The sequence below is a fragment of the Elephas maximus genome, chromosome 1 (genome assembly GCF_024166365.1).
Source record: "Elephas maximus indicus isolate mEleMax1 chromosome 1, mEleMax1 primary haplotype, whole genome shotgun sequence".
Lineage (NCBI taxonomy): Eukaryota > Metazoa > Chordata > Mammalia > Proboscidea > Elephantidae > Elephas > Elephas maximus.
Genome location: NC_064819.1, coordinates 86785207 through 86857295, shown reverse-complemented (window position 1 = coordinate 86857295; position 72089 = coordinate 86785207). Strand labels below are relative to the sequence as shown.

At 42.2% G+C, this 72089-nt stretch overlaps 1 protein-coding gene and 1 pseudogene across 8 annotated transcripts; both read left to right on the top strand.

Moving 5' to 3' along the window:
* The first annotated feature begins 19642 nt into the window (after window positions 1-19642).
* LOC126077775 (patr class I histocompatibility antigen, A-126 alpha chain-like) lies at window positions 19643-23724 on the top strand (annotated as a pseudogene).
* A 14396-nt stretch (window positions 23725-38120) lies between these two features.
* On the top strand, window positions 38121-69590 carry LOC126077797 (ribonuclease P protein subunit p21-like). Of its 8 annotated transcripts, none has more exons than XR_007517856.1 (11): window positions 38121-38219; window positions 38294-38394; window positions 38485-38567; window positions 39396-39521; window positions 66151-66388; window positions 66843-66962; window positions 67143-67322; window positions 67772-67889; window positions 68276-68308; window positions 68458-68505; window positions 68657-69590. XR_007517856.1 is itself a non-coding variant. In XM_049887469.1 (6 exons), the coding sequence occupies exons 1-6, from the start codon at window positions 38163-38165 to the stop codon at window positions 66913-66915; spliced, it is 678 nt and encodes a 225-aa protein (XP_049743426.1). In that variant the 5' UTR covers window positions 38121-38162; the 3' UTR covers window positions 66916-67765. The 8 variants fall into 8 exon arrangements, 2 of the variants coding, with proteins under 2 accessions (XP_049743426.1, XP_049743445.1); XR_007517853.1 differs by having other exon boundaries at window positions 67135-67322; XR_007517854.1 differs by having other exon boundaries at window positions 67108-67322.
* The last annotated feature ends 2499 nt before the right edge of the window (window positions 69591-72089 follow it).

Here is a 72089-nt window from a genome sequence, read left to right as displayed (position 1 = left end):
TAATAAAACTCAAAGTTCATTGAGTTCAGGAGAAAATAATTCTGAACCTCTCAGTAGTACGTAATGGTGTCACGGTATTAAAATACAGTATAATAATACATTTTTATAATGATCATTCCCAAATTAAACTACACAGCATACTGTTTATAAAGCAGGGAGTTATACAACTTTTTTTTTTTTATATACAACGCTTGAGAGTAAAGCTTCAGACGTACGGAAAATTCTAAAAATCACTTGCTGGCAGCAGAAAACTAAAACATTACTAAGAACTATTATTAAATAAACCCCAGAAAAACCCAGTACTGTTGAGTCAATTCTGAATCATAGTGACCCTAAAGGACAGAGTAGAACTGCCCCCATAGAGTTCCCAAGGACTGCCTGGTGTATTCGAACTGCTGACCCTTTGGTTAGCAGCCATAGCACTTAACCACTATGCCACCAGGGTTTCCAGAACTATTACTAGTCACTGTTACTACACAGCAATTCATTCTGTCTCTAGGTTGTATAAGGATAAAGAGAAAAATGCTAATTTTAAGTACTTAAAGCTTAAAGAAATATTTTTATATGATAAAAAGATAAAGATGAAAGGCATGGTTATATTTGATCATCTTGAAAATAGTCTCATAATATACTGATACTTTTACAGGGATGCTATGAGTCAAAATAAACTCAGTGTCAAGAGGTTTGGTTTTTTTTTTTTTTAAGTATTCAGTGAGATATATCTGGAACCCATCTTGAAGTACTGTGCTGGTCCTATGCTGTATTATGTTAGATCTTGTTTTGCATGATAAATTAATAAAAAAAAAAAGACTATGTAGATCAATATATTCAGTTCCTTGATCTCATCTTTGTTGCTCAATAAAAGCTACTATGACATTTTTAAAAAGAGAGAGAGAGAGATGCTCTTTTTTTGTTGCTCTGGACATTTCAGGGTCTTTTCTACCCTCTTTCTAAAATTTCATTTGATGTATTCTTAGTGTGGCCGTATGATCATTAACTATATTAAGAATTTCTACACTTTTGTCTGTAACTCTAAGATATTTTCTTGAATTATTTTGAACTATTTCCTCTTTCCATTTCTTTGAAACTTATAAAGTTTTTGGAATCTTATTTTTATAATTCTTCTCTCCTGTTCACAAACACTTTTCTACTTCATACTATCCTGTGGAAGTACGACTTTTATCACCCAGTTCATCTATTGATTTTTTATTTCCAAAATCACATTTGTAATTTCCAACAGCTATTGCTTTTCTCTGATTGGATATAATTTTGTTATTTCATAATTTCAAAATATTTGCTATAATTATATGAAAGCATTTATATATCTGTGAGTTTATACTTGACTTAAGAAGTTTTTAATTTGCATGCAATCAAAACTTCCATTAATGTATCAATTTTCTTTGTGGTTTTTCATCTGGGGTCATGTTTAAAGAATCCTTCACTTCACAATTGTAAAAATTTCTTGTATATTTTCATCTAGGTACAGGCAATGAGGAGAGAGGATCTGAGAGTCAAGGAAAATAAAATTGTTTGAATTTTGGAGAAAGGGGAGCAATAGGTAAATAGGTAAAGAATTCTGAAATGATGAAATTCTACTTGTTCCATAATTGTGAAAACATATCTGAAAGACCTACAGGGCATTTGATATATGTTGAATCAATAAGCAATTTCCCAAGATATGTAAAGACCTATTTCCCCCTAAGATTAAAGAAAACAATAACACCAAGAGTCTCAGTGAAATACAAGCAAGGATTGGTACTGGTGATGGGCACTTTTGAACATTTGTAATCTTGATGTGATAAAACATGTTTTGGCTAATGTCCTTAAACTGTAGTTGTTAAATATCTATTAAGAAAACTTTTGGGAGGTGGAGCAAGATGGCAGAATAGACAGACGCTTCAGTGAGCCCTCTTACAACAAAGACTCAAAAAAAACAAATGAAACGAGTATATTTACGACAGCTACAAGCCCTGAATATCAAAGACAAGCTTAGAAAATGAACTGAGGGGTGGGGGAGGAAGAGATGGTTCAGAAGCAGAGAGGAGTTAACAGACCTGAAGCACGGGGAGCCCTCAGGCAACATTCCCAGAGCAGCGGTGTCAGGCTGGTACTAGCAGGTACTAGCAGGCAGCCACACAGCCTACCCACACCTCCGGAAGCAGAGAAGAAGGGCGCCCTCAGCAAAAGCTAAGTACTTGCATAAATATTACCTTGTCCCCCGCTCCCAAGCCAGATTCAGGGGCTGATTTCCCTGGGCCTGAGATAGGCCTTGTTGAGTGCCTCGAGCCATCTTTCTGGCCTTGGAGAAGGAAAAAATTTGCAACTGGGGGAAAAGATAATTTGCCAGCTCCACTAACCAGGGGAGTTCAGAACAGAAGCTCTTCCTGTCCAGGCATAAATGGTATGTGGACTTTGAGTACTTTTCCCCTCTGCATGGAACTGTGTGGGCCTATTTCAGGAGAATAGGCCCTTGTTGGCAGACTAAAACCATTTCAGCTGTGGGGCAAAGGCAGGGGGTGTTTGATGTCTGACACTGCTTTGCCCGTTAAACAGGGTCCTATCTACCCACATCAGGGGCCTAAGGACTGGTGGCTCCACTCAGGTCACCCAGCCACCCGTGACACAGGTCCAAGGATAACTGGTACTTCCCACGCCTTACAACCAAAAATATTGGGTGCCCATGGTCTGTAGGCAAAACCCACCTGCCTGTATGCTCTAGGAAACATGGACATACTTTCCTCAGAGACACATGGGGGACGATTCTCAGCCCTCTGCCTTGTTCAGAGCGTGATCCGAACACACTTGATGATCAGCTACCTGGACACCTGGGCTGAATTCATACAAGAAAAGTGAATGGACTCCTAGACTCATATATAACAGCTCTAGCCATCGGGTGACAGGACATCAGTGCTCCAAAGGTGAAAATAAACAATCTAGCTCATTCAAGCAACCGTTTGGGCATATCAAAATGAAACAAAGCAAGAAACAATGACACAGCAAGCAAATATAAAATAAACTAATAAAATAACTTATCGATGGATCAGAGACAACAGTCATTATCAGCTCTAGATGAAAGTGCCTTCCTGAAATTACCAGAGGCAGAATACAAAAGATTAACATACAGAACCTTTCAAGACATCAGGAAGGGAATGAGGCAATATGCAGAACAAGTCAAGGAACACACAGATAAAGCAATTGAAGAAATTAAAAAGATTATCCAGGAGCATAATGAAAAATTTCATAAGTTGGAAAAATCCATAGACAGCAATCAGAAATTCAGAAGATTAACAATAAAATTACAGAAGTAGACAACTCAATAGAAAGTCAGAGGAGCAGAATTGAGCAAGTGGAAGGCAGAATTTCTGAATCTGAAGATAAAGCAACTGGCACTAATATATTTGAAGAAAAATCAGGAAAAAAATTTAAAAAAATGAAGAAACCTTAAGAATCCTGTGGGACTGTATCAAGAGCAATAACCTACAAGTGATTGGAGTGCCAGACCAGGGAGGGATAGGAGAAAATACAGAGAAAATTGTTGAAGATTTGATGGCAGAAAACTTCCCTGATATCATGTAGGATGAGAAGACACCTATCCAAGATGCTCATTGAACTCTACATAAGGTAGATGTTAAAAGAAAGTCACCAAGACATAATCAAGCTTCCCAAAAGCAACGATAAAGACAGAATTTTAGGAGCAGCTAGGGGTAAATGAAAAGTCACCTACTAAGGAGAACCAATAAGAATAAGTTTGGGCTACTCAGCAGAAACCATGCAGGCAAGAAGGCAGTGGGATGACTTATATGAAAAACTGAAGGAAAAAAATTGCCAGCCAAGAATCATACATCCAGCAAAACTGTCTCTCAAATATGAAGGTGAAATTGGGACATTTCCAGATAAACGGAAGTTTAGGAAGTTCATAAAAACAAACCAAAACTACAAGAAATACTACAGGGAGCTCTTTGGTTAGAAAATCAATGATATCAGGTATCAAAACAAGACTAGAACACTGGGCGGAGCACTCAGAAGTCAACCCAGGCAGAGAAATCAAAAAAATAAATCAAGACTGAAAAAAAAAGGCTCAAAACAGGGTAACAGCGATATTAATGTGTAAAAGAAGACAATATTAAAACACTAAAGAGGGACTAAGAAATGTAGTCATAGATCTTCCGTATGGAGAGGAAGACAAGGCAATACAAAGAAATAAAAGTTAGGTTTTAATTTAGAAAAATAGGGGTAAATAATAAGGTAACCACAAAGGAGACAAACTATCCTACACATTAAAATAAAATACAAGAAAAAAATAGAGACTCAGCAGAAACAAAATCAACAACAATGAATATGAGGAAAGGACAACATATAAAGATAAACTACTCAGCACAAAAAAATTAAGTGGGAAAAGAAACTGTCAACAACACACAAAAAAAGACATCGAAATGATAGCACTAAATTCATACCTATCCATAATTACACTGAATGTAAAAGGATTAAATCCACCAATAGACAGAGAGTGGCAGAGTAAATTAAAAAATAGGATCCATCTATATGCTGCCTACAAGAGACACAGCTTAGACTTAGAGACAAAAACAAACTAAAATTCAATGGATGAAAAAAACATATCAAGCAAAAAACAATCAGAAAAGAGAAGGAGTGACAATATTAATTTTTGACAAATTAGACTTTAAACTTAAATCCATCATAAAGGACACTATATAACAATTAAAGGGATAATACACCAAGAAGATATAACCACATTAAATATGTATGCACCCAATGACAGGGCTGCAGGATATATTAAAAAAAACTCAAACAGTATTCAAAAGCAAGATAGGCAGCTCCACAATAAGAGCAGGAGACTTCAACACAACACTTCCGGTGAAGGACAGGACATCCACGAAGAAGCTCAATAAAGACACAGAAGATCTAACTGCCACAATAAATCAACTTGACCTCATAGACATATACAGAACACTCCACTCAACAGCAGCCAAGTATACTTTCTTTTCTAGTGCACATGGAACATTCTCTAGAATAGACCACATGTTAGGTGATAAAGCAAGCCTTAGCAGAATCCAAAACATTGAAATATTACAAAGCATCTTCTCTGACCATAAGGCCATAAAAGTAGAAACCAATAACAGAAAAAGCAGAGAAACGAAATCAAACACTTGGAAACTGAACAACATCCTACTCAAAAAAGACTGGAGAGCAGAATACATTAAGGATGGAATAAAGAAATTCATATAATCCAATGAGAATGAAAACACTTCTTATCAGAACCTTTGGGACACAGCAAAAGCAGTGCTCAGAGGTCAATTTATATCAATAAATCCACACATGCAAAAAGAGGAAAGGGACAAAATCAAAGAATTATCCCTACGACTTGAAAAAAATAGGAAGAGAGCAACAAAAGAAACCCTCAGGCACCAGAAGAAAACAAATAATAAAAATTAGAGCAGAACTAAATGAAAACAGAAAAACAATTGAAAGAATTAACAAGACCAAAAACTGGTTCTCTAAAAAAATCAATTCATAAACCATTGGCCAAACTGACAAAAGAAAAACAGGATACGAAGCCAATAACTCAAATAAGAAATGAGATGGGTGATATTACAACAGACCCAACTGAAATTAAAAGAATCATATGAGATTACTATGAAAAACCGTACTCTAACAAATTTGAAAACCTAGAAAAAAATGGATGAATTCCTAGAAACACACTATCTACCTAAACTAACACAAACAGAGGTAGAACAACTAAATAGACACATAATGAAAGAAGAGATTGAAAAGGTAATCAAAAAACTCTCAACAAAAAAAAAGCCCTGGCTCGGACGGCTTCACTGCAGAGTTCTACCAAACTCTCAGAGAAGGGTTAACACCACTACTACTAAAGGTATTTCAGAGCATAGAAAAGGACAGAATACCCCCAAACTCATTCTATGAAGCCACCATATCCCTGATACCAAAACCAGGTAAAGACACCACAAAAAATGAAAATTACACACCTATATCCCTCATGAACTTAGATGCAAAAATCCTCAACAAAATTCTAGCCAATACAATTCAACAACATACCAAAAAAATAATTCACCATGACCAAGTGGGATTCATACCAAGTATGCAGGGATGTTTCAACATTAGAAAAACACTTAATGTAATCCATCATATAAATAGAATAAAAGACAAGATTCACATGATTTTATGAATTAATGCAGAAAAGGCATTTGACAAAGTTCAATACCCATTCATGATAAAAACTCTCAGCAAAATAGGAATAAAAGGAAAATTCCTCAACACCATAAAGCCAGTAGCCAACATCATCCTAAATGGAGAGAGCCTGAAAGCATTTCCCTTGAGATCGAGAACCAGGCAAAGATGCCGTTTATCACCACTCTTATTCAACATTGTGCTGGAGGTCCTAGCCAGTGCAATTAGGCTGGACAAAGAAATAAAGGGCATCCAGATTGGCAAGGAAGAAGTAAAAGTATCTCTATTTGCAGATGACATGATCTTATACACAGAAAACCCTAAGGAATCCTCAAGAAACCTACTGAAACTAATAGAAGAGTTCAGTAGAGTATCAGGATGCAAGATAAACATACAAAAATCAGTGGGATTTCTACATCAATGAAAAGAACATCGAAAAGGAAACCACAAAATCAATACCATTTACAGTACCCCCAAGAAGATAAAATACTTAGGAATAAATCTTACCAGAGTTGTAAAAGGCTTATACAAAGAAAACTACAAAACACTTCTGCAGGAAACCAAAAGAGACCTACATAAGTGGAAAATCATTCCTTGCTCATGAAAAGGAAGAATTAACATTACAAAAATGTCTGATCTACCAAAAGCAATCTACAAAGTTAATGCAATTCCGATCCAAATTCCAACGGCATTTTTAAATGAGATGGAGAAACATATCACCAACTTCATATGGAAGGGAAAGAGGCCCCGAATAAGTAAAGCATTACTGAAAAAGAAGAACAAAGTGGGAGGCCTCATTCTACCTGATTTTAGAACCTATTATACCTCTGCAGTAGTCAAAACAGCCTGGTACTGGTACAACAATAGGTACATAGACCAATGGAACAGAACTGAGAATCCAGACATAAATCCAACCACATACGAGCAGCTGATATTTGACAAAATGCCCCAAAGCAGTGAAATAGGGAAAAGGCAGCGTTTTTGACAAATGGTGCTGACATAACTGGATATCCATCTGCAGAAAAATGAAACAAGACCCATACCTCACACCATGCACAAAAACGAGCTCAAAATGCATCAAAGACCTAAATATAAAATCTAAAATGATAAAGATCATGGAAGAAAAACTAGAGACAACGGTAGGGGCCTAATACATGGCATAAACAGTATACAAAACATTACTAACACTACAGAAGAAAAACTAGGTAACTGGGAGCTCCTAAAAATCAAACTCCTATGCTCATCCAAAGACTTCACCAAAAGAATAAAAAGATTACCTACAGACTGGGAAAAAGTTCTTAGCTATGACATTTCTGATCAGCACCTGATCTCTAAAATCTACACGACACTGCAAAAACTCAACTGCAAAAAGAGAAATAATCCAATTAAAAAATGGGTAAAAGATATAAACAGATACTTCACTAAAGAAGACATTCAGGTAGCTAACAGATACAGGAGGAAATGCTCACAATCATTAGCCATTAGAGAAACGCAAATCAAAACTACAATGAGATTCCATCTCACTCCAACAAGGCTGGCATTAATCCAAAAAAAAATAATTGTTGGAAAGGTTGTGGAGAGATTGGAACACTTATACACTGCTGGTGGGAAAGTAAAATGGTACAACCACTTTGGAAATCTATCTGGCACTTCCTTAAAAAGCTAGAAATAGAATTACCATAGGATCCAGCAATCCCACTCCTTGGAATATATCCTAGAGTAATAGGAGACTTTACACGAACAGATATATGCGTACGCATGTTCACTGCAGCACTGTTTACAATAGCAAAAAGGTGGAAACAACCAAGGTGCCCGTCAATGGATGAATGGATAAATAAATTATGGTATATTCACACAATGGAATACTACACATCGATAAAGAACAGTGATGAATACGTGAAACATTTCATAACATGGAGGAATCTGGAAGGCATTATGCTAAGTGAAATTAGTCAGTTATCAAAAGACAAATATTGTATAAGACCACTATTATAAGAACTCAAGAAATAGTTTAAACAGAGAAGAAAATATTCTTCGATGGTTATGGGCGGGGGGAGGGAGGCAGGGTAGGAGAGGGGTATTCACTAATTAGATAGTAGATAAGAACTAATTTAGGTGATGGGAAAGACAGCACACAATACAAGAGATGTCAGCACAACGGGACTAAACCAAAAGCAAAGAAGGTTCCTGGATAAACTGAATGCTTCGAAGTCCAGCGTAGCAGGGGCAGGGGTTTGGGGACCGTGGTTTCAGGGGACATCTAAGTCAATTGGCATAATAAAATCTATGAAGAGAACATTCTGCATCCCACTTTGGAGAGTGGTGTCTGGGGTCTTAAATGCTAGCAAGCAGCCATCTAAGATGCATCAATTGGTCTCGACCCACATGGACCAAACGAGAATGAAGGCCACCAAGGACACAAGGTAATTATGAACCCAAGAGACAGAAAGGGCCACATAAACCAGAGACTACATCAGCCTGAGACCAGAAGAACTAGATGGTGCCTGGCTACAACGGATGACTGCCCTGACAGGGAACACAACAGAGAACCCCCAAGGGAACATGAGAGCAGTGGGATGCAGACCCTAAATCCTCATAAAAAGACCAGATTTAATGGTCTGACTGAGACTAGAAGGATCCCAGTGGTCATGGCCCCCAGACCTTTTGTTGGCCCAGGAGAGGAAGCATTCCCAAAGCCAACTCTTCAGACAGGGATTGGACTGGACTATGGGATGGAGAGGGATGCTGGTGAGGAGTGAGCTTCTTGGATCAGGTGGACACTTGAGGCTGTGTTGGCATCTTCTGCCTGGAGGGGAGATGAGAGGGCGGAGGGGGTTAGAAGCTGGCGAAATGGACATGAAAAAAGAGAGTGGAGGGAGGAAGCGGGCTGTGGCATTAGGGGAAGAGCAATTGGGAGTATGTGGCAAGGCGTATGTAAGTTTTTGTGTGAGAGACTTACTTGATTTGTAAACTTTCATTTAAAGCACATTAAAAATTAAAAAAAAAGAAAACTCTGTGGGCCCCCTGTATTCTAAGAATATGTCTATTTTAAACCCACATAGACAAATCCATGGCTTTAAACATGAATTTTAATATATTTCAATCTATACATCACACAGAATATTTGAGGGAGAAACTAAAAATTCAGAACACTCTCAATAATTACTGTCAAATATGATAGCTACAAGCTAGGTGTACCTATTTAAATTAATAAAGTAAAATTAAAATTCAACTGCTCAGTTGCACTAGCCACATTTCAAGTGCCCGATAGCCACACATGGCTAGTGGCTACTGTGTTGGACAGCACAGATACATATTTCCTTCATCACAGAAAGTTCTGTAGACAGCACTGCTCTTGGTGGTTTATGAACCTCAAGTCAGAAGTCTTGCAGTTTTTGCTAGGTGCAGCTGAGTCAGTTCTGACTCATAGCAACTGTTATGGATTGAACTGTGTCCCCCAAAAATATTTGTCAATTTGCCTAGGTCATGATTCCCTTGTATGATTGTCTACCATTTTATCTTCTGATGTGATTTCCCTACGTGTTGTAAATCCTATCACTATGCTGTAATAAAGTGGATTAGTGGCAGTTTTTTTTTTATATACTGATGAGGTCTACAAGATTAGAGAGTGTCTTAAGCCAATCTCTTTTGAGATATAAAAGAGAGAAGAGAGCTGAGAGACATGGGGACCTCATACCACCAAGAAAGCAGCACTGGGAGCAGAGAGTGTTCTTTGGACCTGAGGTTCCTGTGCTGAGATACTCCCAGACTAAGGGAAGACTGATGAATCACAAGGACCTTCCTTCAGAACCTACAGAGAAATAAAGCCTTCCCCTGGACCTGGCATGCTGAATTCGGGCTTCTAGCCAACTGGACTATCAGGGAAAAAACTTCTCTTTGTTGAAGCCATCCACTTGTGGTATTTCTGATATAGTGGCACTAGATGACTAAGACAGCGACCCTATATACAACAGAACAAAATACTGCCTGTTGTGTTTGAGCCCATTGTTGCAGCTACTGTATCAATCCATCTAGTTGAGGGTCTTCCTCTTTTGCTTACCCTCTACTTTACCAAGCATAATGTCCTTCTCCGGGGACTGGTCCCTCCTGATAACATGTCCAAAGTACACGAGATGAAGTCTCGCCATCCTCCTTTCAAATGAGCGTTCCATTTGTACTTCTTCCAATACAGATTTGCGCGTCCTTCAGGCCTATGTTCTTGGTCTATGTACAGGTTCTGAATGAGCATAATTAAGTGTTCTGGAGTTCCCATTCTTCACAATGTTATCCATAATTTGTTATGATCCACACCGTAGAATGTATTTGCATAGTCATAAAACACAGACAAACATCTTCCTGGTATTCTATGCTCTCAACCAAGATCCATCTGACATCAGCAATGATATTCCTTGTTCCATGTCATCTTCTGAATTCGGCTTGAATTCTTCTGATGTATTGCTGCAACTGCTTTTGAATAATCTTAATATTAATGATATTGTTTGATAATTTCTGCATTCTGTTGGATCACCTTTCTTTGGGATGTGTACAAACACAGATCTTTTCTAGCTGATTGGCCAGGTAGCTATCTTCCAAATTTCTTGGCATAGACAAGTGAGCACTTCCAGAGCTGCATCTATTTGTTGAAACATATCAATTGGTATTTCATCAGTTCCTGGAGCCTTGCTTTTTGCCAGTGCCTTCAGTGCAGCTTGGACCTCTTCCTTCAATGCTATTGGTTCTTGATCATATGTTACCTCCTGAAATAGTTGAGCATTGACCAATTCTTTTCGGTACAGTGACTCTGTATTCTGTCTATCTTCTTTTGATGCATCCTGCATCATTCAATATTTTGCCCATAGAATCCTTCAAAATTGCAACTTGAAGCTTGAAATTTTTCTTCAATTCTTTCAGCTTGAGAAATACCAAGTGTGTTTTAGACTTTTGGTTTTCTAACTCCAGGTCTTTGCACATTTCAATACTTTGTCTTCTAGAGCTGCCCTTTGAAATCTTCTGTTTCAGCAATTTCACTTCATCATTTCTTCCATTCATTTTAGCTACTCTGTGTTCAAGAGCAAATTTCAGAGTCTCTTCTGACATCCATTTTGGACTTTTCTTTCTTTCCTGTCTTTTTAATGACTTTTTGCTTTCTTCATGTATGATGTCCTCGATGTCTTCCCACAACTCATCTGGTCTTCGGCCATTAGTGTTCAGTGAATTTGAGATGGTCTCCAAATTCAGGTGGGATATACTCAAGGGCATATTTTGGCTCTTGTAGACTTGTTCTCATTTTCTTCAGCTTCAACTTGAACTTGTGTATGATCAATAGATTGTCTGTTCTGCAGTCGATCCCTGGCCTTGTTCTGACTGATGATATTAAGCTTTTCCATATATTCTTTCCACAGACATAGTCAACTTGATTCTTGTGTTTTCCATTTGGTGAGGTCCACATGTACAGTCCCCACAAAATGTTGTTGAAAAAAGGTATTTGCCATGAAGTTGTTGATCTTTCAAAATTCTGTCCTGTGATCTCTGACGTCGTTTCTACCACCAACGCTATTTTTTCCAGCTACCAATACTTCTTTATTTCCAACTTTCACATTCCAATCACCAATAATTATCAATGCATCTTGATTGCATGTTTAATCAATTTCAGACACCAGAAGATGGTAAAAATCTTCAGTTTCTTCATCTTTCATATTAGTGGTTGGTACATAAATTTCAATAATAGTCATATTAACTGGGCTTCTTTGTAGGAATATGCTTATTATCCTATCACTGACAGCATTGTACTTCAGGATAGATTTTTGAAATGTTGTTTTTGAGGATGAACATAATGCCATCCCTGTTCATTTTGTCACTCCCGGTAGAGCAGACAATATGATTATCTGGTTCAAAATGTCCAGTACCAATCCATTTTAGCTCACTAATACCTAGAATACTGATCTTTATGTGTTCCATTTCATTTTTGATGGCTTCCAATTTTCCTAGATTCATACTTCATACATTCTATGTTCCAATTATTAATGGATGTTTGCAGCTGTTTCTTTTCATTTCGATTCATGCCATATCAGCAAACAAAAGCCCTGGAAGCTTGACTCCATCAATGCCATTAAGATTGATTCTACTTTGAGGAGGCAATTCTTCTCCAGTTGTATTTCAAGTGTCTTCCAACCCAAAGGGCTCATCTTTCAGAACTATATCAAACAATTTTCCTTTGCTATTCATAAGGTTTTCACTACCCATTTTTTTCAGAAGTAGGATACCAAGTCCTTTTTTTCTAGTCTGTCTTAGTCTGGAAGCACCACTGAATCCTTTCCATCAATGGTGACCCTGCTGATATTTGAAATACCAGTGGCAATGTATCCAGTATCACAGCAACACTCAAGCCACCACAGAACAACAAACTGACAGACCCATGGTGGTCTAGACCTATAACTAGGCTTAAGTCCCAGTGAGCTCCCAAAGGTAAAGTACAAAGGAAGACACAGGATTGAAGACCCAGGAGGAGGTACACTACACTCCAAAAGAACAGCTTGACTTTTCTAATACATACAAGCAGAAACTTGGGGAATATGTGTGGAAATGGTTATTAAGGGTGTGGGACAATGGTGCAATGAAGATAAAGATGGATTAGTCTGAGTTTATTGATATAGGCCCACATTCAATGTTGCAGCTTGAGAGTTTGGAAAGAATCTAATAATTTATTTGGTTGAGTAACTGAAGCATGGATTACACAGTGGTCTACACTAAATTAAGCTGAAGTACTAGACCTGCTTTCATATAATATAGAAGAAGGTATCCAAATGCTTATGGAAATTGGCATGTTAGAGTGGATCTACCAGATTAGACTCACAGATCCACACATGGACAGCCCAGAGGTCACCTCTTTTACAGCAATGGTAAGGAACGAATTTGCGAAGGGAGCCCCAGCATCCTTAAAGACTGCTGTGATGGCTATTTTATGTAAATCAGATTTGACAGTGGGAACCACCCTAACTGAATGAAGACATCTAACTACAATGGGGCTGATTAGACCCCATGGTGTTTGGGACCAAGTGGCGGAACTCAGTGGACAAAGACAAGGTGAGTGTGGTTAACATAATGGACAGTGGAGTCTAAGCACTAATCAGAATAATCTGACTCGTATGGGTTTATGGTGTTAGCTACTTAGTCATGGTGTCTCTAGGAGGGAAATACATAAGAAATCTACTAAATATTTACTTGATCTGTACAAGTGGAAGATTTCTAGGTCAAGTGACCAGCAGTCTAACTCATAGCACTTAAATAGAGAGTCATGGCCCCTCAATCAATTCCCAGACTTGAGCGAGATTAAAGACTCACAACACCTTAAATGAAGGGGAGGCCACATCCCTTGAGGAATGACCCCACTACACTACCAAAAATTTATACTGTTAATCTTTCTCCCAGTCTTCCCTAAAGGTATCTACGGCCTTTTACAAGAGTGACAGTTCACTGGGGAAAAAGAAATAATCAGACTTTTTGGAGATTACTGGATACTGGTTCTGAAATGATGCTAAATTCAAGGGACCCAAAAAGTCACTGTTGCCCACCAGTCAGAGTGGGGGCATATGGAAGTTAGGTTATTGATGGAGTCTTAGCTCATGTCCATCTCACAGTAGGCCTAGTGGGTCCCTAAATCCATCCTGTAGTGATTTCCTCAGTTCCAAAATGCATAATTGAATAGATATACTCAGTAACTGGCAGAACACCCATACTGGGTCCCTGACAAGTGGAGTATGGGCTATTATGGTAGGAAAAGCCAAGTGAAAGCCTTAGAACTACCCCTACCTAGGAAAATAGTAAATCCAAAGCAATACCACATTTCTGGAGGTATTGGAGAGATTACTGCCACCATCAAGGATTTGAAGAATGCAAGAGTGGTGATTCCTACCAGATCCCCATTCAGCTTGCCTATTTAGCCTGTGCAAAAAACAAATGGATCTTGAAGAATGACAATGGATTATTGAAAACTTAACCAGGTGGTGACTACAAGTGTGGCTGCTGTTTCAGATATAGTTTCATTGAGAAAATTAATACACCTCCTGGAACCTGGTATGCAGGTAGTGATCTCACTAATGACTTTTTCTCCATACCTGTTTCAAAGAAGAAGCAGTTTGCCTCCAGCTGGCAATGACAGCAATACACATTCTGTGCCCTACCTCAAGATATACCAACTCTCCGGACCTGTGTCAGAATTTAGCCTGCAGGGACCTTGATCACCTTTCCCCTCCACAAGATGTCACACTGATCCATTACGTTGATGACATTATGCTGACTGGACCACATAAGGAAGAAATGTCAATGACTGTGGACCTATTGGAAGAACATTTGCACACTAGAGGGTAGAAAATTAATCCCACAAAAATTCAGGTGACTTCCACCTTGGTGGAAACTCTGGCAGTGTAGTGGTTAAGAGCCACAGCTGCTAACAAAAAGATTGGCAGTTTGAACACACCAGGCACTCCTTGAAACCCTATGGGGCAGTTCTGCTCTGCCCTACAGAGTCACTATGAGTTGGAATCTGCTTAATGGCAATGGAGTTTCCACCTCAGTGAAATTTCTAGGGGTCCAGTGGTGTGGGCCATGTCAAGATAGTCCTTAAAAAGTGAAGGAGAAGTTATTGCCTCTGGCTCCTCCAACAATTAAAAAGGATGTGCAACACATAGTGGGCCTCTGGATTTTGGAGGCAACATATCTGTCATTTGTGTGTGCTACTTCAGCCTATTTATCAAGTGACTTGAAAAACTGCTAGTTTTGAGTGGGGCAGAACAAGAGAAGGCTCTGGAACAGGTTCAGGCTACCATTCCAGTGACTCTGCCACTTTGGCCACGTGATCTGACTGATCCAATGGTGCTTGAAGGGTCAGTGGCCATAGAGATGCTGTTTGGAGTCTTTGGCAAGCCCTTATTAGTGAATCACAGTGCAGACCCTGAAGGTTTTGGAGCAATGCCCTGCCATCCTCCGCTGATAACTACTCTCCTTTGAGAAACAGCTTTTGACTTATTACTGGGCCTTAGTAGAGACTGAACACTTAACATGAGCCATCAAGTTACCATGCAGCCTGAGCTGCCCATCATGAATTAGGTGTTATCTGACCCACAGAGCCATGAAGTTGGACATGCAGAGAAGCACTCCATCATTAAATGGAAGTGGTATATATGAGATCAGGTCTTAACAGGACCTGAAGGCACAAGTAAGTTGCATGAGAATCTGGTTCAGATGTCCATGGTCTCCACCTCTGTCACTTTATCTTCCATTTCCCAGTCTACACCTATGGCCTCATGGGGAGTTCCTTACCATCAGTTGGCTGGTTTGCAGATGGTTTTACACGATATGCATGATATGGAAGTGGACAGTGGCAGCACTACAGCCCCTTTCTGGGACCTCCCTGAAGGACAGTGGTGAAGAGAAATCTTCCCAATGGGCAGAACTTCAAGCAGTAAACCTAGTTGTTCACTTTGCTTGGAAGGAGAAATGGCCAGGTATGTGATTGTATATTGATTCATGGGCTGTGGCCAATCATTTGTCTGGATGGCCAGGGACTCCAAAAGAACAGAATTGGAAAATTGGAGACAAGAATGTATGGGGAAGAGATATGTGGATAGACCTCTCCAAATGGGCCGAGGAAGTGAAGATATTTGTGTCTCATGTGAATGCTCACCAAAGGGTGACCTCAGCAGAGGAAGATTTTAACATTCAAGTGGATAGGATGACGTCTTCTATGGAAACCAATCATCCTCTTTCCCCAACTACTCCTGTCATTGTCCAATGGGCTTACGAACAAAGTGGCCATGGTGGCAGGGATACAGGTTATTCATGGGATCAGCAACATGAACTTCCATGTACCAAGGCTGAGTTGACTACAGCCACTGCTGAGTGCCCTATCTGCCAGCAGCAGAGACGAACATTGAGTCCCTGATATGGCATTATTCCTTGAGGTGATCAGCCAGCAACCTGGTGGCAGGTTGATCACATTGGACTGCTTCCTTATGAAAAGGGCAGCATTTTGTTCTTACTGTAATAGACACTTGCCTGGATATGGATTTGCCTTTCCTGTAAGCAATGTTTCTACTAAAACTACCATCTGTGGACTTACAGAATGCCTTATTCACCATCACGGTATCCCACATAGCCTCCCCTCAGATAAAGGGGCTCTCTTCACTGCAAATGAAGTGCAGCAATGAGCCTACACTCATGGAATTCACTTGTCTTACCATGTTTCCTCTCGTCCTGAAACAGCTGGCTTGATAGAAAAATGGAATGGCCTTTTAAAGACATAATTACAGCACCAGCTAGGAGGCAGTACCTTGCACTGTTTGGGCAATCTTCTCCAGGAGGCTATACATGCTCTAAACAAGTGTCCAATATATGGTGTTTTTTTCTCCCATACCAGAATTCATGGGTGCAGGAACCAAGAGGTGGGAATGGAAGTGGCACCACTCACTATTACCCCTAGTGACCCATTTGCAAAATTTTTGCTTCCTGTTCCAGCAGCCCTATGCTCTGCAAATCTAGAGGTCTTAGTTCCAAAGGAAGGAATGTTCCCACCTGGAGACACATCACTGATTCCATGGAACTGGAAGTTAAGAATGCCACCTGGCCACTTTGGGCCCCATAAGTCTCTGGATCAAAAGGCAAAAAAGGGAGTTATCATACTGGCTGGTGTGATTGATCCTGATTACCAAGATGAAATCAGATTGATATTACATAATAGAGGCAAAGAAGAGTATTTCTGGAATGCAAGAGATCCTTTAGGGCGTCTCTTAGTACTACCATGCCCTGTGATAAATGACAATGGAAGACTACAGCAATCCAGTTCCAACATGACTACTAATTGCCCAGACCCTTCAGGAATGCTAAGAACCACAACCAAGCAAAGAACCACAACCAGCTAAGGTGCTTGCTGAGGGCAAAGGGAATACGGAGTGGGTGGTAGAAGAAGGTAGTTCAAAATACCAGTTATGACCATGTGACCAGTTGCTGAAACAAGGACTGTAATTGTTATCGGTATTCCACCTTATATGTGTGCATCAAGCATTTTTGTTTTCTTGTAAAATATAAGATGGAAACTGGGCTAGTGCAATTCTGGTTGTATACATGTTAGTTGTATCATGTTAGGGGCTAGTGAGACTTTATAATTATTCAGAGATTACTTATGGGTTAAGATGTATACAGGTGCCAAGTTGACAAGGGATGGAATATGATCACTAAGGTTGTGCGTCAACTAGGCTGGGTCATGATTCTCAGTGGTTTGGCAGTTACAATGTCGTTTGGCAGTCATATAATGATGTGATCACCTCCATGATGAGGTCTGATATAATGCGATTAGCTTTATGATGGGAAATGCTGTGAGTAGGCAATCAGTAGAAAGGAAATATCCTTGGGTGTGTGACCTGCATCCAATGAAGGTGGAATTTCTGGCAAGGCTCTCAGGCTTTTGCTCACTCTGGATCTTGCAGCTGGCTTCTGTTTGTCTGGCCTCTGATTCTTGGGACTTGAGCTAGCAGCTTGCCTGCCAATCTTAGGATTCATCAGCCCCCATGGTCTGGATCTTGGGTTCACCAGCACCTGCAGCTATGGGCATCCAGAGAAGCCTCCAGTCTGACCCACAGACTTGGAACTTTGCAGCTTCTACAACCATGTGAGCCATTTCCTTGATACAAATCTCTCGTGAAAGAGAGAGAAATGCTTCACTGGTTTTGCTTCCCTAGAGAACCCAGCGTAAGACATTTGTATATAAAGCACTTCTCCTACATTCCAAAGTATGATGTTTGTCTCAAGGAAAATAATTTGTGTGAGCTGAACTTACCTTTTTTTAATGGAATATCATTTTTACTTGAAAGAAGGAATGACAGAAACTATTTTGGATATTTGACACTCTCTCAAAAATGAACAATTGGTAAGCTTGTCGTTTAAGGGAAACCAACTGACAGTATTGTTGGTAATGGTAAAATGTAATCTCTCAAGAGATTAGAATATTGGAAAACTTGTATCCACCACAAATTTGACAGCTTTCCAAAATTTACAAACTTTTCAGCCGGAATGAGTGATAATATTAACAAAATGTGGCCTTTTGACATTTTGTAATGAAATGTGTCAACATGAGAAGACATGCATACTCAGTGAACTAATGGATGCCTTTAAAAAAAACTCTTGCCTTAGTACAAGATTCATTCAATGTGTAAAATGGACCTATGGGTTTTAATGAACAGAATATGAAATATTCAATAGTAGGTTTTCCAATTGTAGCTAACCTTTAAGAAACTACCACTTCCATAGCTTTAGTGAAGTATCAAAGATGAACAGTCACAATTACTTGGAAAGGTATTAATAATGCTCCTCCCTTTTCCAACTTCGTATTTGTGCGACACTGGATTTTTCTGTATATACCTCAACAAAGCAATAGATTGACCAAAACCAAACCCACTGCTGTCCAGTTGATTCTGACTCATAGCGATCCTATAGGACAGAGTGGAACTGCCCCATAGGGTTTCCAAGAAGCACTTGGTGCATTTGAACTGCCAATCTTTTGGTTAGCAGCCTTAGCACTTAATCACTAAGCCACCAGGGATTCCAACAGATTGGAGCTGATATGAAAAACCAGAAGCCTTCTATTGACACATGAAAAACAGCCATGCAAAAATGTAAAATGACCCACTCTTCTCTTCTCATTACGTTGTTTTATTTTGGAAAATATTTTTCATGAAACTATATTATGTCCGTTAATGTTTAATGGGTTATTGTCATTCTAAAGTAATTTAATATTTTTAATTTCTCATATGGTTAATATCGACAGACATAACGCACATAAACAAAATCACTTTGGGTTCTTCACTAATTTGTAAGAGCGAATAGGAATTCTAAGGAGCCCTAGTGGCACTATGGTTGAGCTCCTGGCTGCTAATCCAAAGGTCAGTGGTTGGAACCCACCTGCTGCTCCACAAGAGAGAAGGCCTGGCGATCTGCTCCTGTAAAGATTACAGCCTAGGAAACCCTATGGGGCAGTTCTATTGTCATGTAGGGCCTCTATGAATCCACGCCAGAGCACGCAAGGACAATAACATAGAGATTCTGAAACTAAAAAGGACCTCTGACTTAAGTAGGCCCCGGCCCAGGACTCAAGGACACAGTGTAGCAAAGGCTCAGAGCAGGAGGAGCGGGGTCAGGGCAGTCCCAGTACCTGAACTTGCCTCTGAGGCCCGGATGGCGGCGTCAGGGGTGGAGAGGCCTAGCATTGTGGTTTCTCAGTCTCCCAGTTTTACTTTTCCCTCTCACAACCTGTGTTAGTTCCTTCACCTGGACACACATGAAGCGGCCCCAGTCCTCACTCCAATTGGGTCTCCGATTTCTGGAGAAGCCAATCACCGCGTTTTCCCATAATCGGGGTGTTCGCTCCATCTGGCCAGGATGCAGATTCTCCCTAGACCCCAGTAGTCAGGTCATGGCACCCCGGACCCTCCTCCTGCTGCTCTCAGGGACCCTGACCCAGACCCGGGGGCGGAGGGGGGGCGGTGAGTGCGAGGTCCAGAGGGAAACGAGCTCTGCGGAGGCAGGAGCGAGGGGACCGCCAGGCGGGGACGCAGGAACCTCTGAGAAGCCGCGTTCTCCTGCCCCATCCCCGTCCTGACTGCCCTCCCCTCGCCCCTACCCCCTCCTCTCACGCCCCTATGTTCGGGCCCTACTCCTCCTGCAGCCCCTTCTCCGCCCAGGAGCCCCTCGCTCCTCTCCGCCCCGATCGACCCGGACCCGGGCGCCGCGCGTGGAAGGGGGTGTCGGTGGTCTCAGCACCGCTCCTCGCCCCCAGGCTCCCACTCCCTGAGGTATTTCGACACAGCTGTGTCCCGGCCCGACCACGGGGAGCCCCGGTACATCGCCTTCGGCTACGTGGACGACACGCAGTTCGTGCGGTTCGACAGCGACGCCGCGAATCCGAGGGAGGAGCCGCGGGCGCCATGGAGCAGGATGGGCCGGAGTATTGGGACCTTAACGCGCGGGTCTACAAGGTTTCTGCGCGATCGTTTAGTGTGGGACTGCGGAACCTGCGCGGCTACTACAACCTTAAGGAGTCTGGTGAGTGGTGCCGGGCCAGGGTCGTAGGTTACGAGTCCCTTCGCCCCCACGGACGACCAGGGGTCGCACGGCGTCTCTGGTCTGAGCCTCACCCTGAGTCCCCGTGACCCGCTAGGCCCTTGGACCAGGAAAGGGTAGACAAGCTCTGCTCTGATTTCCTTAGAAAAGGAAATTTCTTTAGAACCAAATTGACTCTGACATCACCGCCCATTGTGAGGGCATGGCTGACCGCGGGGGCGGGGCTGACCGCGGGGTGTGGCTGATCATGGGGTCGGGGCTGACCTCGGGGGCGGGGCCAGGGTCTCACAACTTACAAAGAATGTATGGCTGTGAATTGGGGCCTGATGGACGCCTCCTCCGTGGTTTCTATCGACCGGCCTACGACAGCGCTGATTACATCGCCCTGAATGAGGACATGCGCTCCTGGACAGCAGCGGACATGGCCGCTCAGATCACCCAGCGCAAGTGGGAGGAGGCCAAAGAGCAAGAGCACTTGAGGGTCTACTTTAAGGGAGAGTGCCTGGAGTGGCTCCGTAGGTACCTGGAGAAAAGGAAGGAGACTGCAGTGCGCAGGTACTAGGAGCCACAGGACGCCTCCCCTACTCCCTTTGAGCTGGGCTTGTGTCACCCTTGCTACGACTCAAAAGGAGAGGAGGAAAATGAGCTAGACACCCTAATACACCCTCCCCATAGGTGTGGAATTTCTACATGCTGTAACATAGAGTGACTTGCCCAGAGGAGGCCTCTTTTCTGTCAGACACAGTTAAGGGATCCACTTTCTCTGGAGGCAGGTAGTAGGGGAGATGATTCCTGACTAATCAGCGGTTCCCTTTGATCCTGAAATCGACTAGGGGAGCCACCAGAAACTTTTCTCCCTCAGCATTTGTTCTCTGCCCCACACCCAATGAGTCTGAAGGTCCGATTCCAGCTTTTCTGAGTTTTTCAGCCTCCACCCAAGTCAGAACTAGAAATCCCTGTTCTCCCCCTCAGACACCTGGAGCCTCCTACTTTGGGCTGCCTCACCCTGATTCTAGAACTCTCCAAGAAATAGGAGATTATCCCAGATCGCTGGTCCAGGCTGAAGTCTGAATTTCCCACCCCCTCCCTCAGCCCAACTGCCCTGTCCATTCTCAGTATGATCACATGAGCACTGCTCAGGAAGCCCATGGGAGGTAATGCAGAGTTCCTGAATTTTCTGACCCTTCCTTCAGTGCCTCCAAAGACACATGTGACTGATCACCACATCTCTGACCGTGAGGTCACACTGAGGTGCTGGGCCCTGGGCTTCTACCCAGCCAAAATCACCCTGACCTGGCAAAGGGACGGTGAGGACCAGACCCAGGACACAGAGACCTGGAAACCAGGCCTGCAGGGGACGGGACCTTCCAGAAGTGGGTGGCCGTGGTGGTGCCCTCTGGAGAGGAGCAGAGATACCCGTGCGGTGTGCAGCACGAGGGGCTGCCTGAGCCCATCACCCTGAGTTGGGGTAAGGAGGATGTTATGGATTGAATCGTGTCCCCAAAAATATGTGTCGATAATCCTAACCTCTTTGCATGTAGTACAATCCCATTTGGGAATGGGTTGTCTTTGTTATGTTAGGGGGGCAGGATTAGTGTAACACGTGTCTTGAGTCAGTCTCTTTTGAGATATAAAAGAGATTAAATAAGCGAGTAAGCAGAGTTGGGGTAAGAGAGGTGCCAAGACACATGGAGATCTCCGAGGAACCAGGGAGCAGAAGCTGAAGAGGCAAGAACCTTCCTCCAGCACTGACAGAACTTCCTCCCCTACACCCGGCACTCTAAAATCAGACTTCTAGCCTCCTAAACTGTGAGAAAAAAAAATTCTATTTGTCAAAGCCATCCACTTGTGTTATTTCTGTTATAGGAGCACTAGATAACTAAGGTAGAGGGAAATGAGGGCGGAGCCTCTTCCCTGGAACAGCAGGAGCCCTTCTGAAGACCCTTAAGGAGTCAGGGCTCCTCATCTCCTTTCTCTTTCCAGAACTGTCTTCCCGGCCCATCACCCCCAACATGGAAATTGTTGCTGTCCTTGTTCTGGGAATTGTTGCTGTCCTGGTTCTCCTGGGAGCTATGTTTGGAGTTGTGGCTAGAGCTGTGATCTACAGGAAGAAGAGCTCAGGTAGAGATGGGGGCAGGGTCTGAGTTTTCTTATTCCACTGGGGAGTTTCAAGTCCCAGGTAGGAGATTTTCTGTGTCCTACTTACCTCATTACGGGAGGCACCATCCAAAAACAAGCTAACCCAGTCTGCGTCCCTGTGTGCTAACAATTACTCTTTTGTAAAGCACATGTGAGAATGAAGGGCAAATCTTTCACCTTAATGGTTCTTGCAATGGAGACCTGATTCCCAGTAGTGGCAGGTCACTGGGGAAGGTTCCTGCTGAGGACAGATTTCCAGGAGTGTGGTTGGTATAGACCCTGCACATTGTGTTTCCTTGTCCTGCCCTGGTACTGCAGTGACAGTTCTGGAAACTTGCCTGGGGCCTAGGACTAGTGGGCTCTTCTAGGACCTCATAGGCCTGCCTCCTCCCCAATCCAGTCTCTCACAGAATTCTTTCTTCCTGCAGGTGAAAGAGGAGGGAGCTACACTCAAGCTTCAAGTTAAGTATGAAGGAAGGGAGGCTAATCCTGAGACCCTTGGAATAGTATAGATGGGAGCCCATGGGGATGTCTCCTCACCCCGTAATTCCCGTTCTCCTAGTCTCATCTCCTGTGGGTTTGAACCAGAGCCTGATTTTGTTCTCCAGATGGTGACAGTGTCCAGGGATCTGATGTATAAAGGTGAGACGCTGGGGAGCCTGACTCGGAGGACGTGTTGGGGCAGAGGAAACACAACTGGGTTATGGGGATTCTTTGGATTTGGGCATTTTGAGATTGCAGCAGCCTATTCAGGGTGTCAGTACTACCATGACTAACCTTAATTTGTTCATGATTCTTTTCTTCTGTACCATGAGAGCACTGCCTTGAGTGGGCCTGAGCCGAAGCATAGTGAGGTGGGGGTAAAGGAGGGCATTTGCCCCCCGGGCGCAAGTACGAGGGTGTCAGTAGGGAAATGCAGGGGTGTGGACTGCACCAGGTGACATGTCAGAGGGGGTGACACCACGCGGTCCAGAGATTCATCCAAGACCAAACTATGCAGGACTTGAGCTGCTCCAGAAACCCTGTGCCAGCTTAAGCCATGTTTCTGCACTGCTCTCTGCTGCCACAGTTCTCAGTGTCTGCTGGGATGATTGACTGGCCTGGAGGCACCACTCCTGCCATGCTGCTACCCACCCCAACTTGGGAACCCCCAGAGCCCATCTGTCAGCCTACCTGCTGCCCAAGAAGCAAGCACAGCGGGAAATCGCGTGCGGGCTGCAGGCATGCTTGACTTCTCCTACTCATCTTGACATGGGGGTGGGGGGAGGACGGGGGCTATAACTTAGAGATTGCCCCTGAGTGCTTGAATGATGGGGGGCACAATTTAGAGATTACTCCTGGGTGCTTATTGCCCTCACTATACCCCTGAGACTAAGTGATACACGATTTGTTCACACCCCACTTTGTGATTGAAGAACCCCTGACTTCTCTTTCTAAAATGGCTGTGTGAATGTGTCTGCATTCCTATCAGCATAAAGTGAGAATGTGGAGACTAACCCACCCCTACCCACCAGGACCCCCACCCTGCACTGACCTCTGTCTCTTCCCTGATTGACGTTCTCCATTCCAGCAGAGGTGACTCTGGAATGTCTTTGTAGTAGACTGAATTATGTCCCCCAAAAATATGTGTTGTAAATCCTAGTCTCTGTGCATGTGGTTGTAGTCCCTTTTGGAGATAGGTTGTCTTTGTTATATTAATGAGGATTAGTGTAAGGTGTACCTTGACTAAGTCTCTTTTGAAATATAAAAGAGTGAGCAGAGATGGGGTAAGATAGATGCCAAGGCACATGGAGATCTCCAAGGAACCAGGGAGCAGAAGCTGAAGAGACAAGGACCTTCCTCCAGAGCTGACAGAGAGAAAGCTTTCTCCTAGAGCCAGCACTCTGAATTCAAACTTGTAGCCTCCTAGACTGTGAAAGAATAAATTTCTGTTTGTTAAAGCCACCCACTTGGGATATTTCCGTTATAGCAGCACCAGATAACTAAGAAAATAAATGAAGAATATTTTTCTACAGATGGTTTGAGGAGAAATAAAGTCTTTTCTACAAATATGTGACAATCTAGTAAACATCTAAATTAAATGTAAAGAAGTAAATAAAACCTTCTAGTTCAGTGTGTCATTATTTGGTTTTCTCCCGCTTACGTAGGGCCCAGGCTTCTGTCCTGAGTAGGTCCCCTGTGCGATTTCAGCACTCCCTCACCTGCATGGCTCAGGGTTCAGCCCTCTGTCTTCTCTGTGTGACTTAATCACAGTCTCAGCATGAGAGGGCTTCCTACCCCCAATTCTGGAGGAATGTGAGGCCTCTCTCCTCAATTTTCACCTGTTCCTTTATGTTCTGGGCACATAACAGTCATTCAAAAATCAAATCTCACATCCTCTTACATTTTTCAACTGAAAGTATATCACTGTTATTTGCCATGAAATAATGTACGTCTGTAGCTAAAAAGCCAAAATTAAAACCACACGTAATTAAAGAATAAGAGCCATCTCTATTCATTCTCATGTAGACATGCCATTGTCAGATTATATTCCATATATCTGTTTCTCACTCTGGAAGAAGTATCTCACTCTGGGGTAAGTTGTGCTAATCCTTATTTTGTCTTCTTAAGTCTATCTAACGGTGCTATTTTTAACCTTTTAAATTCTCCCAAGTTCAAATGGTGTAAGTCATCTCAATGATACTGCATGTAAACATTCCAAGTGGACTGAAGAAATTTAGGTTTACTTAAGGCATATAAGTAAATAACTGATAGCTTTCACAGACTGAAGAAAATCAAGTTGACTTTTTGATTTTTTGGTGTTGTTCCCATTTTACTTTATAGCCACTGTTGTGTTGTATGTAGTTGATCTTGATGTATTATCTGTATATTTAGGGGGAAGTGTAGTATAAAAGAGTAGTCTTTAATCCTAGGTTAGAATCTTGGCTTCATTACTGAGTATGCTATATGCAAAGTAGTGTTTTCACTAAGTCACTGTAGCAAAAAGTGTATCAGTACCAGTTGCAGTTGAGTTAATTCTGACTCATGGGAATGCCATGTGTATCGAAGAAGGATGTGCTCTACTCCTGCCACTGCTTTCTTGGTGGTATGAGGACCCCCTGTCTTTCTACTCACTTCTCTTTTATATCTCAAAAGAAATTGACTTAAGACAAAACCTAATCTTGTAGATTAAGTCCTTCCCCATTAACATAACTGCCTCTAATCCTGCCTCATTAACATCATAAAGGTAGGATTTACAACACATAGGAAAATCACATGAGATGACAAAATGGTGTATAATCGCACAATACTGGGAATCATGGCCTAAGTTGACACATATTTTGGGCAGACACAGTTCAATCCATGACCCCCCCTAAAGAGACAGAAAGTGATGGAATGGATAAAGAAAACACGACCCATCAATATGTTGTCCACAAGAGACACTCTTTAGATACAAAGACATAAATACATTAAAAATCAAAGAATAGAAAAAAATTTATCAAAGAAACAGTAACCCAAAAAAAAGGGCAGATAAAATAGATTTTATTTATCTCAGATAAAATATATTTACTAATCTATATTTAATAAACTGACAAACTATCTTATAAATATTGCTTGAATTTTTCCACTTCTTTACATCTTTACTGCCTGCTCCCTGGTTCACACCACAACCTCCTGTCTTAGGGACTACTACGATGATCTTCTAACTAGAACTCTAGTTTCAATTCTTGCCTGCCTACTTTCCAGCCACCAGCCAGTGTGGTTTTGAAAAACACAAATCAGATTCTATCATCCTGCTACTTAAAGCTTGTCAATGGCTTCATATGTTTCTCATCGCACTTAGAACAAAACCCAAACTCCTTACTAAGCCCAACCATCTCCACAATGCAAGTCCAAACTCCCTCTTCTCTGTCAGCATTCTGCTGCCCACATACTTCACCAACCACACTGGTGATACTAATCTCAGATAATATAGATTTTAAGGCAAAATCCATCATAAAAGACAAGGAAATTTATATAATCATTATAAAGACAATCCACCAAGAAGACATAACCTTAATAAATATCTACACACCCATACACAGGGCTCCAAAATACATAAAACAAACTCTAACAGCACTGAAAAGAGAAATAGACAGTTCCACAATAATAGTAGGAGATTAAAACACACCACTGTTGGTAAAGGACAGGACATCTAGAAAGAAAATCAACAAAGACACAGAAGACCTAAAAGCCAAATCAATCAACTTGGCTTCATAGACATATACAGAACACTCAACCCGACAGCATCAAAGAATGCATTCTTTTCCAAAGCATAAGGAACATTCTACAGAATAGATCACATTTTAGGCCACAAAGCAACCTCAATAAAATCCAAAACATTGAGATAATACAAAACATTTTCTCTGATCACAATGCCATAAAAGTAGAAATCAATAACTGGAACATCAAGGGAAAAAAGATCAAATACATGGATATAAATAACACCTTGCTTAAAAACAAATAGGTAATAAACCAAAGAAATGAAACCCAGTGCCGTCGAGTTGATTCCAACTCATAGCAACCCTACAGGACAGAATAGAACTACCCCATAGAGTTTCCAAGGAGCACCTGGAAGATTCAAACTGCCAACCCTTTGGTTAGCAGCCGTAGCACTTAACCACTACGCCACCAGGGTTTCCAAATAGGTAATAGAAGAGATCAAAAAGGGAATAAAAATATTCCTAGAATCAAATGAGAATGAAAACACATTATACCAAAACCTTTGGGACACAGCAAAGGCAGTGCTCGGAGGTCAATTTTGTAGCAGTAAACACGCACATCAAAAAAGAAGAATGGGCCAAAATCAAAACACTAGCCCTATAATTTGAACAAATAGAAAGAGAACAGCAAAAGAAACCCTTGGGCACCAGAAGAAAAGAACTAATATAGATTGGAACAGAAATAAATGGAATAGAGAACAGAAAAGCAATAGAAAGAATCAGCAAGGCCAAAAGTTGGTTCTTTGAAAAGGTCAACAAAATCAACAAACCATTGGCCAATCTGACAAAAGAAAAAGAGGAGAGGAAGCAAATAACCCAAATAAGAAATGAGACAGGACATTATAACAGACCCAACTGAAATAAAAAGGATCATGACAGAATACTATGAAAAATTATACTCCTACAAATTAGAGAACCTATAGACAAATTTCTAGAAACAAACTACCTATTTAAACTAACACAAACTGAGACAGAAAATTTCAACAGATCCATGACAGGAGAAGAGATTGAAGAAGTAATAAAAAGAACTCCCAACAGAAAAAAGCACTGACACAGATGGCTTCACTGGAGAATTGTATCATTCATGGAGGAGCTCACACCAGTACTATTCAAACTATTTCAGAGCATAGAAAAGGAAGGAATACTCTCAAATTCATTTATGAAGCCAGCATAACCCTGATATCAAAGGCAGGCAAAGACATCACAAAAAAGGAAAATTACGGACAAATATCTCTCAGAAATATAGACGCAGAAATCCTCAACAAAATTCTAGCCAATAGAATTTAGCAACAAATTAAAAAAAAAAATGATAATACACCATGACCAAGTGAGAGTCATACCAGGTTTGTAAGGATGGTTCAGTATCACAAAATCAATCAATGTAATCCACCACATAAATAAAACAAAATTTAAAAAATCACGTGATCATCTCAATCAATGCAGAAAGGCATTTGATAAAGCCCAACACCCATTCCTGATAAATACTTTCAATAAAAAAGAAATAGAAGGGAAATTCCTCAACATGATAAGGTCACCTATACAAAACCAACAGCCAGCATCATTCTCAATGGAGAGAGACTGAAAGCATTCCCCTGAGAAAAGGAAAAAGATAAGGATGCCCTTTATCACCATTCCTGTTTAACATTGTGCTGGAAGTCCTGGCTAGAGCAATAAGGTAAGAAAAAGATCCTTTAAGACTAGTCAGAATTGAGAATCAATTAGAAAACTCATCCTTATGATTTTGTTTCTGTAGAACTACTCTTGGTATCAAATGTCTAAGGCTTGTTTCTCTAGAGAAGCAAAAGTATGGCATATATATATATATATATATATATGTAGAGAGAGAGCGAGAGGGAGGGAGGGAAATAGAGAGAGAGAGATTTATCTAAAGAAATGGCTTACATAGTTGTAGAGGCTGGCAAGGCCCAAGTCCGTGGGTCAGGTTTCAGGCTGGAGACTTCTGACTCACATAGCTACAGGCGCTGAGGAACCCAAGATCAGCAGGTCAGATGGCAGGCTGTTGGCTCACTGGTTGTGGAGGCTGAGGAATCCAAGATTGGCAGGCAATACAGCAAACAACAGGCTCAAATTCTAAGAACCGGAGGGCAGGTGATGACGAGCCAAACACAGGATCCAAAGCCAGCAAATGAGTTTTGCCCAAACATCCATATATATGTTGGATGCAGGCCACACCCCCAAAGAAACTCCCCTTACAACTGATTGGCTGATCACATCGGATCACATTATGGAGTATGAATACATTATTACATAACTGCCAAATTACATCATTACATAACTGCCAAAACACATCCTTACAGAACTGCCAAATTACAATATTACATAACTGCCAAAACACTGAGAATCACTGACCAGCCAATTTGCACAATTTAAGCATCACGCATGGTGAAGATGCCTTGTAAAGATGAATGCACATGGCAGGTGCATCTACAAGCCCAGGAATTCCAAGGATTGCTGGCAGCTGACATAGAGAAAGATGGGCTTCCACCCTAGAGCCATGCCCTGAATTCAGATTTCTAGCCTCCTGAATTGTGAGAAAATAAGTTTATGATCTTTAAGGCCACCCATTTGTGGTAGCTTTTGTTGCAGCATCACTAAAGTAATTAAGACATCAGCCTTTTGCTAATGAAACTACTGTGAACATAGTTTTACAGGTCCTATGGTGAATTCTTTGTGTTCTTGACCCCAAGTATTCTCAACTCAGGGGTTGACACACAATTATAAATGCTTATTTACCAATACCAGAGGAGGAATACCAAACCACAACAGGAAGTTTTGACTCATTCCTATGCCAACTATTTGGAATTGTCTACTGATCCTCAAGAGGACCGAACTATATGTGATTGGTACCTCAGGGACACAGTAAAGAGCAGACACAAAATCCCTGTCTCTTGCAGTGAGCTCCCATTGTCACTGAGGAACAAATACAGAAGAAACCACTTGGAAGTGATATAAACTACGAAGCTTCATGATGACCACAGTTGAAAGTGGGGATTCAGTTGGGAAAGATGCACTCGGGTCCCTCTGGTGCTCTTCCCCTTGGATCCTGACCCTTAGTTTTTCCCATGCCTATTTTATAGATATAGAACTTTATGGGGGAGGGCTGAACCTTTGGCCTTCAGGACCCTTGAATACCAGGACCAACATTGCTTTCTTTTCTCCTTCCCTCTAGGATGTCAAAAGTACCCTGGAAAAGTAGGTGATTTCCTGCATTTCTTTGAGTGAGTTGGTCTTGGCTTAGAGACTAAGGGGAAACCCTGGTGGCAGAGTGGTTAAGGGCTATGGCTGCTAACAAAAGGGTCAGCAGTTTGAATCCACCAGGTGCTCCTTGGAAACTCTATGAGGCAGCTCTACTCTGTACTATAGGGTGGCTATGAGTCGGAATCAACTCGAAGGCACTGGGTTTGGTTTTTTTTTTTTTTTTAGAAAGTAAGGGTACAGTAGAATCAAGGGAGTAAGGGTGGGAAATTCATGCACTATTTGGGTAGTTTATGGCAGTAGTTTCCTTGTGCCATGATGGCAATTAGAGGGCAAATCATTGGAACTTCCTTGGTAAAGAGAATGATAATATAGAACTAGATTCCATTCTGTCCTGTAGGGTATAATTTTGTCCAAACAGGATGTAAGGAGGAAGGGGTTGGGGGACCGGGAAGGATATTTATCATTATGCTTGAAATATAAAAACATCTGTCTTAGTTATCGAGCACTGCTATAACAAATACCAAACAGAAGTTTATTCTCACGCAGTCTAGTCTGCTAGAAGTCCAAATTCAGGGTACCAGCTTCCAGGGAAGGCTTTCTTTCTCTGTCAGCTCTGGGGGAATGTCCTTGTAATCAGTCTTTCCCTGGTGTAGGAGCTTCTCTGCACAGGAACCCCGTGTCCAAAGGACACACTCTGCTCCTAGCACTACTTTATTGGTGGTATAAGGTCCCCCTTGTCTCATTTCTTTTTTATATCTCAAAAGAGATTGACTTAAGGCCTAACCTAATGTAGATTGAGCCCTGCCTCATTCATATAACTGCCTCAAATCCTGCCTCATTAACATCATAGAGGTAGGATTTACAACACAGGAAAATCACATCAGATGACAAAATGGGGGACAATCACACAATACTGGGAATCATGGCCTACCCAAGTTGACATATATTTTGGGGAGACATAATTGAATCCATGGTATTCTCTACCCTTTGGTCCCCCAAAATTCGTGTCCTTGCCACATGTAAAACATATTCACCCCATCATATCATAGCAAAAGTCTTAACTCCAATTCCAAAATCCAAAAATTCCTCTTCATCTATGAAATCTTAGAATACAAGTTATCTGCTTCCGAAGTACAATGATGAAACAGACACAAGCTAGACATTTTCATTACAAATTGGAGAAATTGGAGGGAAAGAAAGGTCAACAGGCACAAATCAAGTCAGCAGAACACATTACTTTAGCTCTCAAGGCTTGAAAATAACCCTCAGTTCTCTGAGACAATTTAGGCAATGGCCCTATCTCCAGACACTGGGTGTTGGCCATACTCCCCGGATTCTGAGTGGAGTCTCCTTGGCCCTGGACTTCAGCTCCACCTTTCAGGCTCACTGGAATGGCAACTCTGCTCCCTCGAACTTGGGTGGCCCCAGAGTCCATGGCTCCAATGTTTGAGACCCCAGAGGCAGTGGCCCTACCCTTTGAGACTGAGGCACCTCTGCTTCCTGTGTTGCTTGTCTCTTCAGTTTCTGCTTCCTGGTTCCTTGGCTTCTCAGCCCCTTGGGGCTCTCTGGCCACATCTGCCCTGCTGGGGCAAGTGTTCCAAAGCTCTTTAGCTCTATCAGTAAGTGCCTGAAGGCACCCCACTCCACCAGGAAACCTCCTGTTCAAAGTCACTCAGCTCTCTCACTCCATGGGTCAGCTCCAGAGTCATCTTGTACTTGTCTCTGGGTTCTGCTCCTGCCATTTCTATTTCTTGCCATCTATGCTGTCTCTAATGTCTTCCTCACTTCCTTCTGAGTCCTCACCAGAATTGTCTCTGATGTTTATAATTCCACCAAGTCTCTTCAAGGCATTCTAGTCTTTTACTATCAGGCACTTTAAAACTCACCCTCTACAAATTTACAGTTTCAAAACTGCTTCCACATGTTAGGTATCTGTTAGAGCAGCACCCCGCTCCCAGTACCAAATTCTGTCTTCATTATCTAGTGTTGCTATAACAGAAATACCACAAGTGGATGGCTTTAATAAACAGAAGTTTATTCTCTCACAGTCTAGTCTTCTAGAAGTCCAAATTCAGCCAGTTCCGGGGGAAGCCTTTCTCTCTCCATTGGCTCTGGGGGGAGATCCTTATCATCAATCTTCCCCCGGTCTAGGAGCTTCTCTGCCTGGGGACCTTGGGTCCAAAGAACACGCTCTTCTCCTGGCACTACTATCATGGTTGTATGAGGTCCCCCTTGTCTCTCTGCTCATTTATCTTTTATATCCCAAAAGAGATTAACTTAAGACCTAACCTAATGTTGTAGATTGAGTCCTGCTTCATTAACATAACTGCCTATAATCTTACCTCATTAACATCATAGAGGTAAGATTTACAGCACATAGGAAAATCACATCAGATGACAAAATGGTGGACAATTACACAACACTGGGAATCGTGGTACATATTTTGAGGGGACAGAATTCAATCTATTACACACTCCTAGAATGTTCTGAGACTCATTCTTAAGGTAAGGCTCTGCCCAGGGGACTACATGGCTCTCCATAGATTGGTAAAGAAAGCAGTAGGTAAGTACTTGTCTTCAGGGAAGGGGGATGTCTTAGGTTGAGTTCTCTTGAGAAGCAAAACCAGTGCAGCATATAAATATATATATAATATATAGAGAGATTTATATCAAGGAAATGGCTCACACAGTTGTAGATGCTAGAAAGTCTCAAGTTCATGGGTCAGGACGGAAGCTTCTCCTGACTGACATAGCCACAAGGGCTGGTGAATCCAAGAGTGGACGATCAGACAGCAGGCCTCTCGCTTATGGGCTGTAGAGGCTGATTAATCCCAATATTGGCAAGTAAGATGGCAGGTAAGCTGCTAGCTCAAGTTCCAAGAATCAGAGGTCAGACGAGAAGGAGCTAGCTACAGGAGTCAGAGTGAGGAAAAGCCCTCGAGCTTTGCCAGAAAGTCCACCTGTATTGGATGCAGGCCACAACCCCAAGGAAACTACCTTTCAACGGATAGGATACTTACAGCAGATCTCCTCATGGAGGTGATCACATTAAATCAGATCTCACCATAGAGGTGATTACACCATTATACAACTGGCAAACTACATCATAACTGCCGAACTACTGAGAATCATGGCCCAGCCAAGTTGACACACAACCTTAAAAATCACAGGGGAGAAAGTGGAAAGATGGAAAATTTTAGTTTCTATTTAAAGAAAACAGCATCTGAATACTTGACTAGAGCTTCCCCCGACCCTGCCCTCTCTTCTCCTATCTCCCTACCACTCCTAGAAGTGAGAAAGTGAAGACCATGAAGGTGAATTTTGTATCCATAGAGCTGGAGAAGAACTTCAGCAATTTCCTTTGACAGTACCTTGCCCTGAGAAAGATCCTTAAACATCTCATCAGTAAGTTTCTCCCAAAAGAAAACTAGAAGAGGGATTCATCAGATAAAAGAAAATCCTTACGTCGTATCTCAGCTGGACTTCGGTTACTCCTCTGTCACTTTGCTCATACTCACCCCACCCCTTTACTTGGCTTTCAATGTCACTCTCAGTTGAGTCACAGAATTCAAGTGAGAGGAAGCCTTAGATGTCATCTAGTCCTATGCCTGTATTTTTCTAAATAGGCACCCAGAGAAGTTAAATAATTTGCCCAAGTTATCAGGTAGAGTGACTATATAATGTAGCATCTAAACTGGAACACTCTTGAGGGTAAAAGGTAGTGCTATTGATATTTATGCAGGGAAAATAGGTATAAACCAGACTGTTCCAGGAAAGCAGACACAGGGTCACTGTACCCCTAGACCTTAATGTTACCTTGCTCTCTATCCTTCTTAACACATTCCATTCTTTCTGGTCCTTGACTGTGCCTAGCTCTTCTCCATACAGTGAAATAGATGATGCCAGAGGGGGATGGTGAGAGGACAAGGCTGGAACCTAGACCACCTTCCCTTACAGAGTCAAGAGATCATTATCTGTTTATATTAGGATCAAGGTAAAAAGTGAAGCCATTGTCCCCTCCCTTCTCTTAGGTAACATCCTGGATGGAGAAAGTTAACCAAACCATGTTGTTCAGGGGACCTTTAAGAGAACAGGCTCTGTAAAGGCAGGCTAGTAGAGCAAGGCAGGAACGATTAGCTATTTCCATTCTCATCTAGCTCCCCACTCCGGCTTCTTCCACCAGTGGACATGACCCTGAGACTGCTCAACTTGGCCTAGTCCTGTCAGAAGAGAGTATGAGTGTCAAGGTCATGGAGACAGGACTCCAGGATCTCCCTGATACACCATGTCATTTCACCTTCTACCCTTGCCTCCTGACTACTGAGGATTTCACCTCAGGTAAACACTACTGAGAGGTGGAGGTGGGCGACAAGACCCACTGGGCAGTGAGTGTGTGCTAGGACTCTGTGAAAAGAAAGGATAAGCTGACTCCACTCCCCGATACTGGCTACTGGTGGGTGTGAATGTGGAATGGGGGCAAATATGCAGACACCACCATTCCTTTTACCCCTTTGCACATCAAGGTGAAACCCAAGAGGGCGAGCATATTCCTAGACTATGAAGCTGGCACAGCCTTTTTACAGTGTTACTGACTGCTCCCATATCTACACCTTCACTAGTACTTTCACTGAGAAACTTTGATCCCTATTCTACCCAGGCATCTGGGCTGGTCAGAAGAATGCTGGGCCACTTACCATTAGGCCCCCTACAGATTGGAAGTGACAGGTACATTTAAAAAAAAAAATGCCATCGAGTCAATTGTGACTCATAGTGATCCTATAGGGCAGAGTAGAATTGCCCCACAGGATTTCCAAGGAGCACCTGTTGGATTCGAACTACCGACGTTTTGGTTAGCTGCCATAGCTTTTAACCACTATGCCACCAGGGTTTCCAACAGATAGATAAAAAAAAAAAAAGGGGACGTGGAAATAATTGGGGTAAGAAAGAGTCAAGAGCTGTGGGCCTTCCTTCCTATACCCTTCAGGAACGTCCTCCTGTCTGCCTGGTTCCAGTCCTGATTTGCCTAGGAGAAACACCTTGGTTTCTAGGCTGGTTTGCCTGGAGGCATGGGACTGAGCTGGGATGAGACACAACTGCATCCCTCTCTTGACTGTAGGGGTGAGTTGCCAGTTCCCAGGGAATTGCCTCCTCTGAAGTCCATCAAGTTTTCTATTGCACAAGGATGATTTGGGAAGGAAGGAGAGACTTTTCCAGAAACAAAAAGTCCATAGGAGGGAATCTGTCTTCCTCAAGCTGGAGGAGGAAACAGAAACCCCAATACATCTTTTAGGGGTTTTTTTGGCCCAGAATAGTCTTGTTTCTTGAGGAAGATGGCCGAGGTCTGTGTACCTCTAGGCTTAACAAATATGAATGACAGTTGCTCTCATTATTCTAGAAGTGGAAGAGTATTTCTGGGGCAGAGATTGGGCATTAAGAAGGTTAGAAGAAGATTAGAGAGCGAGTTTCTTTGGTCTTCCATTCCCAGGCTAAGGTTACCATTATGAGTATGATTGGCCAGAAGTAGGAATGTGCCCAAGGAATCAGGGTGGAAGGAAAGAACAGAAGAACCTACTTTCCTGCCCAGCCTTTTGGCAGAGCTGACTTATTGCCTGCCTCCATATAGTTGGTTGTCTCCAAGAAAGCTGATCACCTAGCTCCTCTCCAAAGACAAGGCAGAAGAGATCCTACAGACACATGTACACTTTCACTGCTTTCCCGAAAGAACTGGTAAGAGAGAGGGTCAGGTATTAGAGGAAAGAGAAAGTGTCTCTGTCCAAAGCCCTGGCCTTAAAGAAGGCTATTAAGTAGTTGCCCTCAAGGTGTCAGCCTTGTTATGTAGCTGAGGTATCCAAGCCAGAAAGGAAGAAAGGTAATGGAGTCTTTCTCATCCTGAGAATGGGTAGAAAAGATGGTATCTGTAGGGGAGGCCAGATAGGCAACTTCCTTTCCTGTATGTGCACCTGGCCTGGAACTCACGTTCAGAAGAGCCAGCCTTTTGCTTGTTTGTGGCCATCCTTCATCCTTTGCCATTCTCCTTTTCAGAGAACACAAATTATTTTACCATTAGGCCAAAATAAACCACTGCACGGTACATAGGTTGTCAAGTAAAGGTGACATGAGGCATGCCAAACCAAATTAAAACAACTTGGATTATCTCTGCTTGGATAATCAGGAGTTGACAGAAGATTGGGAAAAAAGACTGCAATTTATTGAGGGCATTTCAACTCCTCCTTCCACCTCAAAAGGACTTTGTCCAGACTCTTCTCCTCTTACCTTTTTGCCTTCACTGTGGTTATTTGTGGCAAGATGCTTCGGTTTGCTTGAAATAATACAGAGTGAAGGACCTACTGAACGGATCTGTGTTGTGTGGTAATTTGGCAATGGCATGTTACTGATGTCTGTAAGAATCACTGGGGTATTAAAAATCCATGTTTCTGGGTCACACCCTCAGTGAATGATCAAGGTTTGGGGTGTGGGGGCTGGGCATCTGCATTTTAAACACACTCCTTCTGGCTGAGTCTGGGGATCCTTGTGAAACTCGTCCTGGAGGTTTCAACAATTTCCTTTCTCTGTCTGAGCTGGAGAACCAGTTCCCTTCACCTGCCTGGCAGGAATCTTAAGGAAGAGAGGCTGCAACCTTTCCTGACCTACGTTGCCCTCTCCCTGTCTCAGGGTTCATTTCCATTCTGCCCCTTCCATCCTTCTGCTTCTGACCTCACAGGCTTGCAGGCAGTAACTATGAAGAGGAGGTAAACAGGATGCCAAGCAGAACTAATGGGAGACAGAAGTCAGAAGTAGGGGTGTAAAGTGTATGTCTGTGTGGGGAGTGGGGTGTCATTTCACAGGTAGGGAATGCTGTCGATAGGTGTATGTGACCCAGTGTCTAAGACTAGGATTAGGGACCATTGACTCACCAAGTGAGGATCCCCTGCTATGTGTCCAGAACTGCCTAACAGGAAGTACGTTTCTTTGATAAGTAGACAGGAGTGGGACTAACCTGTGCTTTCCTGGGCCAGGAGCTCTCTTCTCTCCATCACTCTCATGGTCCTACCCAGTTTGACTCCCACTGGCACAAGTGCCTTTTTGAATGTATAGTCACTTTTCCTTCTGTCTGTAAACCTTCAGGCATCTGCCTTTGGCTTCGGGACTGTGGGTCTAGCTGGTTTTAATGGCATAACCATCTCCCAAGCCTATCTGTATGGAGAGACCAGTCTTCTGTCCTGTAAATGTTTAGAAGTTTAAGATTTTCTGCTTCACCAGCCTTTCTAATCTCTACTTGTTGTAACCGGTTTGGGATTTGAGGAAGACTCTGTAAGTATTGTAGAGAGAAACTCTCTGACTCTATTAAGGTGAAAGTAAAGATATTGAAAATTCAAACAGTTGAAGCTGCGGGAAAACACAAAGTGAAAGCAATTTGCTGAGTGTGCCCCTGAACTATTCAATCACAGGGGTTTATAAAGGCAAAAAAACATAAGCATAAGGAGCTAGCTTAAACATTTCTGACCGGTTGACGTTTGGGTTAGTTAAAACAAGGTTACGGAAAAGTACAATGCGTTGTAAGAAGTCGGAAAAAACATCTTTGAAGGGAGTTGAGGCACATCTTCTGACAGTCCTATTAACCACAAAAGTCACATATTTCCTGGAACATCTGTGCGAGCCATAAGATCTTTATTACAATACTGACCTACTTGAAACAAGGCTTGAACTAGTTAACAAACTTTCTGAGAACAGGAAAGAAGTAACTTCTATGAAATAGTCAAACTGACAAAGTGGAGTTGGGACTATGTTTAGCCAGAAATCCTCAGCCAAGCCAAATGCCTTGAATTTTAGAATGCTCTTTATCAGAAAAAAACCCTTTGCCCAACAAGTCCATTCCGACTCATAGCGACCCTATAGGACAGTGTAGAACTGCCCCATCGGGTTTTCAAGGAGCCGCTGGTGGATTCCAACTGCCGACATTTCTGTTACCAGCCAACCTCTCTAACTACTTTCTGTTACCAGCCAACCTCTCTAACTACTGCGGCAACTCAGAGGGACCTTTGGACAGGTGGGATAGAATTTACAAACAAATGGATATGAGGGACCACGAGGTGGCGTCAGAGTACGCGCCTCGGATGAAAGGCGCAAGGAAGCGGCTCACTGACCAGGGAACTACAATTCCCAGGAGGCGTTGCGCGGACGCCCGGGGCGGGGCGCGCCGAGAGGCGGAGCCTGCGGGCGGACGGGCGCGGGGCGCTCTCCGTCCAGATGGCGGGGCAGGTGAAGGACCGCGAGGCCTTCCAGAGGCTCAGCTTCCTGTACCAGGTGACCCCGGGTCGGGGGCGCATCGGGAAGGGTACCCGGTGCGGCCGGCCCGGAGTGACCGTTCCGCTCCTCAGGCCGCCCACTGCGTCCTCGCGCAGAACCCTGAGAACCAGGCGCTAGCGAGGTTTTACTGCCACACGGAGAGGACCATTGCGAAGCGGCTCGTCCTGCGGCGGTGAGCGGGCGCGGAGCTGGCGGCGGGCGGGACCGGGGAAAACCGGGGAGCGAGCGCGGGCACCCGATCACCTTCCTCCTCTGCCCCCAGGGACCCTTCGGTGAAGAGGACCCTCTGTCGTGGCTGCTTTTCCCTCCTCATCCCGGGCCTGACATGCACCCAGCGCCAGAGACGTGAGTGCTCCTTGCGAGGGGGATGATTGCAGAACGGGGAGTTGGGGGAGGTCCAGCGACCCCTTCCTCACTTTAGTCGAGTGTCAGGCGTGAGGTTTGTAGGAGCCCGCTTTCTCCAGCGCCGGATTCCGTTACTGCTCCCACCTGGACAAACTAAACTTTGGGCTTGACTTTTATTCCCAGCCTGGGCAGTGGATAAGTAATAATAAAAAAATAATAAAATAATAGATGAGTAATAATAGATGTTACTTGGCGTCATGGAGTACATGATTCTCATTACCTTTCATTCAGTAAATATTAATTTTCTGAGATGTGTCAAGTATTGTGCTAGATGTATTATTTTCATTAAAATTGCAGTGTGCTGGGACAGACCAATGAAAACAGTTGAAATAAAGTAGAAAAATGAAGTGGAGTGGAGTGCAGGGCTACTTATGCCAGGGGTGGTAAGGTTCATGTTAAGCAAAGGGAGTGGGAGGTAGACATTCTAGGTATGTGAGAGAACTCCAAACAAGGGAACTTGTGGTGCTGCAAGGAAATGAGAGTTCAGGAGGCTGAAGTTTGAGGAAGGCAGACACAAGACATGAAGCTGAAGAAGGAAACTGAGGCCAGATCTTGCAGCATCTGGTTAAGGAGTTTGTAGTCTATCTTAAAAGGTACAAAGAAAGTGATGGGGTTTATGCAGGGGCCTGACACCATCAAATTTGCATTTAAAGGAAGGAAAATAGAAAAAGAATTACTGAAAAACAGCAGAGGCAAAACTGGGTGCAGGAGGTATTTTCTCCTGCTAAACCTGGGCACCCTTTTTCTTTTTTCCCACATCTACCCCAGGCCGCAAGGGACAGCGCTGGACAGTACAGACCTGCCTAACATGCCAGTGCAGCCAACGATTCCTCAATGATCCCAGGCATCTGCTTTGGGGAGACCGGCCTGAAGCCCAGCTGGGGAACCAGGCAGGTGAGAGGTGGTAGAGAAAAATGGGGGCTATGCCAGGAGGTAGGGACACACAGGTGGGTTCTGAGTGGTGGGAGAGGTACCACAGTCAACTCTAATTCTGCTTGTCTACCCAGATCCCAAACCACCAAAGCCCCTGCCAAGCACAGCTCACCCCATTCCGGCCCACCTTCCTGAGGAGAAAGTAGAGCCTCGGCCCCAATCCTCAGTGATGGATTCATCCTATCTGCCAAAGAAATAAAATTTCATCTTGTTTAATTCTGTTCTGTGGGGATTTCAGCTCTTCATTTCATTTTCCTCTGTTTCTGTCCATATGTCTCTGTCGCTGTTTAACTTTTCCTTTGTCCTTACCATCCTTGTACTCCCACCATGTGGGAATGTCCCGACCTCTGTCAGCCATGGGGCCCCACTAAGCAGATCCCATTTCCAGGACCCCAGCTGTAGTGCTTCCTCAGTGCAGTGCCACGTTTGGACTTCAGTTTCTAGAGCTGTCTGCAAGGTCTCAAGCCTTCTTAGGAGATTGCATCTTTAGATAGTCTCATTGAGTGAAGGGCTGGACAGACTGCTGATGCCACTGCTCTGTTTTTAAGTGAGGGTACAGATATGGGGGCACAAGGGGAGACAGTTCAGATCTCCAGTTCCACTTTTTCCAATCTGAGTTTTCTTCTTCTAGGTTCTAGTGGGGGACATGGTATAAACCTGAACTAAGTCAGAGTAGCTCACAGAAGGACACTGGCAGATGTTGTACAAGGCTGCTCCATGGGTAAACTCTCAAGAGTATCTAAAGAATCCTTCAACAACTAAAATTGCTTTCTTTGATACCCCTCAAGGGCCTACTCAAGGACAGAATTCCCAGACTGACCACTTTGCTAGCTTCCAGTTAGTCAGTTTACCCCACACATGTACGAACATAACTGACTATTCCCCGTATGCAATTTTCTTCCCTTTCTCTTATAAATCCTGTGTTGCAGTGATTTATTGCTGTATAAAAATCACTTCATAATGCTGCTTCAAACAACGGTTTATTATTTCCTCTGATTCTGTGGATTAGGAATTCTGACAGAGCTGGGCTGGTTGGTTCTGCTCACGTGGTATCATCTGAGCCCCCACTCAGCTGCGTTTAGCTGCTGGCTGGTCTGGAATGCCCAAGAAGGCTCACTCACATGCCTGGCACCTCATTGTTTCTCCATGTGGCCTTGCCACATAGCTAGCTTTGGCATCCTCACAGCAAGACTGTCAGGGTGGTTAGACTTCTTACATGGCTCTGACTTCCACAGAGAGCATTCCAAGAGAACAAGCCCCAATGCATAAATGCTTATCAAGTCTCTACATCATGCTTGCTAATGTCCTTTTGGCCAAAGCAAGCTACATGGCCAAGCTGCACAAACGTTCATTGGCTCTCTGGGGACCACCATTGTAACAGCCTACCACATCTTGTTTTTGTCTTTGTCCTTGATTGGTCTAGTCCCTGAATCCTTCACAGTTGACTAAATTATTTGCACGAAAGATTACTATCGTACAAGTAACTAAATGAGTTACTCTTTGACAACTTATGTTTGGAGACGGTGCTGCCTGGGTCAGCTGTGGGAACCAATGGAAATGTGTAGCCTCAAAATATACCTCATGTGAACCTGGACCCTTTGTGTCCTCCACTCACCTTTCTTGGCTCCTCTGCTAAGTCTCATTTCTGGTGATTCAGTTCTTTCGCACCTGTATGCTAAATCTGAATCTTGGTCATTTGAGTGTGATTATAGCTGCACATAATTGAACATGTCCACAGTGGGGTAGCAGTACTGAAACTGAGTTCTGATTTCATAGCTCTATCTTAAGGAATTCCTTTCGTGTGGGATACCACGAGAATCAGTTCCCATTGGAAGGCAGAAGACACAGAGCCTGGACTGTGGTTCACTTGTGAGTCTGTGTGGCTTGTTCATGTCTTTTATGTTTCCGTAAATATAGGTTTATCCAAATCTAAAGATCATAGCCTTCTTTCTCTTTCTGAAACTATCCTTTTTCATGTTTAGTTATTATGATGTAATAGTTGTCAGTATATGCAAAAATGGGTTTCTCGTATCCAAGAATGGGGAAAAAAAAAACCTTAGTATGTAAGAGTCTATTTTCTCAATAATTTAGTAGTTCAAAATCAGTGCCCTTTCAGTACCCTTTAAATAAAATTAAACGAAAGTGAGTGAAGAAACTTAGGTCGTTTTGAACTGAATCAAGGAAAGACGATCTTCTGGTTTCTGTAGAAACCAAGACTCAATCATTCTCCAAACCTTAGGTAAGTTTAGCACTTTTCAAAACTGGTAAGAATCGATACCATTGTTGTCAGGAGAAAAGAGAGAGATACTGATTAATTGTATTGAGAGACTGTCCTGAATTCAAAGGAGAATTAGAAAATTAGATTCCCAACAAAGGAAATAATAAATGATTTTGGTTTTCTTTGCCTCACATATGTTTGTAAGTATCAAGTGAGATAATGTATGAGAAGGCACTTTGAAATTAGATATTATGGATTATTTTAATGGAGTATAAGTAATGATCATAATAATACTGAGAGTAACAATAAGTAGTGAAATATATTAGAAAAGACAGAGCCTGGTCATAAGGGAATCTGAGTTACTATCCTTACAACAGGCATTTGTAAAATTAGGAAGTTTAACTATGTTCTTTTCCTATAGTTTCTTCCCACTCTGGAGACTAACAAAGTTAGGATATTTTGATAAATTCATTCAGAAATATTTTCTGAGCACCTACTCTGTAGCAGAGCATTGCTACAGGGTATTATTTGGCAGCAGGAGCTGTGCTGGGTAGGCCAGCGTGAGTGGCACAGAGGGAGCAAGATGGAGAGTGGTAAATGTGGCCAGAGAGATCATAGGAGGCCAGGAGTCTTTAAACCATCATGAGGAATTTGATTTATTCAAGGGGAGGCCATTGGAAGTTTTTAGGAAGCAGTGACATGATGTGATGTAAAAGGATCACTCTAACTTTTTTAAGACTAGACTAGGAGAGCAATAGTGGAAGAAAGGAAACCAGTTAGGAGGCTATTCTCATCACCTAGGTGAGAGATGATAGTGGCTTGGACTAGGGTATTAACAGTGAAAATGGAGAGATTTTCAGAGTTTTTATATAGTTTAAAGGGATAACCCATAGATTTCCTGATGGACTAGCAGTGAGATCTGAGAAAAAGGGAGAATACACAGAGTTCCACAGAACTAAAGTTTAAGGGGTCTTGGTATACCCAACTAAACCCACTGCTGTTGAATCGATTCTGACTCGTAGCAACCCCATAGGATTTCCAGGGCTGTAATTCTCTTCGGAAGCTGACTGCAACATCTTTCTTCCTCAGAGCCGCTGGTAGTTTTGAGACTCCAACCTTTTGGTTAGCAATCACTCACTTTAACCACTGAACCACCAGGGCTCCTGGAGGGTGTATTTTGAACAGAAAGAATATTTTATGACTTCCTATTTGACCAGAGTATTGAGAGAATCCAGGGACTCTTCAGTCTGATGTGGGGATTAAGGGTGGAAGATGGGTTTTCAGTTCAGTCCAGTCAACCCCAGGGCTTGGAGAAGTTATATACTAAAAAAAAAAACAAAAACCAGTGCCTAGTTTTTTTTTTTAGTGGCTGTTAAATTGCTTCTGACTCATGGCAACCCCAAATAAGTCAGAGTAGAACTGTGCTCCATAGTGTTTTCAATGGCTGATTTTTTGGGAGAAGATCTCTAGACCTTTTTCTGAGGCACCTCTGGGTGAACCGAACCTCCAACCTTTTGTTTAGCAGTTGAGTGTGTTAACCATTTGCACCATCCAAGGACTCCTGCAGAAATTATACTGTGAAATTATTTAGAGTGGAGGGACATTCCAAAATTTTCTAAGACTCTAAGAACTTTTTTCTCTGTAATGATAACGGTACAAGGTTCTTAGCATGTATCCTGTCATTATAAATATAAAGACTCAGAGGTTATATGATATACCCAAGTTTACTGCAAAGCCAGCACTTGAATGCAAGCTTTCTCTAAGGGGCATTCTTTCTAAGTTCACATTGGCTCAAAAGAAGGTGAGACCCTCTCTCTTAGGCTGGGTTCTCTAGAGAAGGAAAACCAGTAAAGCATATAAATATATGTAGAGATTAATATCAAGGAGATGACTCACATGATTATAGAGGCTGAAATGTCCTAAGTCTGTGGATCAGGGTAGCCATAGCCACAGGAGCTGGTGAACCCAAGATCAGCAGGGCAGAAAGCAGGGCTCTTGCTTACAGGCTGTGAAGATCAATGAATCCCAAGCTCAGCAGGCAAGACTGCAGCTAGGTCAAGTCCCAAGAACCAGAGGTCAGATAACAGGAGCCAGATGCAGAATCCAGAATGAGCAAAAGCCCCGGGGCCTTTCCAGAATGTCTGCTTATATTCAGATGCAGACTGCAAGCCCAAGGAAACTCCCTTTCAACTGATTGGCTACTCACAGCAGATCCCGTCTAGGGGTGATCACATATCAAATCTCAACAGGAAAGTGATCACAATATATGACTACCAAAACACTGAGAATCATGGCCCAGCGAAGTTGATACACGTGGTTTTTACAGGCTGTAATGTCCCAAATCCATTGGATGAGAAAAAGGATTCTCCTGATTTGCATAGCCACGCGGGCTGGCAAACCCAAGATCGGCAGGCCAGAAAGCAGAGGTGTTACAGACTTCTGCTGATTCACATAGTTGCAGGGGGTGGTGAATCCAAGATTGGCAGACCAAAGAACAGGGCTGTAGCAGGCTACGAAGATTGACTGATCTCAAGATCGGCAATCAAACTGCTACCTCAAGTCCCAAGAACCAGAGGTCAGATGAACAGGAGCCAGCTGCAGAACCTAGAGCAAGCAAAAACCCTGGCAAGGTGAGTAGAAAGAAGCTAGGTGGTGGAGGGCAGAGGGCGGAGAGATAAAGATTGATGGGGCTGATGAGCTGCCACAGGCCCTGCCACGGATGGTACCATAGCAGATCCCATCATGGGGCGATCACATCAAATTTCAACAGAGAAGTATCACATGATACAACTGCCGAAACACTGAGACTTATCACCCAGCAAAGTTGGCACACAATCTTAACCATCACAGTAGTCATGTTGGAATTGGGTTGCTGTAGTTTTCCATTGGCTTTAGTCACAGGGCATGGTAGTACTAAGAGACACCCTAAGGGATCTCCTGCATTCCAGACATACTCCTCTTTACCTCCATTATGCAATATCAATCCAACTTCCTCTTAGTAATCAGAATCAATAATACCAGCCAGTATAGTAACTCCTTTCTTTGCCTGTTGATCCAGAGGCACAAGGAGCCCAAAATGTCCAAGTGGCATTCTCACCTTCCAGTTCAATGAAATTAGTAATGTATCACCAGGTGGGAGCATTCCTTCTTTTGGAACTAAGACATCTAGACCTGCAGAGCATAAGATTGCAGGGACAGGAAGCAAAAATCTTGCAAGTGGGTCACTAGAGGTAGTAGTGAATGGTGCCACTCCCATTTCCACCCCTTGATTCCTGGACCCATGGATCCTGTCCATGCAGGAAAGAGCACCACATAGTGGATGCTGGTTTAGAGCATATACAGCCTCCCGGAGAACATTGCTCCAACCCTGCAAGGCATTGTCACCTAGCTGGTGCCATAATTGTGTCTTCAGAAGGCTCTTCCACTGTTCTATCAAGCCAGCTGCTCCAGGATGATGGGGAACGTGGTAAAACCACTGAATTACATGAGCATGGGCCCATTGTTCCACTTCATTTGCTGTGAAGTGACCCCCTTGATCCAAGGCAATGCCGTGTGGGATACCCTGACAGTGGATAAGGCATTCTCTAAGTCCATTCTCTAAGTAGTTTTGGCAGAAGAATTGCATGCACGGGAGGCAAGTCCTTATCCAGAGTAAGTGTCTATTCCACTAAGAACAAAATGCTGCTGTTTCAATGATGGGAGTGGTCCAGTGTAATCAACTTGGCACTAGGTTGCTGGTTGATCACCTTGAGGGATGGTGCCATATCAGGGACTCAGGGGGGTCCCAGAAAGGGGCTGTAGAATGGCTCTTGTCCACTTTTGAGTGGTGCCTGCATATCGCTCAGAACCATCTGTAAAACAGTCGTGAGTTTCCTCTTTCTCAGTCGACTGATCATAAGGAACTCCTCATGAGGCCAGAGGTGCAGACTGGGAGATGGAAGGTAATGTGACAGAAGTGGAGACTATGGGCATTTAGGCCACTTCCTCATGCAACATACTTGTGCCTTCAGATCCTGCTAGGGCCTGATCTCCATTTAATGATGGAGTGCTGCTGTGCATTTCCAACTCTTTGACTCTGTGTGTCAGATAACACCCAGTTCATGATGGGCAGCTCAGGCCACATGGTGACTTAGTGGCCCACGGTTAAGAATTCAGTCACTCCTAAGGCCCAGTAACAAGCCAAAAGCTGTTTCTCAAAAGGAGGGTAGTTATCTGCAGAGGATGGTAGGGCTTTGCTCCAAAATTCTCAGGGTCTCCATTGTGATTCACCAATCAGGGCTTGCCAGTGACTCCAAATAGCATCTCTATCTGCCACTGACACTTCAAGCACCATTGGATCAGCCAGGTCATATGACCCAAGTGACAGAGTGTCTTGCATGGCACCCTGAACCTGTTGCAGAGCTTTCTGTTACTCTGGGCCTCACTCAAAGCTAGCAGCTTTTCGAGTCATTTGATAAATAGGCTGGAGTAGCACACACAAGGAATATGTTCCCTTAAAATCCAAAGAGGCCCACTAGGTTTTGTGCTCCTTTCTAGTTGTGGGAGGAGCCAGATGCAATAATTTATCCTTCACTTTAGAAGGAATATCTCAACATGCCACACACCACTGGACCCCTAGAAATTTCACTGAGGTGAAATATTTTACCAATAAGTCCAATCTTCTAAATATGTTACCAATAAATGCAGAGTCATTGACACTGCTTCTTTAGTAGGTCCAATCAGCCTAATGTTATCAATATAATGGACCAGGGTGACATCTTGTGGCAGGGAAAGACGATCAAAGTCGTTGTGGACCAAGTTATAACATCAGGCTTGAGAGTTGATGTTGCTCTGAGGTAGGCAACTGAAGGTGAATTGCTGGCCTTGCCAGCTGAAGGCAAACTGCTTCTGATGGTCCTTTGAAATAGGTGTGGAGAAAAAGACATTAGCCAGATTAATAGCTATATACCAGATACTGGGAGATGTATTAATTTGCTCAATGAAACTACACCTGGAACAGCAGCTGCAATTGGAGTTACCACCTGGTTAAGTTTTAGAGATCTACTGTGATTCTCCAAGATCCATCTGTATTTTGCACAGGCCAAATAGACAAGTTGAATGGGGATGTGGTGAGAATCATCACCCCTGCATCCTTTAAGTCCTAGATGGTGGAAGTAACCTCTGCAATTCCTCCAGGAATGCAGTATTGCTTTTGGTTTACTATTTTCCTAATTAGGGGCAGTTCTAATGGATTCTAATTGGCTCTTCCTACCATAATAGCCCTTTCTACATTTTTCAGGGATCCATTGTGGGGGTTCTGCCAGTTGCTGAGTATATCTATTCCAATTATGCATTCCTGAACTGGAGAAATCACTACAGGATGAGTTCGGGGGTACACTGGACCTACTGCGAGACTGACATGAACTAAGACTCCATTAATAACCTGACCTCCGTATCCCCCCAGTCTGACTGGTGGGCCCAGTGACATTTTGGGTCTCCCAGAATTAGTGTCAGTTCAGAGCCAGTATCCAGTAATCCCTGAAAAATCTGATTATTTCCTTTTTCCCAGTGAACAGTCACTGTTATAAAAGGCCATAGATTCGTTTGGGGAAAGCTGTGAGAAAGATTAACGGTATAAATTTTTGGCAGTGTAGCGGGCTTCTTCCTCAAGAGGACGTGGCCTCCCCTTCATTCAAGTGGTTTTAGGTCTTTAAACTCGTTCGAGTCTGGGAACTGATTAAGGGACTGTGACTTTCTGTTCTGGCAATTCGAGTTACGCTCCTGTTTAGTTGACCTAGAATTCATCCACTTGTACAGATCAAGTAAATATTTAGTAGATTTCCTATTTATTTTGCTCCTAGGGACACCATGACTAAGTAGCCAATGCCATAAGTTTATATCAGTCTGACTATTCTGATTAGTGCTTTAGTTCTGTCCATTATGCTAACCACACCTACCTTGTCTTTTTCAATTGAATGCAGCCTCTTGGCCTCTTTACTAGGGGGTCCTATCAGCCCCATTGTAGTTAGGTGTCTTAATTCAGTTAGGGCAGTTCCCACTGTCAAATCTGGCTTATATAAAATAGCAATCACTGCAGTCTTCAACATTCTGGGGCTCTCTTCACAAATTTGTTCTTCACAGTTATGGTAAAATGTTTATCCTCTGAGCACTCAATGTGTGGGACTGTAGTTCTAACCTGATAAATCTACTCTAGCATGCCAATTTCCCTAAGCCCTTGAATACCTTCTTTTACAGCACACAAAGGCAGGTCTGGTACTTCAGCTTGATTTAGCCTAGGCCGTTGCATAATCCATGCCTTGGCAACCTAGCCAAATAAACTATGAGATCCTTTCCTAACTTCTAGAGCTGAAACCTTGAATAAAGAATCTGCACTTAGTGAACCCATATCAGTAAATTCAGACTGATCCATCTTTATCTTCTTTGCACCGTTATCCCATACCCTTAATAGCCATTGCCACACATAGTCCCCAGGTTTCCGTTTGTACATATTAGAAAAGTCAAGGTGTTCTTTTGGAGTGTAGCATACCTCCTCCTGGGTCACACTTTGTACTTCACCTTTTGGGGCTTGCTGGGACTTAAGTATAGGTATAGGTCTAGAAGACAAAATTGGAAGTGGAGTAATGTTTTGAGAATATTCAGTATTACTTTGTAAAGCATTTGCCTCACGCAATGTCCTAGGCATTGACTCAGACAAAGGTACTTTATGTGCAGCTGGGTTAAGCTCATTAGATGGGAGTGGAGGGTCTAATGATTTTACTGGGGAGGGTGGTTTAGGAGACTAACATGGCATAATCTCTTCAGATGGAAATGAGAGGGCTGGTTCTGTTGGCAGGAGTGATTCAATGGAATTTAGGGCCTTAGTGTCTCTAGCTTCCTGATTATCTGCCAATATGTCCCCATCCCAAGTTTTGGGATTCCATTTCTTCCCAATCAGTGCCCTCACTTTAACTTCAGACACCTTTTGCGTTTTCCAATTGAGTTTGCATTGTAATTCAGCCACTGTCATAAGACTCTGGGCTTCATTTTCAGCAGTATCACCTCTGTACAAGAAATAAGGCTTTTTTTCCAAGGCACAAGTGGAAACTTTGAGGTCGTCTACATGGCGCTTGAGCTTTGACTCTGAAGTCCCAAGCTCATCTCTTTCTTTCATCAGTTTGTCTAGCGAAACTAGGGCCCACCAACCAGCTTCCTTATACTTCTCATTCTGACAAAATTGTAGAAAAGTATTACACATGCAGCCACCCAGAGCCTCACCTTTTAGCAATAGCTGACTTGGTGGTATTTCACATATTCGTATTGTCACTTCATGCCATGGATTAGCAGTGCCCACTTTACTACTAGAGGGAGGATCATCAACGTCTTTAAGACTAACCAGACTTGAGAACCAATTTAGAAAACTCATCCTTATAATTTTGTTTCTCTAGAACCACTCTTAGGCTGGGTTCTCTAGAGAAGCAAAACCAGTAAAGCATGTAAATATATATATAGATTTATGTCGAGGAAATGGCTCACGTGGTTGTAGAGGCTGGAATGTTCCAAGTCCATGAGTCAGGAAAGAGGCTTCTCCTGATTCACATAGCCACAGGGGCTGGTGAATCCAAGATCTGTAGGTTAGAGAGCAGGGCTCTCACTGACAAACTGTAAAGATGGACCGATCCCAAGAACAGGAGGCAAGACAGCAGGTAAACTGCTAGTCCAAGTTCCAAGAACCAGAGGTCAGATAAATAAGAGCCAGCTGCAGGATTCAGAGCAAGGAAAAAGCCCACGAGCCTTGCTGAATATTCACTTATATTTGATGCAAGCCACAGGCTTAAGGAAACTCCCTTTGAACTGATTGGCTACTCACAGCAGATCCCTTCATGGAGGTGGTCACATTGTATCAAATCTCATCATGGAAGTGATCTCACTGCCAAACTACATCATAACTGCCAAACCACTGAGAATCATGGCCCAGCCAAGTTGACACACAGCCTTAACTATCACACTCTTCTGTATCTAAATACATACCACATTACTAAGGTGATCAATATTATTAGCCTGTTCTTGATATTTACTTTCTCCATTCTCAGGCAATCATAAATGCTTATATTGGGTGTTTCCATCTCATTGTAGCTTTTTTTTTTTTAATAAGACTATTCTATTCATTGTGCCCTGCTATTTGTTATGTTTTATTTATTAAAAAATCATATATATTCTGCCAGTTTCATAGAAAAATCTTTAACTCATAATTTTTAAAATTGCTTTATAGTATGATTGCAACTACTCCCGTAGTAATAAATATTTATTTCCATTATTTTTCTCTACAGTTAACACCCATTGCATATCTTTACACACGTATCCTTACGCAAACTTCCCAGAGTCTTCCATTTCCACATGGCAGTAGACCTTGGTAGTTGAACTGATGATCTTACTGATTAGCTAGACTGACAATCGCATTGCTGCTGTGAATGATTTTTAAAGTCTTAGCTACACTTGGAACTCAGATTCTACAGGTCCAGCCAGCCACACTTAATATTTTCCTTATCTCTGAGTTTTTTCTGCTTGTAAGCTTCTCTATCCCTGAAATCACCCCATACTTCAGCCCAAGAAGTGTTCTTGTCTTATATTCCTAGTTCTACCACTAGCTAGCTATGTTACCTGGAGAGGATAAGTAAGGGACTTCTTTGTGCACCACACACAGATCTCTATGTAGCTTAGGCAGGTTCAGTTGAAACATGCCTGTCGTTAGTTTTTCCAGGCACTGTGCACACCATCAGAGCTTTCTTCATGTCTCAGCCCTACTCAAAGACTTAAATGTTGCTGCTCAGATAGGGTAAATTCCAAGACTTTCAACCTGGGCTCCTCACATCCTACAGCAACAACAAATGTTTGATATACGTAATGCTCCTGCCAGGCCAATCCAGACATGTCTCCTCACCACCCCCTGCTCATACCATAATTCTCTCTGTTTCTACATCAGTGCTCATTCTGACCCTCTTATCAATTCTCAGTGGTCAGTGGTGACCTCTGGTTTCAAACATAATGGCCTTTCCTCCATCTTCATTCTCCTCAAACTCTCTATGCTATTCTAAACAGTACAATCCTCCTTCTTTGAATGCCTACTTTGACCTGAATGATATCACTCTCCAGACTCTAGAATCCAGATTCATGACAAATCCCATGAAGAGCCTTGTATAAATACTGGGTCCCTCCCAGACATAATCAATCAAATCTCTGAAAGTAGAGAACTGAGATCTTTTCAAAACTCATAGAGGAACCTGAAGCACCTAGTCAATGGATCTGGGTTTATTGTCCACCATACCACTGAAGTACTGCTAATCTCTGGTTCCCCCATTCCTTCTTGCTCTCATTTGGTTAACCTTTGAGTTATCTTTCTCCTTTCCCTCTCCTACTATGACAAGCCAGACTCCACAATTTGTCAGCTTCCCATCCCTTCCTCTACCTTCCCAACCCCACTGGTCCTCCGATTCATTACAGACCTTTTATCACTTCCTCCAAGGGATAAAGAAGCTTGTGTATTCTCCTCTTTTCGGCTTCCTTCCATCTCTTCCATACTTTGACCTTTATATATACATTTGTTTGACACTTGTTGACAGCCTACTAATTGGAGCAACTACATTAGGTGCCATGCATTTTATCTCTTAAAGCACTGCCTTCCATGTCCTTCTCTAAATTAAAAAAGAAAAGTCTAGTTTGGGGTATACATGATAAAATAAAGCTTTTAAATTCTGACATAAAGGTAATCTACAACACCGTCCCAGTCTTTCTTGCACTGCAGTCAGTTAATTTCTAAGATCTGAAGATAAAATCAATCTGATTTTTTTCCATATTTTTTACCTGGAGGGAAAAAGGACTCTTGGAAGATCAGAGGATCTTTATGTTCAGGAGCTCACAACTCTAACCTTGGGAAATTTATTTAACATTTTTGGGCCTTGATTTTTTATTGAAAAAATGAAGATAATAAGTTCTTCTCTGGCAGCCTTACAGGGTTGGTAAGGTCAAATGAGTTAATGTATGTAAAACCATCATGGAAATTATGTATATTGAATATTTGTTGTTGTTAGGTGCCAGTGAGCTGATTCCAACTCATAGCGGCCCCATGTGACAGAGTAGAACTGTCCCATAGGCTTTTCTATGCTGTAATATTTACAGAAACAAATCACCAGGTCTTTCTCCCATGGAGTAACTGGGAGGGTTCTAGCTGATGGGTGGGTTCAAACTGCAGGGTGGGTTTGAACTGTGGACGTTTAGGCAAACAGCCAAGCACTTAACTGTTGTGCCAGCTGGGCTTCTTTTATATCAAATATGTTGTGTGTCGTTGAGTCAATTTCAACTCATAGCAACCCTATGTGACAGAATGTAAACTGGACCAATAAGCAACATCATGATAAATGGAGAAAATATTGAAGTTGTCGAGGATTTCATTTTATTTGGATCCTCAAGCAAGCCCATGGAAGCAGCAGTCAAAAAAATTAAATGACCCATTGCACTGGGCAAATCTGCTGTAAAAGATCCCTTTAAAGTGTTAAAAAGCAAAGATACCACTTTAATGACTGAGATGTGACTGACCCAAGCCAGGGTGTTTTCAGTCACCTCCTATGCATGTGAAAGCTGGACAATGAATAAGAAAGACTGAAGAAGAATTGATGCCTTTGAATTATGGTGTTGGCAAAGAATATTGAATATACTGTGGACTGCCAGAAGAATGAACAAATTTGTCTTGGAAGAAGTACAGCCAGAGCAAAGACTTTAAAGCAAAGACTTCGAAGCAAAGACTTCGTCTCACCTATTTAGACATGTTATCAGGAGGGACCAATCCTGGAGAAGGACACCATGCTTGGTAAAGTAGAGGGTCAGTGAGAAAGAAGACAACTTTCAACAAGGTGGATTGACACAGTGGCTGCCACAGTGGGCTCAGGAATAATAACGATTGTGAGGATGGCGCAGGACCTGTCAGTGTTTCGTTCCGTTGTACCTGGGTGTCATGGATTGAATTGTGTCCCCCAAAAATATGTGTATCAATTTGGCTAGGCCATGATTCCCAGTATTGTGTGATTGTCCACCATTTTGTCATCTGATGTGATTTTCCTATGTGTTGTAAATCCTGCATCTATGATGTTAATGAGGAGGGATAGGCGGCAGTTATGTTAAAGAGCCAGGATTCAATCTACATGATCGGATTGTGTCTTGAGCCAATTCTTTTGAAATATAAAAGAGAGAAGCAAGCAGAGAGACAGAGACAGTGGGACCTCATACTACCAAGAAAACAGCGTCGGGAGCAGAGCATGTCCTTTGGACCTGGGATTCCTTTAAGGAGAAACTCCTAGTCCAGGGGAATATTGATGACAAGGGCCTTTCTCCAAAGCCGACAGAGAAAGCGTTCTCCTGGAGCTGATATCCTGAATTTGGTCTTGTAGCCTACTAGACTGTGAGAGGATAAATCTCTGTTTGTTAAAGCCATCCACTTGTGGTATTTCTGTTACAACAGCACTAGATAACTGAGACAATAGGGTAGCTATGAGTTGGAACCAACTCAATGGCAAAAGTAACAACAGTGGAGTTATTATTTCTATAAATAGAAATAATTTGAGGCTAAAAAAGGGTAGGGATATACACTGCAAAATACTAGTGCTGGATGCTTGAGTTACTTGCCCCCTCATTTCATCTGAAAATTAAAATATTTGACTATGATGAGTTCTAAGAGTCCTTCCAGCTGTAAAATTGAGCCTACCCAGGTGTAGCCACCCAGATTTTCCGGCAGGTGCCAAAAGTTAGACAGCATTTCTTTCAAACGCTAAATTTTGGCCTAGCCATCTAGGGATGACTTTATAACTAGTCTTCCTTACAAGTAATTTCAGACTACCAATTATAAACTACTCTGCAAAAGAATTTAGCAAATCAAACTTTTGCTTACCACATCTCTTTAAAACATAGCACATGGATATAACATTCCCAGGGACCTATACACAATTAAGCTATGTCCAATCCTCTTCCCAATATTATAGTTGATTTTGTAAAACTTCCAGGTGAAACTTTTCATGAGCTGGTTGGTTTCTTCTCTGCTCACAGGGTTATTCCTGAAGACTGGGAGGATCATGGTGGCCCGTGGTCTAGTCTTGCTGGGAATTTTAGAGAAATACTTTGGGAAGTATATTCCAAATAAGGCATTTGACTAATAAAAACTTTAGTTTGTATTTAGTTTTGGCTGTACCCATTAGCCGAAAGCAAACATTTCTTTAACTGCCTTGCATTTGTTATAGTCTCTTCCTGCTGCTGAAGTGTCTGCTCTACACTTGGCTTCTCAGGCCTGAGTTTTCTGAAATCTCAACCTCAACCAGATAAACTTTGTATTGAAATCATTCTTTTTCCAAGACACCAGGCAAAAGTGTCCCAGAATTCAAGAGAATTGTCCCAGACCAAGGCAATAACATTTTGGAATCAAAGGAAACCTGTGAATGAGATACCGGGAAATTCTATAAGATTTCTGGATTGCGACTAGAGTATTTTCATATTGTCAACAAATCTTGGAAAATAAGTGCTGATCCATCAGGTTTTTAGAGATTCTGTATGGAAACCTATGTAAATGAAAATTCCTTGTTATTATATAGAAAGTAACAAGGACAACAACCATAGTAATAATACCTGCATTTAAAAGGCACTTGCTACATTCCAGGCATGGGGTTAAGTACCTTCATGGGTTATTTTGTTCAACATTTACCACAGTCATATAAGAAGGGCAATATTATTATTTACAATGAACAAATGAAGTCTAGAAAATTTAATAACTTGTGCAAGGAAAATTAGGTTAAGAGAGGCTAAAAACTTGCCTGAGATCACGCAGCAGCTGTGCAGTGCTTGAGATTGTGATAAATGACTGTGTTTAAAATCATAATTCCATGTCCATTTGGGATTATCTAAAATTTTTCTCCCTGGGATCCCATTGAATTCATCTGAGATTCAATCCCTAATATCCGTGATACTTGGATTTCTCCATGGTTCTGAAAGACAAAAAATGTCAGGTTCCACCTACTCTATGAATGACCTTCTTATTGCAGAAAACTGCCCAGTAATGAAAATTCTACAGTTAAATTTGAGATTTGAGTATCTGAATTACTGAGTAGTTCAGCAATTATTTTGAAAGGTAACATATAGAAGGACTCCCAAAGTGACGCCTTTATATGCCCTACACTAAAATGTACAGAACAGTAATAACAAGAAAAGACCACATACTGAGTGAGAAGTTTATTTTGGAAAATTTTTATCAGAATGTAAATAAATCTGTATCTTTAGCATTATTTTGGGGAAAAGGGAGAGTTTAGATTTCAGTTAACTCTGTTTTGCCCCTCCCAAAGTATATATTATCTTTTTTACCTAATCAGACATCTTTATTTTTTCCAGAACAGTATTAATTTAAATTTTCCCATATATTTGCACTTTTAAAATTTATTCTTTCTTTCATCTCATACATTCCGGGGTCTTTCCTTCACCTAAAGTACATTATTTAGAACTTCCGTTAGTAATGGCCTATTCGTATCAAATTGTCTTTTTTTTTTTTTCTGGAAAAATCCATTGAGATTTTAATTTTATTCATTATATTTTCATTTATAAAAGTTGTATCTTATTACTTTCATATTTTCTTGGACATTCTTTACAGTTTTATTATTACCTGAACACATTTTAAACCTTGTTTTTAATGAGTTAAATGAATATTTTCTTTTGTAAGAATCAGGACACAGCTGGTTCCTATGAGGCAGAGGTTAATGATGTCCCAAATGTCCAGCCTTTCCAAACTGCTGTACCACTCTGTCATCTCTGACATCAACTACTCCCCCTCTCCTCAGTACTCTCTCTCCCATTTTTGGGTTCTGTAATTCACTGCAACATCTCACAGAACTCACGAACTATATCAAGGAAATGGCTCATACGGTTGTGGAGGCTAGCAAGTCCCAAATCTGTGAGTCAGGTGTAGGCTTCTCCTGACCCTTGTGGCTGCGGGGGTGATGAACCCAAATCAGCAGGTCAGACTACAGGCTGCTGGCCCCCAAGGCTGCAGAAGCTGGTGAATCAGGTCAGGTGATAGGCCGCCAGCCCATCTGGCTGAGGAGGCCTGCGAATCCCAGAATTGGCAGGTAAGACAGCTGGCCTCTGGCTCAAGTCCCAAGAACCAGAGGTTAGACAATCACAAATCGGACGCAGAAGAAGAGACAGAGAGAAAGCCCTACTAGGGATCCACATATATACCTGGGATGCAGGCAACACCCCAGGGAAAGGGGTAACTTGAGTAAGGGTGGGAGTTGATTCACCCTCCTGCAAGCCTGTGACTCAGGACACACCCCACACCAACCCTGCCTCATTAACATGTAGAGGTTAGGATTTCTAAAACGTAAAATGGAAGACAACCATACAATACTGAGAATCATGACCTAGCCAAGTTTACACTTAATCCCAACTGTTACAGGTTCCATGTATCTTATTTGCATAGTCCCACTCAATCATTGCATGTGAGTCACAAGGACAATGGCTAGAAGGGCCATATTAAGTAATTCATTGCACCACAGGACACCTCTTGGCTCTTCTAGACATTGACCCTTTCATACTTGAAGAATTAACTTCCCCATTCCAACCATTTTGCCAGTCCAAAAGGCATTAACAATAAGTCCTTCCATAGGGTAAAAGAGTCCTAAGGGTGAGGTTTCTCAAGTACCAGTCATTCAGATCTGCTGCAGGTATCTATTTGTTTTGGTCAGTGTTATGGATTGATTCCCAATATTGTATGTCTACCATTCTGTTATGTGATTTCCCTATGTGTTGTAAACCCTATCACTATGATGTAATGGGATGGATTAGTGGCAGTTACGTTGATGAGATCTATGAGATTAGATAGTGCCTTAAGCCAATCTTTTTTTGAGGTATAAAGGAGAGAAGCAATCAGAGAGGTAGGGGGACCTCATACCACCAAGAAAGAAGCACCAGAAGCAGAGCGCTTCCCTTGTACCCAGGGTCCCTGTGCCCAAGAAGCTCCTAGGCAAAGGGGAATTGATGACACAGACCTTCCTCCAGAGCTGACAGAGAAAGCCTTCCCTTGGAGATGACGCTCTGAATTTGGACTTGTAACCTACTAGACTGTGAGGGAATAAATTTCTCTTTGTTGAAGCCATCCGCTTGTGGTATTTCTGTTATAGCAGCACTAAATGACTAAAACAGCCATGTTCTCCAATAGTTCATCTCATCTTCACCCTTTCTGTCCTCTGATAAAATTTAACTGAGAGAAGATTATTCCCTGGCTCTGAGTCACATTCATGAAGACATGTGAGTCAGCCCTTCATGCCTTTATCTTCCCTCATTTTAGATAACAAATATTTCAATTGCCCATTCCAACTCTCTATCAAGCCATTACTCTGAGGGTAGTGTGCAACATGGACGTCCATTTAACATGATGTTTCTTGGCCCATTGCTGCACCCTGTAAGCTGTAAAGTATGTTCCTTTGTCTGATAAAATATAACTCACTGGCCCAAATTGGTACAGTATCCTTTGTCCCAATCCCTTAATGGTGTTTTTGGCATTTGCATATGTCACAGGGTATGCAAAGCCCAGTCCAAAGTATATCTATTTCTGTGAGGACCCATTTATAGCCACCTGGTGCCACTGCTGTCATTGGTTCAGTATAATCAACTTGCCAGTTATGTGTATGGCCTTCCTCCTGCCCCCTGCCCACTGGGAATCTGCCCCATAGCTGTCTGCAACCTCTATCTTTCTTGCTGGTGGATAGAGCAGTCCTTATTGGCATTTTGTGCCTCAGAGCTCAGAGAGTGCAAGGGGGCTGTGTCTAGATTCAGTCCATCTCTGCATTGGTGCAGCACCCCCATGCCTGCTCATTTCATGGACCCAATTGGCCACCTCAAGTGAACGTACTCTCTCAAGAAAAGATAGCTTTCAGTGCAGTCAGCGAGACAAAGGCATAATATGCTGACCATGTTATCTAAATTTAATCTGGATTTCTGGACTAATGGCTATGTCTTTTGAGAAAAATATATTTTTCCTAGGTGGTCAAAACTAGGATGTGAAACCATATGACCAAGTGACCATGTGCACCCCTCAAAATACCTGTACTCATGAAGAGTGCTATCTAGGTGCTGTTGCCAACAGGATATTTTTGCAAGATAGACAAAAAAAAGAGTAAGCATCTGGTGACCAAGATCCATCATCCTGTGAAACTATCTGTAATCACTAAGTATACTATTAATAATCAGTAACCAATCAGAGTGTGATTATTACAACATTCATTGATTTTCCTGTAATTACCCTCCCTATGATTTAGTTCATCTTTTAAACCCATAAAAATACTTGTGTAACGACACTGCCCCTGGACTACCTGGCTCCATTTTCAATGGGCTACATAGTTCTCCAATTGCAGTTGTTTTAAACCCTTAATAAGCCTCTCTGTTTTAGCTTGAACAGCATTCAAGTTTTTCTCTACAACAGTACCAACAAGTCCACTTGCTGATTCCAATCACGTTCCGATCCAGGAAGAGGGTTTTTCTGATGGCTAACAACGTGTCCTACTCCCATGTGCCCTCTAAATTCCCAGAGTGCTTTCCATAGGTCCATGCCCCACACAAGTATCCCCTTAATAGTCCAGTTTTCCATCACTCATTGATTCTTAGATGGTTACTTTGGTTGTTGTTACTTGTAATGGCTGAACGAAATGTTATGCTGCATTTGGAGTGGCCTGGGGTGGCCAGATAAGCAGGAGAATGGATGGAAGGCCAGGGTCTACTGGTTCCACTCACCAGAGGCCCAAGGCTATATGCATATGAATAGGAAGATAGGATATCAAGAAAAGAAGATGAAACTAGAATGTTTTAAAAAAAAGACTTATATGTTAAGGATTATGTATTTAATTGAATGTACTATGGATATTGAATGTTTCTACTACTTAGCACTGTAAAACAGACTTATATGTATGATAGAAATGAACATTGGGTATTAGAGATTGTAGGGAGTGTGTAACTCTACCTTCAGCCAATACTATATTGGATATGCTAAAAGGGGAACTAAGATTTGTTCCAGGGAAACACAGGCTGTTTGAATGCAGTAGCCCTGTGTTTAGAGTGGGGGCTTAGGTCAAAAACCTGAGCCCCACCCAGAATTTGCATTTGCAAAGACAAGCAGAACCACCTAAAACTGCTGAGAGAACAGGAGACTTGCATTTGGAGGAAGGAGCTGAAGAAAAAAAAAATGATCGTTTTGCTTTTTCATGCACCCAGGCAGGAAAAGTCGGGTGCCCATCAATAGGAACCCCCAAACCCTGATGGCACAGTGGTTAAGTGCTACGGCTACTAACCAAGAGGTTGGCAGTTTGAATCCACCAGGCGCTCTATGGTGCAGTTCTACTCTGTCCTATAGGGTCGCTATAAGTCGGAATTGACTCAAAGACAGTGGGTTTGGTTTTTTGGTTCCAGGACTAGAAGTTAAAGGGAGCTGGCAAGTAGACACCTTGGTATGCTCGCTGGTGAAGACCATCTAGTTCCGTTCATGAGCGAAAGTGGGGAAATGCAGCAATGAAGAGACAGGCTGAATTTGGACATGTTTCATTAGATCTTGTCGACCTAGCACAAGAGTACTAGGGATGAGAGAGTGTGAAGTGCTGGGAGGTGTGTGTAAACTCTTGAGCGTAAGGCTGCTACCCATTGTGACCTAGTTTAGATGGCTAGGAATGAGCTGACCAAAACCCAAATGAATGAAAGGAAAGATGTTTGATACCGTCAGTTGGTGTAGATTGCTGCAATTTGATGGCTTGCTCTGGACTGGCTTTGCTTATGGATGCAGACGCTCAAAGTTCCAAACTGAACAGAAGATTCTTCAAGACCAAGGAACATGCTTGTCTCCTCAGAGTGCTGGTTTGATAGGGATGGGCGTTTTAGAAATTGGCTATCTAAAATGGAGGAAGATAAAGGCATGAAGTGCCTGGCTTACATACTTTTGTGGGTGCATTTTCACTCAAAGTAAGGAGGGCAAGTGAGGATCCCCACTGAATAGATTCCTCTTTTCCTGACAGGTCTGGGGAAGAGAGGGTGGGGTAAGATAGGATTATATGATTCATTCATAAGTATTGACTGTTAACAGGGTTAAATGTGATTGTAAAAACTGTAATTGTAGAAGCTATAAGTGTGAAAGTGTGGACTAAGGGGGAGGCATTGCTGGACTGGATTACAGTGTTCAAACCTAAAATCCCTTAAAAATTTGCTATGCTGATACCTTGTGAGGCTCAGAGCAAAGGAATAGTCTTCTCTCAACTTAAATTTTATAAGATACCAGGAAAGGTGAAGCTGAGATAACTTTTGGAGAACCTGACCAGATCAGATGGACTCCTGGAACAGACCTGAGTGGCTAGTACCTGAGTAATCTCATCCTTAGGACTCTTTGCCCTAATGTAGGACAAATTGTTAATGACTGTTTTGGATTAGTAAAATGATTGGGAGGGGGAAATTATCCTCCAGGTATGAAAGAACCATGGCAAGAAAAGCCTTTTGTGTGGGCTTTCTTGCCATGGTTTTGTTGCTCTCACCCAAGCGATTGGGTAAGACTTTGCAAGTAAGGTAATTGTGACCCACCAAGGGAATTCATCAGTTTTGCCATCCCACTGGCCTTGATGAGCCACCCCAGAGGCGGGAAAGGGAGGATCCCCCAGCCATCAGTAAAGAACACCCATGAGCTGAGTGTGTCCTTTGGACCCAGGATCCCTGCACTGAGAAGCTCCTGGAGCCAGAAGACCAAGGGAGAGAGAGCTGTGGCACTGAAGATGGTGAGAAAAGGTGGCAGAGAAACAGCAGCAGAAGAGATGTGCAGGAGACCACAAAGTGGGCTTCCTGGCCCATGGAGGGAGAAAGCTGAGTGTCTTTGGGTCTAGGCTTACTGGCAAAGTGGGGTGGCTCTCATAACTTGTTGGCAGGGGCTAAGAGAGTTTTGTAACACTTTCCTGAGCCGGATAGAGGCTGAGGGGCCAAAGAGAGGTGTGTCTGCTACCACGGTGGGGAAGAGGCTGTCCTGAAGGAAGAACTGTATGCTGAGCATTCCTGAACTGAATTGTAATCTGTTATTTACCTAATAAATCCCATAAATATGAGAATTGTTTGTAAGTTCTGTATGGTCATTGTAATCAATTACTGAACCCAGTAGAGAAGTAGAGAATGCTCTGGGGGTAATGGTTGATGTCAGAATTGGTAAAGATGGAGAAGAGAGAAGGCATGACTGACTTCCACCTCATAGGAATCAGCCTTGCTTCTCCCTCCGCCTTGTGAACTTAGAAGAGGTCAGACCGCCCCCACACCATTTTTATAATAGTAAACATAGCTAGCTACATTACAGCCTTTTATTATTATTCTAATATCTGAGTTTTATGATTCTACTGTCTGTTACTTCTGCTTATTCTTTCCTGGTATATTGTTTTCTTGTGAACGAAATAGTACTTATAAAATGATTTGTCGGAATTTTCAAAGCCTAGATGCTAATACATTGCTCCAGAGAGGATTGCTGTTTGCTTTTGCCAGGTGTCTTACAGTCTGGTGAATTTTAAATAAAATTCATGGCCTGAGGATTTTCAGACCACACATTTAGTGTGAACATGGGTTGCAGATTGATCTGAGAGGTCACAGGTAGTGAAACCTCAGGAAGAATTTTTTTTTTCCCATGCTACCAGCACCAAGGTGACGATCTCTGTAGTCCCTTGAGAAGTGGACATTCCCTAACACTGGAAACCTGGCCATTTGGGGTTGAAGTTTAATGGAAGAGATCATCCTGTTAGGTTTCCCACTCCGAGTGTTCCCTGAGAGTTGCCTTTTCTTCCAAATATCCACAAGGCTATGAAAATGAAAGCTTTAGTTTTCTACACTCAGTAAATAACATCAGGATGAAAGTAAATTCAGAGCTTCCTGAATTTTGGCTAGTCAATTACCATTAAAGTACAAGCTCTTCAATGTTTTTAAATTATTTTATCAATCTATTTTTGTTAATATGAGGGTTGGTGTGAATACCTACTGTGCCATATTAGTGGTTCACATTTCTTCCCCAAATTTTCTTATAACAAATCTTTCCATCTCATTCCCTCTAAGTCGTTGAATATCTGAGCAAACTGTTAGCGACTCTGTATGCACTGATGAGTGGTTAAGAGTTTGGCTGCTAACCAAAAGGTCAGCAGTTCTAATCCATTAGCTGCTCCCTGAAAACCCTATGGGCCAGTTCTACTCTGTCCTATAGGGTTGGTATGAGTTGGAATTGACTCAACAGCAATGGGTTGGTTTTGTTTGGTTGGTTGGTTTATGCACCGATGAAGATCTAACCACAAGATACTTCTCCTTTTGGAAATGAAGACTTTTCTAGATGGTCTGTTTGAAATCTACTTACTACAAAGAATTCTTTCCCTGTTCCTTATGAATGTCCTCGGATGAGACTGTAACGTTGCAGCAGTCCACTTCCAACTATTAAAAGCAAGTTCAAAACCATATGTAACCTAGGATCAGATTTCTTCCTCTACAGTCGACTGACAATAGAGAACTTCTCATAGACCACAAGAATGAGACAAGGAAGAGTGAACTCTGCAGCAGCAATAAGAACACTAGGAGTGTTGTCTCTGCAACTTACCTGTGCTTTCAGTACCTGCTCAAGCCTGATGCTACATATGCTACTTCCCCTTGAGGATTGAGTACCGGGGAGCAATGTGGATCCTATAAAATCCTGATCATGATGGGCATCTCAAGTCACTTACTTGGTCATTTGCTGTACCAAGACCTTGAATTCCAAAATCTACTAGGGCCCACTACAAAGCCAGGAGATATTTCTGACAGGATGACTACAGAATAAAACTTTTTCCCAAAACCCTGGAGACAGGGCAGTAACTGTTTCACATACACACATACAAATATCTCAGTAGGTCTTAGGGCCAAATGACTATAACTGTTTCACACACACACATACAAATATCTCAGTAGGTCTTAGGGCCAAATGACTAATATGCTTGACCACTGCCTGGATCAGCTGGAAATGATTCCACTTATCTGTGCCTAATTTAAAGCTGTCCCCTGTTCAGGTCAATTCCCATATAACCCAAAACTCAGTTTCCCCTATTGTCAGCATTGCACAGCACACTTATCCCAGCTAATGAAGCAATATTGATACCTTATTATTATTAACTGAACTCCATACCTTATTTGGATTTTATTAGTTTTTCCCTAATGTTCTTTCTCTGTGCCCACTCAGGATATTATATTTCATTTAGTCTCTATTATGTTCTCTTAGGTGCCCCTTAGCCGTGACAGTTTCACTAACATTGGGCAACATTTAGCTCAATTAATATAGAATGTTTGTTTTGAGCATTATGATCTTATAAAGAATTATCTATATGAATTAAAACTGACAACAGTTAATTAAAACTGACAACAGTTAATCTAAAGTGCAGATGAGAACTTTAAGGCACAGTCTAAATTAATGGTGATGTAACACTATAGGCAGAAGTAGTAAGGATGGTGACAAATTGTGCAGTATTTAACCAATGTCATAGAACTGTACATGGAGAAATTGTGAACGGATGTATGTTTGTGTATATTGCAACCAAATTTTTTTTTAAAAGTGTACATGGATCAAGAGGCAGTGTTCAAACAGAACAAGGGATACCACATGGTTTAAAATTGGAAAAATTGTACAGCGGAGTTGTATCCTTTCACCTTACTTATTCAATCTGTATCCACAACAAATAATTTGAGAAGCTAGACTGTATGTAGAAGAAAGCAGCACCAGAATTGGAGGAAGACTCATTAACCACCTGTGATATGCAGATGAAACAATTTTGCTGGCTGAAAATTAAAACAATTCGAATCACTTACTGATGAAGGCAAAAGACTACAGCCTTCAACATGGATTATAACTGAATGTGAAGGAAATGAAAATATTCACAACTGGGCCCATAAACAATGTCATGATAAACAGTGAAGAAATTGAATTTATCAAGGAATTCATTCTATTTGAATCAACAATCAATGCCTGTGGAAGCAGCAGTCAAGAAATCAAACACCATATTGCACTGAGAAAATTTGTGGCAAAAAACCTCTTTAAAATTCTCAACAAAAATAAATTATGTTTTAATATCTTAAAAAGCAAAGATGCCACTTCAATGTGTAAGGTACACCTGACTCAAGCCATGGTATTTTGAATTGCCTCCTGTGCGTAGCAAAGCTGGACAATGAAAAAGGAAGACCAAAGTACTGACACATTTGAATTGTGACATTGGCAAAGAATATTGAATATACCATGAACTTCCAGAAGAACAAACAAATCAGTCTTGGAGGAAGTATAGCCAGAATGCTCCTTAGAAGTGAGGGTGGTGAAGCTTCATTTCACTTACTTTGGACACATTGTCAGGAGGGACCAATCGTTGATCAAAGACTTGGTAAATGCTTGGTAAAGTAGAGGGTCAGCGAAAAAGAGGGAGACTCTCAATGAGATGGATTAACATGGGGGCTACAACAATGGGCTGAACCATAGCAAGGAACATGAGAATGGCTCAGGACTGGGCAACATTTTGTTCTGTTGTATGTAAGTTCGCTCTGAGTTGGAGTCAACTTGCTGGCACCTAACAACAAGACTTGGTTTTTTGATCTATAAACTGAGGGTAATAATCCTCCAATTTACAAGGTTGTTCGGTTGTAACAAGATGGTGTTCGTTACCCCTTCAACTCCTTCTATTGCTCCCCTCACCCAGTGGTGATGGGGTTTTCTGTACAAAATCAATCAGTGTTGTTCTGTGACTAATGATCCATATCAGACCCTGAGGGGATACTTTGTCCTGAAGGGAATGACTCTAAGGAACATGAAGATCCAAGCAGATGGGATGAAAATTTGGGTTTAGGAGTAGATGAGGAAGAAGCGGGGGAGACCTCTGTCCTTGTTGCCCATGGTAGGTACATCAAGCACTCCTGGTAGTTAAAGGCAGGGAACAGCACAGGGATGTCTAAACCATCCTCTGGAATGTGAGTGCATTCCTGACCGGCAAGAGTCCCCGGCTCTAAATGGGGAATCTAATCGGAGATCTTCCCTACTTTAAGCTATTCCTCCCCCAACACACACTCTCTGGGTATGAATGAACCTGATGAAAACTGACTCTCACAAGGATTTGCAGCCCGCATTTATGTCACCTGCATGCTTCAAAATGGGAAGGCACTAATGTATGTCTGTCCATCCACTGTGGGTTTGGGCTGGGCTGTGTAATGGTGATATGAGACATGAGTGTGAAGAACCTAGTGCAGGTTTTGGAATATGGCAGATGTACATTGACCGTTCCCTTTCCTTCTAAAGACAAAATACTCTGACATTAAATGGACTGATTCTTGGAGTCACACAGACCTGTGTTCCTGTGCTGGTCTCATTTCCCTCCTCTTCATCATTAGTTTCCCACTCTACTGGCTCATTCATTCTTGCATACACACATGTTATAAAATCTCCCATTTAAACAGACAAAAACTAAATAAATCAAAGCAAAATCCTATAAAACCTCATCACCTGATCCCATGTCTCACTCCAGTTACTGCCTCATTTCCATGGCACTCCTTATAGAACAATTCTGAGTCTATTCGCTCACCCATGATATTTTCTTCTAAAAATGTTGAGCTTTTATTTTTATCAAATGAATATAGGCACACAGTTTAAAAATTCAAAAACTTTATAAGGCTTGTTTTGAAGAAGCCATCCTCAGTCTTCCATGTACCCCATTTCCTGAACACCAGAAAATAACCAAAACCAAATCTGTTTCTATTGAGTTGATTCCGATTCATAACAACCCTGTAGGACAGAGTAGAACTACTCCATAGGGTTTCCAAGGAAGGGCTGGTGGACTCGAGCTGGTGACCTTTTGGTTAACAGCCTGAGTTCTTAACTGCTGTGCCACCAGGGCCCCAGAAGGAACCACTTTAAATTCTTTCAGTTGATTCTCTTTAGTGTTATTTCTATGCCTCTACATAACGTATTTATACTGCTCATTCTTTGTTTTTCAGTTTTACGTATCATCTATAATGGATTATCTCTCCTTCACATACCCCTGTCCTCCCAGCATAGATATGTTATACTTTTGGTTAGCTCAGTTTTCATTGTTTACTGTTGTTGTTCTTGTGTGCTGATTCTGACTCACAGTGACCCTATAGGACAGAGTAGAGCTCCTCCATAGGGTTTCCAAGGCTGTAATCTCTATGGAAAAAGATAGCAGATTAAGCCTGTGACTGAAGGATCTAATGAATTACAACAGCAGAAAACCCATCAACTTAGACTTAAGGGGTCAGAGAAAGAATGAAAAGAAAGAACGCTGTGTGCTTCTTGGAATTCTACAGGCAGGAAACAGACCAAAGGAGCTACATCTGTTGTTCTCCAAGAAAAGAAAATTACCATCCCTGGAGCAGCTTGCAGATCAGCAGAACTGTTGGGAGGAACACAGGAAGCAGTGTCTTCTCAGTTTCAAAGAGTGGGGCAATGGTTTCCTGGATCACAAAGTGTGGGACCACACCCTCCTAGGTTTCAAAGAGTTGGATCTTCACCAACTTGCTTCCAGAGTGTGGGGCTATCATTAAGGTGTGCCAGGTGGATGGGCCATTGCCCAAAGCTGAGGGGGTGGGGCTTCCATACTCAACCAGCAGAAAAAGGGGGTCTGCTGGGGTTGAGGGGTGGGGTTGCCATGCAGATGGACGAGGAGAATGAGGCCACATAAAGCGGAGGGAGCACAGTTGCCATCCCAGTGGGCCTGGAAGGTGGGACACAAGCTTGGGGCCAAGGAATGTCCACCCAGAATTCAGAGGGCATGGCCAACACCCAGAGTCTGGAGAGCAGGGCTATTGCCCAGATGGTCTCAGAGAAGAGGTGATTTTTTTCAAGCCTTGAGATCTAATGTAATTTTTTCTGCTGGGTTTTGGATTTGCTTGTACCTGCTATCCCTTCATTCCCTCCAGTTCCTCCCATTTGTAATGGAAATGTCTACCTTGTGCCTCTTCTTTCATTGTACTATAGAAGCAGATAACTTGTATTCAAGATTTCACAGGTTCACAGATGAAGAGGAATTATGCCCTAGGATAGAATACGCCTTAAGTCTCACCCATATTTGAGATTTTGAGCCTGGAGTTGATTTAAGACTTTGGGGATGATGTGATAGGTGAGTGTGTTTTGCATGTGACAAGGGCATGAATTTTGGGTGGCCAAAGGGTAGAATGTTATGAATTGAATTATGTCCCCCCAAAATTCTAACCTCTATGCTATGGGTTGTCTTTGTTATGTTAATGAGGCAGAATTAATGTAAGATGTATCTTCGCTTTATTTCTTTTGAGATGTAAAGAGATTAAACAAGCAAGTAGAACAGTAGAGATGGGGGAAGATTGATGCCAAGCCAAATAGAGATCTCCAAGGAACCAGGAAACAAACTGAAGAGACAAGAACATTCCCCCCGAGCTGACAGAGAAAGAAAGCCTTCCCCTAGAGCCAACGGTCTGAATTCGGACTTCTAGCCTCCTAAACTGTGAGAAAATAAATTAATTTCCATTTGTTAAAGCCATCTACTTGTGTTTTATCTGTTATAGCAGCACTAGACAACTAAGATATGATCCACGGGAGGTAATGCAGAGTTCTTGAATTTTCTGAACTTTCCCCTCAGTGTCTCCAAAGACACATATGACCAACCACCACCTCTCTGACCATAAGGTCACAGTGAGGTGGTAGGCTCTGGGCTTCTACCTGGTAGAGGTCACCCTGACTTGGCAGTGAAACAGGACCAGGATCCAGAGTTTGTGGAGACCAGGCCTGCAGGGGACAGAACCTTCCAGAAGTGGGCAATCATGGTGGTGCCCTCTGGAGATGAACAGAGATACACATACATCAGCCCCTCACCTTGAGATGGGGCAAGAAGGGCAGGAGGCCTTCTGGAAACCTCCAAGGATTCAGAGCTCCTCACCTCCCTTCTCTTTCCAGAACTGTTCCAAGTCCATCACCTCCATCAGAGGAATCATTGCTGGCCTGGTTCTCCTTGGAGTTGTAGTCATCAGAGCTGTGGTGACTGGAGCTGTGGTCTGGAGAAAGAAGAGATCAGGTCGGATGGGGGTAGTTGTGTCAGTTTTCTTGTCCCACTGGGTGGTTTCAAGTCCCAGGTAGGAGATTTGCCACCTCATTTTGGGTGGCACAGTCCACACAGGTGCTAACCCAGTCTGGGTCCCTGTGTGCTAACAATTACTCTTTTGTAAAGCACATGTGGAAATGAAGGGCAGATCTTCTGCCTTAAGGTTTTGATGATGGAGACTTTATTCACAATAATCAAAGGTCACAGAGGAAGGTTCTGCTGAGGACAGATTTCCAGGAGTGTTGTTAGTCCAGTCACAGTTCTGGAACCTTCTCTGGGATTCAGGACTAGAGAGCTCTTCTAGGACCTCATGGTCCTTCCTACTCCCCAATCTCTCACAGAGTGCTTTGTTCCCACAGGTGGGAAAGGAGGGAGCTACACTCAAGCTGCAAGTAAGTATGAAGGAAGAGAGCCTGATCCTGAGACTCTTGGGATAGTGTAGATGGGAGCCTGTGTGGGAGCCCCCTCACCCCATAATTCCCATTCTCCTAGTCTTATCTTCCCTGGGTTCTGACAAGGTCCTGTTTTTGTTCTTCTCCAGGCACGGACAGTGCCAAGCTCTCCAATGTATCTCTCAGGGTTTCTAAAGGTGAGACTCTGCAGGGGTTGGAGCAGGGGGGACAAGACTGGGTTATGGGGACTCTTTGGATTTGGGCATTTTGAAATTGTGGTGGGCTGTTCAGAGTGTCAACACTTATAGTGACTGACTTTAACTTGTTCATGATTCTTTTCTTCTGTAGCATGAGACTGCTATGATACGAGATTTGTTCACAACCTACTTTGTGATTCAAGAACCCCTAACTTCTCTTTCTGCAACTGATGTCTGATGTGTCCGCATTCCTATCAGCATAACATGAGGATGTGGTGGAACTAACCCACCTGTTATGGACTAAATTGTATCTGCCCTGAATTTGTGTCAATTTAGCTAGGCCATGATTCCCAGTATTGTGTGATTATCCACCATTTTGTCATCTGATGTGATTTTCCTATGTGTTGTAAATTCCACCTCTATGATGTTAATGTTAATGAGGCAGGCTTAGAGGCAGTTATGTTAATGAGACAAGACTCAATCTACAAGATTAGCTTGGTCTTGAGTCAATCTCTTTTGAGATATAAAAGAGAGAAGTGAGCAGAGAGACTGGCGGGGGGGGGCTCATTACCAGCAAACAAGAAGAGCCAAGAGTGTGCTTCCTTGCCCTGAGAAGCTCCTAGGCCTTACCCCAAAACCAAGAGAGAGAGAAAGTCTTCCACTAGACCTGGCACCCTGAATTTGGGCTTGTAGCATCGTAAACTGTGAGAGAATAAATTTCTCTTTGTTAAAACCATCCACCTGTGGTATTTCTGTTATAGCAGCACTAGATAACTAAGACATCTACCCCTGCCCACTAGGACACCCCTCCCCACACTGACCTGTGTCCCTCCCTGTTCCAGCAGTAGTGAGGCTGGACTCTCTGATGTAACTTCCTGTTGCTCTGAGCTGCAGTTTCTCACTTCTCTGTTGAAAATGAGAATCTGATAATGAATTTGATTATTCAAATGCTTGTATCAATTTATTTTCACACCTCCAGTGTAGGAGAGTACCCATTGTTCCACAAGCATTGTCTTGTATACTTGATAACATTTCCTATTATTGGTCTTTTTTTTTTTTTTTTAGATACTCTGGTGGCTGTGTAATGGATCTCATAATGATTTTAAAGTTTATTTCTCTAATAGCTAATGAGGTTGAACATTTTTTTTTCTGATTTATTGTTCTTTTAGATACCTCTTTTGGTAAAGAGCCTGTTTCAGTCCATTACCCATTTTTCAACTCAGTGGCTTTTCTTTTATTCATTTGTAAGAATTCTTTATATATTTTCCACATAAACCCCTTTTTATCATAAGTGTAGTAAGTACCTTTTCCCACTCTGTGGCTTCATAAAAAGAATCTATTCATGTTAATGTAGTCTAACTTTATCCATATTTTTTATGGTTAGTATGTTTTTGTATTAAGAAAGCATCCTTATTGTGAAGATATTGTCCCATGTTACTTCTAGAAGCTTGATTTTAACTCTCGTACTTATATCTGCAATTGATTTTACTTTGTGTATTTGCAAATTAGGTGTCAAGTCATATATTTTCTCATATTTCTCACAGCTTTGAAGTGCCATCTTTTTCATATGTTATAAATACATGTGACTTTCTGTACTTTATATTCTATTACATATATTTTCTGTCCTTTTGCTAATACCTCACCCTCTTAATTACTGTAGCTCTAGGTTAAGCACTGATATCTGGTAGATCATTTCCCCTTGTTCTTCTTTAAGAGTCTTTTTTGTTCTAGGTCCTTAACATTTTAATGTAAATTTCAGAATCAGTTTTTCAGCTTCAACAGAAGAAATTATCCAGTGGGATTTTGATTAGGATTGTTTTGAAAGAATCTATCAAGCCTTCAAGTCCATGAAAATGGCATATCACTCCATTTATTTCAGCCTTTATTTATTATTCATAATATTTTGTAGAATCCTTATAAAAAACCAAAAACCAAACCTAGTGCTGTCGAGTCGATTCCAACTCAAAGCGACCCTACAGGACAGAGCAGAACTGCCCCATAGAGTTTCCAAGGAGCACCTGGCAGATTTGAACTGCCAACCCTTTGGTTAGCAGCCATAGCACTTAACCACTGTGCCACCAAGGTTTCCAGTAGAATCCTTATAGAGGTCTTATATATCATTTATTAAATGAATTCCAAGGTAGTTTATATTGTGATGCTATTTGAAGTATCTTTAAAATTTTTATTTTATAACTGTGACTGGAATAATTATTAAAAAATAATTCATTGCAGAAAATTTAAAACCTACACTTTGGTATTAAGATGTCAATGCTTAAAAGAAGTAAAAATTACTCTTTTTGCAACTATTTAAGTTTACTAAAACTCAGTTTAAAATTAGGACAGGTGTGCATCAGGGCTGTATCCTTTCACCATACTTAATCTGTATGAGTAATTGAGAAGTTGAACTATATGAAGAAGAATTTGACATCAGGATTGATGGAAGACTCATTAATAACCTGCAATATGCAGATGACATAACCTTGCTTGCTGAAGGCTAAGAGGACTTTAAATGCTTACTGACAAAGATCAAAGACTAAAGTCTTCAGTATGGATTACACCTCAACATTAAAAGAAAACAAAAATCCTCACAACTGGACCAATAAGCAACATCATGATAAATGAAGAAGGGATTGAAGTTGTTAAGGATTTCATTTTACTTGGATCCATAATTAACAAGCAAATGTATCACTTTGATGACTAAGTTGTGCCTGACCAAAGCCATGGTATTTTTAATTGCCTCATATGCATTCAAAATCTGGACAATGAGTAAGGAAGACCGAAGAAGAATTGACACCTCTGAATTATGCCACTGGTGAAGGATACTGAATATACCATGAACTACCAGAAGAACAAACAGATCTCTCTTGGAAAAAGTGCAGCCAGAATGCTCCTGGGATTCAAGGATGGCAAGACTTTACCTTACTTACTTAGAACATGTTATCAGGAGGGACCAGTCCCAGGCAAAGAACATCATGCTTGGTAAAGTAGAGGGTCACTGAAAAAGAAGAAGACCCCCAATGAGGTCGATTGACACACTGACTGCAACAATGGGCTTAAACACAGCAATGATTGTGAAGATGGGGCAGAGCCAGACAGTGTTTTGTTTTGCTGTACATAGAGTCACTACCCAGTCCCAGTGCCATCGAGTACATAGAGTCACTACAAGTCAGAAACGCGACAGCACCTAACAACAACAACAAAACATGCATACATTAAATTAAAAATCAAAGGGATATTATGTTAGTTATCTAGTGCTGCTATAACAGAAATACCACAAGTGGATGGTTTTAATAAAGAGAAATTTATTTTCTCACAGGCTAGTAGGGTAGAAGTCCAAATTCAGGGCATCAGCTCCAATGGAAGGCTTTCTCTCTCTCTGCTCTGGAGGAAGGTCTATCTCTTCAGTATTCCCCTGGACTAGGATCTTCTCTGAACAGTAACCCTTGTCCAAAGAATGTGCTGTGTTCCTGGCACTGCTTTCTTGGTGGTAAGAGGAACCCCTTTCCCTGTGCTCACTTCTCTCTTTAATGTCTCAAAAGAGATTGGCTCAAGACACAATCCAATCTTGTAGATTGAGTCCTGCC

Coding starts and splice junctions, on each gene's coding strand:
- LOC126077797 (XM_049887469.1), top strand. CDS start 38,163: ATGGCGGGGCAGGTGAAGGACCGCGAGGCCTTCCAGAGGCTCAGCTTC. Junction 38,395..38,484: donor AAGCGGCTCGTCCTGCGGCG/GTGAGCGGGCGC, acceptor CTCTGCCCCCAG/GGACCCTTCGGTGAAGAGGA. Junction 66,389..66,842: donor AGTGTGGGGCTATCATTAAG/GTGTGCCAGGTG, acceptor CTTGTATTCAAG/ATTTCACAGGTTCACAGATG.